This window comes from Schistocerca serialis, chromosome 9, assembly GCF_023864345.2.
Source record: "Schistocerca serialis cubense isolate TAMUIC-IGC-003099 chromosome 9, iqSchSeri2.2, whole genome shotgun sequence".
NCBI classification, from domain to species: Eukaryota; Metazoa; Arthropoda; class Insecta; order Orthoptera; family Acrididae; genus Schistocerca; species Schistocerca serialis.
In genome coordinates, this window is record NC_064646.1 from 192,365,978 (window position 1) to 192,438,066 (window position 72,089).

Below are 72,089 nucleotides of genomic sequence, written 5' to 3' on the forward strand. Positions count from 1 at the left end.
TCACTTCTTTTAGTCAAGTTAAGATGCGAATTTTTTATCTCCCCAATTCTATTCAACACTTCCTCATTAGTTATGAGGTCTACCCACCTAATCTTCAGTTCTTCTGTAGCACCACATTTTATAAACCTGTAGTCTCTTCTTGTCTAAACTGATTGTCGTCCACGTTTCCCTTTCATACAAGGCCACACTCCAAACAAATACTTCCAGAAAAGGCTTCTGCACAATTAAGTCTATATTCGAAGTTACTAAACAGTTCTTCTTCAGGAAAACGTTTCTTTCCATTGCCAATATACATTTTATATTCTGCCTACTTCCATCACAGTTATTTTACTGTCAAAATAGGATAACTTATCTACTACTTTTATTGTCTCATTGCCTCATCTAACTCTCTCAGCGTCATCTGATTTTGTTCCATTCCATTGCATTACCTTTGTTTTGTTTTTGATGATGCTTATCCTATATCCTCCCTTCAAGGCACCGTTCATTCCTTTCAATGCTCTTCCGAGTCCTTTGCTGCCTCTAACAGAATTAAAGTGTAATCGGCAAACCTCGAAGTTTTTACTTCTTTTGCATGAGCTCTAATTTCTTCTCCTAATTTTTCTTTGGTTCCCTCTACTGTTTGTACGAAATACTGAGTATATAACATCGATGTAGTATATGACCATCCATGTAGTATATGACCATTTCTCACTCCCTTCTATTTACTTTTGTTTATTTACACTTCAAGTTCCGAAGGACCAAACTGAGGAGCGAATCTCCAAGGTCATGGAACGTGTCAGTACATGAAATTACAGGATTAAAGTAATGACAGATAAAAATAGAATATTTGTGAACCGAAAAAAAGTCAAGCCATAAGTTTAAGTAAATGCAATCAAAACTATAACATAGGAATCAGATTAATTTTTCAAGGAATTCCTCAACAGAATAAAAGGAGTGACCCATGAGGAAACTCTTCCAATTCTATGTCAAAGCGCGTGGATGACTGCTAAGATTTTTGAATTCTTGTGGTAGATTATTGAAAATGGATGAAGCGGTATACAGCATAACTTCTCGCACAAGCGTTAAGGAAGTCCGATCCAAATGCAGGTTGGATTTCTGCCGAGTATTAACTGAGTGAAAGCTGCTTATTCTAGGCAATAAGTTGACATTTTTAACAAGAAACGACAGTAAAGAATATACATATTGAGAGGCAAATGTCAAAATATCCAAACTAGTGAACAGGGTTCGACAAGAGGTTCGCGAACTTACACCACTTACTGCGCGAACCTCCCGTTTCTGAGCCAAAAATATCCTTTTAGAATGGGAAGAGCTACCCCAAAATATAATACCATACAGCACAATTCAATGAAAATAAGCAAAGTAGAATAATTTTCGCGTCGAGCGATCACTTACTTCAGATACCGTTCGACTAGTAAAAGTGGCAGCATTAAATCTTTGAACAAGATCCTGAACGTGGGCTTTCCACGACCGTTTACTATCTGTCTGAACACATACAAATCTGAACTGTTCAGTTTCACTAATTATATGCCCATTCAGCGAAATTGAAACATCGGATTTTGTTGAATTGTGTGTTAGAAACTGCGAAATCGAAGTCTTACTGTGGTTTAGCGTTAGTTTATTTTCTATAAGACATGAACTAATGTCATGCTCTGAACTAATTCAACCGAGCCAATGTTGCGCACAACATCCTTTACTACCAAGCTAGTGTCATCAGCAAACAGAAATATTTTAGAGTTATCCGTAATTCTAGAGGGCTTATCACCCCCTCCCCCCCTCCCCCCCCCCCCCCACACGTTTGACCTTATCCCACTCAGACCCCACATAATAGCCATTCTCAACAGTCTGAACTTTTACTGTCTGTTGTTAAAGTAATAGGTGAGCCAATTGAGAGCTAACCCCGGATTCCGTAATGGTCCTACTTCTGGAGCAAGGTTGTGTGATCAAGACAATCAAACGCCTTGGCTAAATCAAAAAATATGCCTAGCGTTCGAAACCTTTTGTTTAACCCATACATTACCTCACAGATAAAAGAGAATATAGCATTTTCAGTTGTTAAACGATTTCTAAAGCCGAACTGTGCATTTGACAACAAATTATGTGATGTATAATGATCAAATATCCTTACACTCACTGCGTTTTCAATAACTTTAGCAAACATTTATGGCATAGAAATAGGTCTAAAATCGTCTACATTATCGCCTTCTCCCTTTTTATAAAGCGGCTATACTAATGAATACCTTAATCGTTCGGAAAACGGACCACTCGTTAAGGAAAAATTACAAAACCTGTACAGGGCTAACATGTGCAGCACAGTACTTTAATATTCTTCTAGGCACCCCATCATATCCATGAGAGTCCTTAGTCTTCAATGATTTAATTGTTGATTCAATCTGCCCCCTGTCTGTATCACAAAGGAGTACTTCAGACATCAATCTCTGAAAGGCATTTGCCAAGGGAGGTGTATGATTCGCTGTAGAAACTAAATTTTTATTTAATTCACCAGCAATGCTCAGAAAACGATTGTTAAATACTTACATATATCTGATTTATGAGTAACCTAATATTCTTACTACCAACTGACTTTATATCGTCAACCATGTGCAGCTGACCGGATACCTCCTTCACAACTTATCGTATGGTTTTAATTTTACCCTGTAAATTAGCTATTCTATTTGCATACCACATACTCTTTGCCTTCCTAATACAGGGTTATTACAAATGATTGAGGCGATTTCACAGCTGTACAATAACTTTATTATTTGAAATATTTTCACACATACAAAAACTCAAAAAGTTTTTTTAGGCATTCACAAATGTTCGATATGTGCATCTTTAGTGATTCGGCAGACATCAAGCCGATAATCAAGTTCCTCCCACACTCGGCGCAGCATGTCCCTATCAATGAGTTCGAAAGCATCGTTGATGCGAGCTCGCAGTTCTGGCACGTTTCTTGGTAGAGGAGGTTTAAACACTGAATCTTTCACATAACCCCACAGAAAGAAATCGCATGGGGTTAAGTCGGGAGAGCGTGGAGGCCATGACATGAATTGCTGATCATGATCTCCACCACGACCGATCCATCGGTTTTCCAATCTCCTGTTTAAGAAATGCCGAACATCACGATGGAAGTGCGGTGGAGCACCATCCTGTTGAAAGATGAAGTCGGCGCTGTCGGTCTCCAGTTGTGGCATGAGCCAATTTTCCAGCATGTCCAGATACACGTATCCTGTAACGTTTTTTCCGCAGAAGAAAAAGGGGCCGTAAACTTTAAACCGCGAGATTGCACAAAACACGTTAACTTTTGGTGAATTGCGAATTTGCTGCACGAATGCGGAGGATTCTCTACCGCCCAGATTCGCACATTGTGTCTGTTCACTTCGCCATTAAGAAAAATGTTGCTTCATCACTGAAAACAAGTTTCGCACTGAACGCATCCTCTTCCATGAGCTGTTGCAACCGCGCCGAAAATTCAAAGCGTTTGACTTTGACATCGGGTGTCAGGGCTTGTAGCAATTGTAAACGGTAAGGCTTCTGCTTTAGCCTTTTCCGTAAGATTTTCCAAACCGTCGGCTGTGGTACGTTTAGCTCCCTGCTTGCTTTATTCGTCGACTTCCGCAGGCTACGCGTGAAACTTGCCCGCACGCGTTCAACCGTTTCTTCGCTCACTGCAGACCGACCCGTTGATTTCCCCTTACAGAGGCATGCAGAAGCTTTAAACTGCGCATACCATCGCCGAATGGAGTTAGCAGTTGGTGGATCTTTGTTGAACTTCGTCCTGAAGCGTCGTTTCACTGTTATGACTGACTGATGTGAGTGCATTTCAAGCACGACATACTCTTTCTCGGCTCTTGTCGCCATTTTGTCTCACTGCGCTCTCGAGCGCTCTGGCGGCAGAAACCTGAAGTGCGGCTTCAGCCGAACAAAACTTTATGAGTTTTTCTACGTATCTGTAGTGTGTCGTGAACCATATGTCAATGAATGGAGCTACAGAGAATTTATGAAATCGCTTCAATCATTTGTAATAGCCCTGTAACATTTTTAAGTACCTTACAGCACTGTTTGCAATGGGCTACTGTAGCTTGCTTGTGACTACTACCACTGCTTCCCTTTTATGACCTTCGACTTCTGTGCAAGTTGTAAATAAAATAGCGTCTCACTCGCTGTATTTCACTCTTGCTACCTTCGGAATTTCAGAGTATATACCAGTCAACACTGTCAAAAGCTTTCTCTAAGTCTAGAAATCCCACAGACAAAGGTTTGCATTTCCTTATCCCATCTTTTGAGAGAAGTCGTAGGGCATGTGATGTCTCGCGTGTTCCTACATTTCTCCGGAAACCAAACTCATGTTCCCTAAGGTCGACTTCTACCAGTTTTTCCATTCTTATGCAAATAATTCGTGTTAGTATATTTCAGTCATGGCTCTTTAAATTGATAGTTCGGTAACATTTACACGTGTCACACCTGTTTTCTTTGGATCTGGAATTATTATACTCTTCTTGAAATATGAGTGCAATTCGTCTGTGTCATACATCTTGCACAATAGGTGCAATATCTTAATATGGGTATCTCTCCCAAGGTCATCAGTAGCTCTGTCTGCTTGGGGGGTCCTCATTACGACTTGTATCTTTCAGTGTTCTGTCAAATTCTTCTCGCAGTATAACAACTTCTATAATCCTCATTTACGTCCCCTTCCCTTTCTGTAATACAGCCTCCATGTTTATATCCCTTGAACAGACCGTCTATTAACCCCTTCCCCATTTCCAGCTTTCCCGTCCTTGCGTAGTACTGGTTTTTTATCGGTGCTCTTGATGTTCATACAGCTATTTCTCTTCCCTCCAACAGCCTCTTTAATTTTTCCATAGGTGATATCTATTTTTCACTTGGTGATATATGTGGTGTCACCGCCAGACACCACACTTGCTAGGTGGTAGCCTTTAAATCGGCCGCGGTCCGTTAGTATACGTCGGACCCGCGTGTCGCCACTGTCAGTGACTGCAGACCGAGCGCCACCACACGGCAGGTCTAGAGAGACGTCCTAGCACTCACCCCAGTTGTACAGCAGACTTTGCTAGCGATGCTACACTGACAAATACGCTCTCATTTGCCGAGACGATAGTTAGCATAGCCTTCAGCTACGTCATTTGCTACGACCTAGCTAGGCGCCATTACGAGTTTATATTGAAATGGAAATTATGTACAGTCAAGAGCGATGCTCTACAATTATGGATTAAAGTTAAGTATTACATCAACTACGTACGTTATTTGGTACTATAAACTCCTTTAATTGTTCCAGACCTCACGCCAGTCTGCGTGATCTTAAACGCATGCCTTTCGGCTACCTCCGAGTGGCTTGGCTGTCTTGCCAAGTCATTACAATATAAGCTTCCAAATGCTTACATTTGTCCTCTAGGTTTTGCTGCTTATCAATTTTGTTCTTCCTGTCAATTTCATTTTTGCGCGTTTCTATTCGCTTTCGCTTGCTTGATTTGCTGCATATTTATACTTTCTCATTTCATCAATTAAATTCAGTGTCTCCTGTGACATCTAAAGATCTCCACTAGCCTCTTCATTTTATCTATTTGATAGTCTGCTGCCTTCGTTATTTCTTTCCTTAAAGCTGCTCATATGTCTGCTACTATGTTCCTCTGGTTTATTTCAGGCAGTCATTGCCTTATAGTCCCTCTGCAACTCTCAACAACTTCTGGTTCTTTCAATTTGTCCTTATCTCATCACATTAATTCCGTATCTTTTTGTAATTTTTCCTATTTTACTCTACTTTTCTTAACCAGTAAATTGGAGTCCACGTCTGCCACTGGATATGTTCTACAGAATCTGATTCATAAATCTCTGCCTTACCATTATATAATCAATCTGAAACATTCCAGTGTCTCCAGGTCTCTTCCACGTATTGTATAAGAGCTTCTTTCATGATCCCTAAACCAAGTTCAGCGATGATGAAGCTACCTTCTGTGGCGAATTCTACAAGACCCCTATCTCTTTCATTCCTTTCCCCCAGTCCCTATTGAGTTGCTATATTTCCTTCTCTTCCTTTTTGATTCTGACGAATTCCAATCGTCGATCACAATCACTCTTTCCTCTCTCTAAACTATCTGAATAGTTTCTTTTATCTCAGCGTAATAAGAACATTATATATATATATACATATATATATATATATATATATATATATATATATATATATATATATATATATATATATATATAGGGTGAGTCACCTAACATTACCGCTGGATATCTTTCGTAAACCACATCAAATACTGACGAATCGATTCCACAGACTGAACGTGAGGAGAGGGGCTAGTGTAATTGGTTAATACAAACCATAAAAAAAATGCGCGGAAGCATGTTTTTTAACACAAACCTACGTTTTTTTAAATGGAACTCCGTTAGTTTTGTTAGCACATCTGAACATATAAACAAATACGTAATTAGTGCCGTTTGTTGCATTGTAAAATGTTAATTACATCCGGAGATATTGTAACCTAAAGTTGACGCTTGAGTACCATTCCTCCGTTGTTCGATAGTGTGTATCGGAGAGCACCAAATTACGTAAGGATCCAAAGGGAACGGTAATGGGCCTTAGGTACAGACGAGACTGGAACAGCACACATTACGTCCACATGCTAACACCTTTTTATTGGTCTTTTTCACTGACGCACATGTACATTACAATGAGGGGTGAGATTACCGTCCACACGTGGTTTCCGTTTTCAATTACGGAGTGGAATAGAGTGTGTCCCGACATGTCAGGCCAATAGATGTTCAATGTGGTGACCCTCATTTGCTGCACACAATTGCAATCTCTGGCGTAATGAATGTCGTACACGCCGCACTACATCTGGTGTGATGTCGCCGCAGGCTGCCACAATACGTTGTTTCATATCCTCTGGGGTTGTAGGCACATCACTGTACACATTCTCCTTTAACGTACCCCACAGAAAGAAGTCCAGAGGTGAAAGATCAGGAGAACGGGCTGGCCAATTTATGTGTCCTCCACGTCCTATGAAACGCCCGTCGAACATCCTGTCCAGGGTCAGCCTAGTGTTAATTGCGGAATCTGCAGGTGCACCATCATGCTGATACCACATACGTCGACGCGTTTCCAGTGGGACATTTTCGAGCATCGTTGGCAGATCATTCTGTAGAAACGCGATGTATGTTGCAGCTGTTTGGGCCCCTGCAATGAAGTGAGGACCAATGAGGTGGTCGCCAATGATTCCACACCATACATTTACAGTCCACGGTCGCTGTCGCTCTACCTGTCTGAGCCAGCGAGGATTGTCCACGGACCAGTAGTGCATGTTCCGTAGATTCACTGCCCCGTCGTTTGTGAAACCCGCTTCATCGGTAAACAGGTAGAACTGCAACGCATTCTCTGTTAATGCCCATTGACAGAATTGCTGATGTAGCGATACATGAAACAGGTGAAAGCGGTGACGATGCAGTATGCGCATGACACTACTTTGACTCAGTCCACCGGCTCTCGCAATGTCCCGTGTACTCATGTGTGGGTTCATGGCAACAGCAGCTAACACACCAATTGCACCCGCTTCTCCTGTGACGGGCCTGTTACGGACACGTTTGCGTGCTACGACCATACCTGTTGCATACAGTTGGCGGTAGATGTTTTGCAATGTGCAGCACGTTTGATGCTCTCTGTCCGGGTACCGTTCTGCATACACCCTGCGGGCTTCAGCTGCATTTCGTCGACACTCGCCATAGATGAGTATCATCTCCGCCTTTCAGAGTTCGAATACACCATGGTCACAGTTCCTACAACACTACACTATCACAGACGTCTGGTAACACGGTGTACTACAGTTGGTCTGCGTGCGGAGACGAATGCAGAATAACAATATCAGCAAGCGCTACATGCGGACACTGCGACAGCTAGACCAAACCACAACAGTACACTACAGCCACACTCGTAAACACGGTCGTCATCGTAAACATGTCCCTGCAGATGCTGCTCGCCGACCGTGGCCCGTGTTTGTTACAACACGCAACTGAACGTCGGAGGTTTCAAGCGTCAACTTTAGGTTACAATATCTCCGGATGTAATTAACATTTTACAGTGCAACAAACGGCACTGATTACGTATTTGTTTATATGTTCAGATGTGCTAACAAAACTAACGTGGTTCCATTTAAGAAAACGTAGGTTTGTGTTAAAAAACATACTTCCGTGCATTTTTGTATGGTTTGTATTAACCAATTACACTAGCCCCTCTCCTCACGTTCGGTCTGTGGAATCGGTTCGTCAGTATTTGATGTGGTTTACGAAATATATCCAGCGGTAACGTTAGGTGACTCACCCTATATATATATACACTCCTGGAAATGGAAAAAAGAAAACATTGACACAGGTGTGTCAGACTCACCATACTTGCTCCGGACACTGCGAGAGGGCTGTACAAGCAATGATCACACGCACGGCACAGCGGACACACCAGGAACCGCGGTGTTGGCCGCCGAATGGCGCTAGCTGCGCAGCATTTGTGCAATGCCGCCGTCAGTGTCAGCCAGTTTGCCGTGGCATACGGAGCTCCATCGCAGTCTTTAACACTGGTAGCATGCCGCGACAGCGTGGACGTGAACCGTATGTGCAGTTGACGGACTTTGAGCGAGGGCGTATAGTGGGCATGCGGGAGGCCGGGTGGACGTGGGGCGTGAGGTCTCCACAGTACATCGATGTTGTCGCCAGTGGTCGGCGGAAGGTGCACGTGCCCGTCGACCTGGGACCGGACCGCAGCGACGCACGGATGCACGCCAAGACCGTAGGATCCTACGCAGTGCCGTAGGGGACCGCACCGCCACTTCCCAGCAAATTAGGGACACTGTTGCTCCTGCGGTATCGGCGAGGACCATTCGCAACCGTCTCCATGAAGCTGGGCTACGGTCCCGCACACCGTTAGGCCGTCTGGAAGCTCACGCCCCAACATCGTGCAGCCCGCCTCCAGTGGTGTCGCGACAGGACGAATGGAGACGTGTCGTCCTCAGCGATGAGAGTCGCTTCTGCCTTGGTGCCATTGATGGTCGTATGCGTGTTTGGCGCCGTGCAGGTGAGCGCCACAATCAGGACTGCATACGACCGAGGCACACAGGGCCAACACCCGGCATCATGGTGTGGGGAGCGATCTCCTACACTGGCCGTACACCACTGGTGATCGTCGAGGGGACACTGAATAGTGCACGGTACATCCAAACCGTCATCGAACCCATCGTTCTACCACTCGCATTCGGAAGGACGACGGTTCAATCCCGCGTCCGGCCATCCTGATTTCGGTTTTCCGTGATTTCCCTAAATCACTCCAGGCAAATGCCGGGATGGTTCCTCTGAAAGGGCACGGCCGACTTCCTTCCCTAATCCGATGAGACCGATGACCACGCTGTCTGGTCTCCTTCCCCAAACCAACCAACCAACCAACCATCGTTCTACCATTCCTAGACCGGCAAGGGAACTTGCTGTTCCAACAGGACAATGCACTTCCGCATGTATCACGTGCCACCCAACGTGCTCTAGAAGGTGTAAGTCAACTACCCTGGCCAGCAAGATCTCCGGATCTGTCCCCCATTGAGCATGTTTGGGACTGGATGAAGCGTCGTCTCACGCGGTCTGCACGTCCAGCACGAACGCTGGTCCAACTGAGGCGCCAGGTGGAAATGGCATGGCAAGCCGTTCCACAGGACTACATCCAGCATCTCTACGATCGTCTCCATGGGAGAATAGCAGCCTGCATTGCTGCGAAAGGTGGATATACACTGTACTAGTGCCGACATTGTGCATGCTCTGTTGCCTGTGTCTATGTGCCTGTGGTTCTGTCAGTGTGATCATGTGATGTATCTGACCCCAGGAATGTGTCAATAAAGTTTCCCCTTCCTGGGACAATGAATTCACGGTGTTCTTATTTCAATTTCCAGGAGTATATATATATATATATATATAGCGATTAGTACAGTGGCTACCAGGCTGTGGGTAATCTCCAGAGGGGTAAAATGAAATTTTCTGGGGAGGTAAAAACTGAACGATTCGATTCTGTTTCAGTCACGAAATTAAATTATTTCTGTAAGATCATTACCAATATCACAATTTTTTAAGACCTTAACATTGTTTATACAGGGTGTTACAAAAAAGTACGGCCAAACTTTCAGGAAACATTCCTCACACACAAAGAGAGTAAATATGTTATGTGGACATGTGTCCGGAAACGCTTACTTTCCATGTTAGAGCTCATTTTATTACTTCTCTTCAAATCACATTAATTATTGAATGGAAACGCACAGCAACAGAACGTACCAGCGTGACTTCATACACTTTGTTACAGGAAATGTTTAAAATGTCCTCCGTTAACTTGGATACATGCATCCACCCTCCGTCGCATGGAATCCCTGATGCGCTGATGCAGCCTTGGAGAATGGCGTATTGTATCACAGCCGTCCACAATACGAGCACGAAGATAAATGAAAGTCAAGAGGGTTGAGGTCAGGAGAGCGTGGAGGCCACGGAATTGGTCCGCCTCTATCAATCCATCAGTCACCGAATCTGTTGTTGAGAAGTGTACGAACACTTCGACTGAAATGTGCAGGAGCTCCATCGTGCATGAACCACATGTTGTGTCGTACTTGTAAAGGCATATGTTCTAGCAGCACAGGTAGAGTATCCCGTATGAAATTATGGCGGTGAATCGAGGAAGTACAGTACATACCGACGAAACTAAAATGAGCTGTAACATTGAAATTAAGCGTTTCCGGACATATGTCCACATAACATCTTTTCATTATTTGTGTGTGAGGAATGTTTCCTGAAACACCCTGTATAAGTTATCAATAAATAATTGCTTTTTCTCAATTAGTAGCATTAATCCGGTGGAGTCTACAGGTTCTTCACACAGTCCATCCTCTTCACACATATGATGTTCTTGGTCCTGTACATTTCTGATGACAAAAGTGAGACATATACGTAACAAATGCAATATATCTCAAGAGAATGTCTTCTCCAAGCTGTAGATAGTACCTCAGTCGCCCACAAATTGCTTCATTACTCCCTTCGAAACAGATAAATGAATGAATTGACAGCACGATACAGCAGGAACTACATAATGCTGTACACATTATTACTATTATTGTAATTATTATTATTAGACTGGATAGACACAAAACATTAACGGCCTGTAGTTGTCCAGTTTGTGCCAGTTCAGAAGTAAGGGGGCCAGCAGTCAAGTGATTCACAAATAATAAATATAATGCATTCATCTGAACTAGTTTGATTTTAAATGGGGTTGCAGGGTGAGGCCAAGAAAGTGTAGCAATGGAGAGGTGTAACGCAGGGGAAGTGTATTTTGTAGCAAGTGTGTACTCTCACTGTGGACAGTTAGTTTTCTTATCTAGGGAGTTGTGAGTAGCATTCGCAATGCATTGCATAGTGTTCCATCATTCGTTCTAGCACACACACACACACACGTTACATATCATTCCTCTTTCACATCTGTCATCATTTGAAAAATAACAGTGTTGTAAGAAAAGCCTTTCATTCTACAGTTCAGTTAGCTGCTAAAGTTGTTGATAATGTGGGGGAGAAGGGGGGGGGGCAACAGACGGCATGGGGGGCGGGGGTACTAGCTAATGTCTGATTGCACTCAGGGGTAACGGTCTAAGGAAGGTCGAGATTCACTGCTCTTCATCCTTTCATGCCTTACAGCTTTCAGCCATGCACACCCATGACGCTGCTATATGTTTCCTAATGTCATCCACCCATCCTCCAATAGGTCGTCTTTGTCCTTCCTATAACGCTCAGTAATCAGTAAATAACTTCCTTGGTTTATGTACTGACTACAAGTCCAGCGTCATACATTTAATTTTCACTACATTCACAATTATGTCTCCCTCTCCAATCTTTTACCCACCCTATTTCCTTCTTTTTCTACATCCTCATTATTTAACATGCTGCTCTCCATTACTTGCTGGGCAGTCCTCAGTTTTGGAGCAGTTATGCTGTTAAATGTTCATGCCTCACAGCCATAACTGACAACAGAGAAATGTGTATAAACACCACTAGAAAAACGGCAATTCTTCCTGCGTGGGCCACCACCTATTGCAGTTAAATGTTTCACTCACTCGTGAAGAAAACTTTAATATGACTTTGTTTTACAATAATCTATTTCAAATTATATTTGAGAGGATTAACCAATACTGTACTAGCACTATAGATAAAACTGGGATGAAATTACCTACATTCTCAGAAACACTTATTTTAGTATTCATAGTCTGCTATATGTTAAGTACTCTGGGCATGAATGCAAGCCATGCCGCCTGCGGCTGCTTGTGGATACTGTACTATCGAATGTGTGGGTCAGAGCTTAAACTGATAGAAGCCAACCTCGGGGAAGATCAGTTTGGATTCCGTAGAAACACTGGAACACGTGAGGCAATACAGACCTTACGACTTATCTTAGAAGAAAGATTAAGGAAAGGCAAACCTACGTTTCTAGCATTTGTAGACTTAGAGAAAGCTTTTGACAATGTTGACTGGAATACTCTCTTTCAAATTCTGAAGGTGGCAGGGGTAAAATGCAGGGAGCGAAAGGCTATTTACAATTTGTACAGAAACCAGATGGCAGTTATAAGAGTCGAGGGACATGAAAGGGAAGCGGTGGTTGGGAAGGGAGTAAGACAGGGTTGTAGCCTCTCCCCGATGTTGTTCAATCTGTATATTGAGCAAGCAGTAAAGGAAACAAAAGAAAAATTCGGGGTAGGTATTAAAATTCATGGAGAAGAAATAAAAACTTTGAGGTTCGCCGATGACATTGTAATTCTGTCAGAGACAGCAAAGGACTTGGAAGAGCAGTTGAATGGAATGGACAGTGTCTTGAAAGGAGGATATAAGATGAATATCAACAAAAGCAAAACGAGGATAATGGAATGTAGTCTAATTAAGTCGGGTGATGCTGAGGGAATTAGATTAGGAAATGAGGCACTTTAAGTAGTAAAGGAGTTTTGCTATTTGGGGAGCAAAATAACTGATGATGGTCGAGGTAGAGAGGATATAAAATGTAGGCTGGCAATGGCAAGGAAAGCGTTTCTGAAGAAGAGAAATTTGTTAACATCCAGTATTGATTTAAGTGTCAGGAAGTCATTTCTGAAAGTATTCGTATGGAGTGTAGCCATGTATGGAAGTGAAACATGGACGATAAATAGTTTGGACAAGAAGAGAATAGAAGCTTTCGAAATGTGGTGCTACAGAAGAATGCTGAAGATTAGATGGGTAGATCACATAACTAATGAGGAAGTATTGAATAGGATTGGGGAGAAGAGAAGTTTGTGGCACAACTTGACTAGAAGAAGGGATCGGTTGGTAGGACATGTTCTGAGGCATCAAGGGATCACCAGTTTAGTATTGGAGGGCAGCGTGGAGGGTAAAAATCGTAGAGGGAGACCAAGAGATGAATACACTAAGCAGATTCAGAAGGATGTAGGTTGCAGTACATACTGGGAGATGAAAAAGCTTGCACAGGATAGAGTAGCATGGAGAGCTGCATCAAACCAGTCTCAGGACTGAAGACCACAACAACAACAACAACAGTCTGTTCTAGACAAATGCAGTGTTCGCTTGCATTATTAACAGTGTCCTCCATACAAGTGTTATTTCTATTGGATATAACAGAACACGCGCAGCGTTACGACTGATTTAAGATTCACGTATATGTCCGTATTGGAAGGACTTCAATACAGGAATTTTGTGTTGCTAAGACTTTTAAAGTAGGGTGAAAATATTACGATAAAAATGCGAAGCAGGCCTTTGTGGCCGAGAGGGTCTATGCGCTTCAGTCAGGAACCACGCGGCTGCTACGGTCACTTGTTCGAATACTGCCTCGGGCATGGATGTGTGTGATGTCCTTAGGTTAGTTAGGTTTACGTAGTTCTGTCTAGGGGACTGATGACCTCAGATGTTAAGTCCCATAGTGTTTAGAGCCATTTTAACCAAAAATGTGAAACAGATATATGTTTCGAAATAGTCTTCACGCAGATGAACACGATCGGTTGCTCTTACCTATCGGCGTTTTGCATCACGGCTTCAACACCGTACTGCGAAGCATACGAGATTCGAACACCAGATGACGGGTAGTCTATGCAGTGAGCTGGTTCTGTCGCGCTTCGTGAAGTACTCTGGGCATGAATGCAAGCCATGCCGCTTGCGGCTGCTTGTGGATACTGTACTGTCGAATGTGTGGGTCAGAGCTTAAACTGATGAGTAACGTAGAGGTGTCGGATTATCAGATGATGGCGACGATGGTAGTGTGTGCTACTGCAGTACGGAATGTTCTGCTGCTAGTGCTGATAATTATTCGAACAGTCGATTTTCTGCTTACAGCTGTTCGAAAGCCTGGGCAACAGCTCTTACATGACCTTTTTTGTAGCTCTCTAATCGCAAACAACCTTCTCGGTAGCAGAACTAGCTAGAACGTCGCGCGTTATGAGTCATAGTAGCGCTGGTGGCCATAGGGAATTACTCATTTGAAACTGATCTTGGAGCGTTAGCTTAACATGATATTTCTGTCTGGTTTCTAAAGCAGTTTGTAAGGTTCCAGGTAAGTAATAACAGCGAAATTCCCGTAAACTCAACATCTTAAACAACTAATATTCTTCAGAGTAACGATTGCTTGCATGAGTTCGTTTTCAAATGCCTTTGTAAATGGAGCAAATACTTTGATCGAAGGTGAGCTTAACCGTCGACATTTGAGAGTGAAATGGCTAAGTTTGCTACTGCTAAAACTACTCTGTAACTGTAGCTGATTAAGTCGAACTACCTAGAACCCTACGGATATCTGCTTCAAGTTTAAAATCCTAATAACCTCGTCGCCCCTTGTATAAAGTGCTGCCGGAATGAATTTCCATCGTCGTAGTGGTGTTACGCCACCATGAAAGTCAATAGTTTGGAATAAATGTCTATTGTCTTCCCAGAAGTGCATCCAGGTGCCTTTAGCGTCACATGAGGAGATACTGCCTCAGGTCTTGGCTTCAGGCAAGAACCTTGCGACACAACCAAGAGATGTTATGAATCAGAGACTGGAGAGCGATAGTTAACTTGCTACGACGAAGGATACAAACAGTTCACTCTCTTCCGGTCTGCAGGTCCATAGGAACAATTCGCTACATCAACATGCAGAGCGACTTATCTTGATAGAGTTAAAACCAACGTTAAACATGTTCGACATTACTATCATTGGTGGGCAGTGTGTTCCTGCAATTGAATACAAGGTGAGTATTTGGCTAGGTGACCTGTACTTGAGGCAGGAGACAGAAGTCACTTCAAAAAATCTGAAACAAGACTACTGAAAATCTGCGCCGGGACCTGGTAACAATTTCTATTCTCCACTTTTCGCAAGTAGGACATTCGATTTCAAGACCCGGTGAAAATTTTCAGTTGTGACGTCTGATGAACATCATTGCAGTTACTACGATAATTGACACACGTCTCTGACTTTGTATTTCATACATGTATATAGAATATGCTGGTTGGTCAGCAGCTAGAACCCCACCCCTCCTGGATTCTCGTCCATTGTAGGACTAGTGTTAGGATGTTAGAGAAAATTTTGCAGGTTGTTCTGAATATTTTTCGATGAATTGTAAATGAAGTATTCTGTCAATATTAAATGATATATTCCTAAACTGATACATTTTGCGATCTAAGTTTACACTCTGACCGTCATCTATTTTGTCTTTGGTTCAAATGGCTCTGAGCACTATGGTACTTAACTTCTGAGATCATCAGTCTCTAGAACTTAGAACTACTTAAACCTAACTAACCAAAGGACATCGGTTTCAGACTGTAGCGCCTAGAACTGGTCGGCCACCCCGGCCGGCTATTTTGTCTTACCTTTTGTCTATTCGTTCGCTATCTCGGTCGGTCGGTATGGTTCGTAATCTGCTCTGTCTACTATAATAACTTCTGTTTTCGACTTATTATTTCCTAATTGACTGCATTGCCTAATGAAATTTTACAGCAAGTAAGGCTATCGTAACCGAAGGAAAATAATACCGGTTAGTAGGAGAAAAGTGTACAATAGACCATTCTGAAGGAAGAATCTATTCTAAACCTAATCTAATTACTGATAATAATTTTGAAATGTGTGGAATCTAGTGCAATCGCTCACGAAACACGCAGGGGAGAAAGCTACCCAGTAATATTTAGTACAAATAATACTGCTCAGTAAAAAAGGATATTTAAACGGTCGGCAGTTTACTAGGATAACGATTATCCAAAATCATAAGAAACGTGACGCAAAAGAAAATTAAGCAAACAATCACTGGCGTGGCAACGGAATCTTATCACGCTTTTCTACAATACAACAGTTCACGAGAAAATAAATGAATCACAAAGCAGTGGGTTTGCAATCACTTATACTGAAATACTAAATTTTGAAAGCAAAGTTAAATGAATCTACTACTTAAATAAATGATTGTAACTGAAAAGTTAAGTAAAAATTCAGCGTAACGTAATGCAAAATTTGGTGAAAGGTAAGGAATTTAGTTTTAATTATTGAAAGACTGAAGTGAATTTACTTTAATCAAATGAGCAACTCATTTACTTTTAACATAAGAACAATAAAATACGAACCAAGCTAGAAGAAGTCACTCGCTAAGATAAATACAGATTAAATGAAATTGTGTACTCTTAGTTTGTGTTGTACCTCTAGTTAATAGTTTGGCAGAGAAATTTTACGTTACTTTAAGTGATTTAGCTTAATACTAAAAACTGCAAATTATTTTAACCTCTGTTACGCAATACTAGGAAGAACAATTACAGACACAGCAAAATTTAGACTGAAACTGTCCATCAGCAAACAAACAAATTTGGCAGTAAATAGCTAACATATTTTCTTATTTTTAGAAGTCTCGGCGGTTACAGAAAAAGGGACCCTGCTTGTTAACAATGTCTGACGACAACGACAACACAGGTGCCCTACAAGTTTTAACTATTGCAGGTTATTATTGACGAAAGTTAGTCATAAAAGTTTGTTAAAGATATGCCACTGGATAATGCCTGTACAGTATTACTTATATACTTATACTCTGTCAGTTAACAGTCCTACGATATTGGAGCTGCGTGGACGACGAAGTATGTAGCTGACGACAATACTAAGCTGCCGCTGCTGCTGGTTAAGAACCACGATTCGTGACCAGATCCACGGGTAATTATGGGGCAGGTAATGTTTAGAATTGCGGCTTCCTCCAACTGACCACTCCGCCCGCGCTCTCAATACTCGGTGGATAATAAAGCAGGTGTGCCTACATCGGCGCGATCCTAGCTGCACACGGCGTCTGAGGGAGTGGATAAAAACAAATTTTTTTTGCACTCAAGCTACTGTTTCTCCTCTCTGCTCGCAGCGCAACAGAGACTCTCCATACGCAAAGATAAACAACGTCACAGCTACGATTAAATAAAATTCCCTTGTCGATTAACCACCAGTTTACAATATTTACATTACAATTACAATGAATTATACGGTCACAAGTAAACACTCTATTACATCCATTACGCATTAAATATAGATTATGTAACAAAACTTACAGATTCAGAAATAGCGGTACATAAAAAATTGCCAACAGATGTTAAACGGCGAAAAATTTTGGACGTTGCAGAAGGTATTTTATCTGCCTTTTCGGTGTTACGAGTTAAGCCAGTAGCATCGATGGTGAGAAAAATTTGTATACAGTATTGTGTGAAGAGTTCGTTATAATTAAGTAATGCAAAAGCAAAATCTGCATCACGTACCCACTCACATACACATGTCTCTTTCAAGCTTTCAGCTAACAAATCAGTAGATGAAATTTGGTTTGAAGTATGATTATTATTCCAAAATAATTACAACGGAAGAACAATCACTGGACGACTGTGTATCTTCTTCTATGGGTGTTGGCGTTTAATAACCAAAGACGTAGCATGTTATGAGCTGAATAAGGTCCTTTGCTTTTTTCAAGCTTACAAAGCTTTTTAGTGTAACGATGATCATTTTCATTCTGTATGAAATATTTCCAAATCGTCCGCGGCTCGTGGTCTTGCGGAAGCGTTCTCGCTTCCCGAGCACGGGGTCCCGGGTTCGATTCCCGGCGGGGTCAAGGATTCTCTCTGCCTCGAGTTGACTGGCTGTTGTGTGTCTTTCATCATCATTTCATCCTCATTCACTCGCAACTCGCCATAGTGGCGTTAAAGAACTTGTGGAGCGGCGGCCGAGCCGCCCTCCCCCCCCGCCCCCCCCCGCCCCCCCCCCCCCCCGAGGTGTCTCCCGGCCACCAATGCCATACGCTCATTATTATTATTTCCAAATCCACAAATTTCATTCCAGTATATTCAAAGTGAGATCTGAAATACTGAAATACTGAATGTACCTGTTCCCATACCTTCTGTTTACGATTTGTAAGAGATAGAGAATTCCTAAAGAGGTTAGCTCAGTTACTTCTGAATGGGCTTAGATACCTTGGAACCACCGACAAAGCTATGTATCCAGTGGTAGAGGCTATACAGTCAACTGTTGACAATCACACGATTATCATGTGTTAATGACGTCCACAACTTGTTGTAAACGGTGCGTGCGACGACTCTGCACTATTTGTGAGGTGCGAAGATAATGTCTGTCTGCTTGAGAGGGCACGCCTCATCTTCCTACACTAGCCCAATGTCTTAATCTCTGGGCGTTCTCGCTCGGAGGCCGTTTCGGATCGGACAGGGCAATGTGACTCACATTCCAGTTCTGCACCCAATGTTCGCCCGGTCTTGTGGGTATGGAATGCAGCAGGTTTCATTGCTGTCAGACCGGCCTTGAATGCCACTGACATAGCCTTCAGTTTCACGGCGAACCAGCACCCAGCACTCTGCGCTGGCAGCCAGGAGGGTGGTCAGTCGGCCTGCTGGCCGCAGCCCTTGACCGGAGCTGAGGCCGCCTGGTTTGCTGCAACTGCCGCTGCTAAACACTCCAGGCCGGCACTCATTCATTTCCTCGCAGAGTGGCTAGCCTTGGCGTTGCAGCAGGCTGTCAGAAGCTGTAATTCTATCGGGAAGGGCAGTGTCGGGTCGGCTAACGCAACCTCCAAGTTCATGGCAAACTGATTCACGGGCGGTATCGGTTGACTAGCAGAAACTTCGCACTTTGCGAAGCTTTCTGGCGGACAAATACTATGTTTTATTTGATGCTGATTATGTCTCTTGGTATTTTTATCACTTTGATACCTTCCACATTCCTATGTATCAAGGACTGACGCTACAGGAAAACTGCCACCTTCAAAATGTTAATTTTTTTCTAAGAAACAGTCACAAAAACGTTAAGTTGTCTCATCGTCGTTATCTAATCCTTCAAGAAACAGTAACACTTTACTTCAATATCCATCATAGTTAATGGTGGGAAGGCAGCTGTGTGTAGTAGCATAAGGGGCAGTCAAACGAAAACGAGACAGCTAGAAAAAAATAAGTAAAATGTTTATTGAAGTTCAAATCATCTGGGTTAATAGGCTGCGTCATGTTTCTTCGAAAAAGATCGACATTTCGACCCCATTGTCGGGATCTTCCCCAGGAACTTCTGGTGTCCACTACTGCTAGAACACTGTCAGGCACGAGTGTCGCGTCCTCTTATAAAAGGGGAGTTTTCACGCGTTCGTGCTGGTGAAGTGATAGTATTGGTTAAAATTCATCTGGCTACCATTGCTGGGTCGTAGTCATAGGCTAATATTCCCGCTCTGATGCAGAAGAAGGGGCGTTGTTAGCTAATCTCCTGTGGATACCATTGGCGACCAATCATCATTGGATAGAAGGGGACTGGAGAAGGGTTACTGGTTGAAATTCCTGCTACCTCTAATGGTTGGTCGTCATCATTGGCCCCATTATTGGGTACAACAATGGTTAAGTAGGCAACCGCTAACATTTTTCCATGAAGGGACTGACCGTCCTGTCTCAAGGTGGGACAAATATTATTGCAAAAGTAATCGGCCTAATTGTTAATACAGTCCTACTGTGAGATAAGGTTGTCAGTGGCTTCATGGATAAATGTTTCCATTTGCCTAGGAAAGATTATTGAATCTAGCGATGGACCTCTTCTTCCGAAGCAAACAGTCGGCCACGAATGTCTTTACTTCAGAAGCCCAAAAATATCGAAATAGCGTTGGTAGAGATCGGGACTGTGTGAAGGATGTGTAAGGGCTTCCCAGCGAAACTTCTGCAGCGTCGTGGAACCAAGGTGGTCCACATATGGGCAGGCATTTTCCTGAAAAAGAATGACGCCATCCGTTAACATTTCTGGGCGTTTGGACTTGATAGGGCGCTTCAGTTTTATGCAAAGTGTTTACGTGCCATTGTGGGAGCAAGCCAATGCAGTCAAAGGAAAGGGTCATAGTGGCTCTCCGTCGTTACTATCCAGGCTCAAGACTGCCTGTTGTTTTGACTACACTCCAGGTGGCTTGCTGGGAAGTTCTTACGCATTTCATTTCCATACTTCCCTATCTCTTCCCATGAGATTTTCAAATTATTGGAGCCCTTAAGAAGGGCATTCGTGGTCGTCGATTTGCTTCGGACGAAGAGCTGCACGCGTGGGTTCAATAATGATTTAGTAGGCAACCGCTAACATTTTTCCATGAAGGGACTGACCGTTCTGTCTCAAGGTGGGATAAATGCTTTAATAGCTATGGCGATTACTTTGGAAATAAAAAACAATTTACTTACTTTTCTCCATGTGTTTCGTTTTCCTTTGACTGTCCCTTATGACAACAATAATGAAAAAATCCTCAGGCAACAGCTATAGTTTCAAAAGTTTTATTTCGTTATCTTTTTCGAGACTTCTCATTTCATCTGCAGATGTACATTAGTACACTTTTATGCGATGGTTACGTATTAATTTTCCAGATCACAGCAGGTTGTCAGCCGAAAGACAGTTGTGCTCACCATACGTCCTAATACCATGCAAGGCGACACACAGTCCACTGTCTCTTTCCTATCGGTGTGGTGTCGCCTGTCTTTCGGGTGATAACCGGCTGTGATCTGTGGCCGCGATTAGATGTGTACTAAATGTGTGAGTGAATTCTTAAGGGACCCAACTGCTGAGGTCTTAGGTCCCTAGACTTACACATTACTTTAACTTACGATACCGTATGCTAAGAACAACACACACACCCATGCCCAAGAGGGGACTAGTACCTCAGACGGGAGGGGTCGCTCAATCTGTGACATGGCACCTGTAACTGCGCGGCCATTCGGCGCGGCGAAGTGTACAAAGTTACGTGTGAAGATGAGACTTTAAGTCTCGAAATCGACCACGAAGTAGGCTAAAGTTAAAAAATCATAGCTGCACCCTGAGGCTGTTTTATTATTGTTATTATTAGTAAGATGTAAATATACGATAGCAATCAAGACATGTGTTTTTACAAGGAATCCCATAACATTCACTCAGCGAGGATAAGACAAAAAAAGTTTTTATGTTTGGCTAACATCTTGCTACTGACGCTCAAACACGCGCAAAGAATCCTACAGGATTATGTACATCCTGTTGTTCATAGGTCACACCGTCTCCATTTTAAAAATTTCTAAGATTGACGTGGGAATCTCCTAGAGGGAACACTTGAGACCCCCTGAAGTGTGTTAAGGAAATTTTCCGAACTGATTGGACTAATAAACGATTCTCTCCATGTATAAGTCAGATAGATTACATTATTAGTTACCAGAGCAGGAAACTGCTATTATGAACTGAAAATCATCAAAATGGGTAGGCGTTAGAGTAACGAAAGAAGTAACTGGGATTGGAGGGGGGGAGGGGGGAATAAATTCCCTGGTATTAGTGCAATTTTTGTTTTCGTTCTCCACTCCGAAGGATACAGCTGCGTTCTAGTATTAGCCACGTTTTGGATTGGAAGTAGCATTTGTGAAGATAATCATTATCGTTATTTAACACACAACACATGAATTGTAACACCCCACCCGTCACTTAGCTGGTTTTGGCGTGTGTTCACCCCAACGAATTGACTAACAGATCAACAGAGAGTGCAAAACTGCCGCAATATCGGATAACGCAAAAAAGTAATATGGCCCTGTGACTCCTGATTGAACTGCGGTGGCAGTGTTGACATTAAGTTGTTCAGAATTGATCCCTTGTAATTAAAAAGGGGTGCACATTGATGTTATATTCAGCTACTGAACACCAGAAGCAAATGTTGAACTTAAAATTAATTAGGAAAGTGACTAGGGATTTCCGCTACTTGATTGAAAACAGATGCAGTCGATTAGCACAAATTTATTTTAACTCCCGACCTTCAATCATCACATTACAAGACTCTCCTATCAGGCAGTGTTAATAAATTGCGTTTGGTTCGAGTAAAGCGCGATAACTCAAAAGTAATTCCTATCGACTGACCCAGGCGTAATGCGAAGTGCGAGAAGAATTCTACAATACACGGCCCATGATACCCTCGTGGAAACTTTGCCGACGTGATCCAACAACTTAATCATTGGCCGGAGCGAGCGCAATATCACCGAATATAGCGTGGCGGAGCGGTGTCGTTGTGTGGACGTCGGCCGACCTCGTGGTGCTGCAAGGCTGCGCTCGTCTATTCACTCCTAGCTATTGTAAGTAGGCTGTTTAGGTTTTTATATTGGTAACGCCATGTAGCGCTCTGTATGAAAATCACTGGCTGTGCTGTGCAGTCTGTGGCTAGTTTGCATTGTTGTTTGCCACTGTAGTGTTGGGCAGTTGGCTGTGAACAGCGCGTAGCGTTGAGCAGTTGGAGGTGAGCCGCCAGCAGTGGTGGATGTGGGGAAGAGAGATGGCGGATTTTTGAGAGCGGGTGATCTGGACGTGTGTCCATCAGAAACAGTACATTTGTAAGAATGAATGTCATGAACTGCTATAGACATTACGATTTTTGAACACTATTAAGGTAAATACATTGTTTGTTCTCTATCAAATTCTTTCATTTGCTAACTGTGCCCATCAGTAGTTAGTGCCTTCAGTAGTTTGAATCTCTTATTTAGCTGGCAGTAGTGGCGTTCGCTGTATTGTAGTAGTTCGAGTAACGAAGATTTTGTGAGGTAAGTGATGTGTGAAAGATATAGGTTAATGTTAGTCGGGGCCATTCTTTTGTAGGAATTTTTGAATGTCGATTGCGCAGCGCTAAAAATATTGCGTGTCAGTTTAGTGTTGATCAGAATAGGTAAAGAGCGAAGTGTCTGAGTACGTTCAGTTTTGCTCAGCTGTTTGAAAATCAAATAACGTAAGGGATTTACCAGCACAGTAATTCACTAATTTTTCTAATGGGACGTTTCATATGTCGACCCTTAGCCGAGGATACCTCACTGGAATCTTCTGATTTTTTCTTGTAGTTTGTGTAATTAGTGTAGCTATTGTTTATTGCTAGCGCGTAATTATAGAGAGAATTTCCTTTGCAGTTGTAGTTTTTCATTATTGCACAGTAAAACAGCTGTGGCATGCATGGATATTTGCACCAAGTATTTCGCAGCTGCGCTTGCAATTAACTAGATATTATTTTCAGTGCTATGTTAATGTGTTTTCTTCTTTTGCTCTTCAAATTGTGCTTTTCTGTGTTATCGTGTGAAATATTGTGACAATAATGGCGTGTGAAAAACGTAACACTCGGCTCCAAAGTAAACTGAGAAATAATAGTGACGACGAGCGTAGCTTATCAGCACCACTGTATAATGAATTAACAGACATTCAAAGTGGTAATTTGGTAACTGTGCATAGGGAAATGGAGCGGGAGGCAAATAATGGCGTAGACAGTGAAACAATCAGTGAACAGGGAAGCATTATCGATCGATCGATCGGCAACAACTCGCCTCAGGAATTCGAAATGACAGGACACAATCTCGCAAATACTGTAGATTCAGGTTTTGGGTCCTCACCATGTTCTCAAATAAGTCAAGACACATTTTCTGCTTGTCAAAATGTAAATGTTGCCGGTGCAAATTCACTGCCAAAAAGCACTGAGGAACATGTTTCAGATGCCAGTGTATTGTTATTACAATTAATACAACAAATGGGACAAACATAGCAAAAGCTTCAAAAGTTAGACAGAATGGAACAAAATCTTCAAAAGTTAGACATAATGGAACAAAATCTTCAAAGGTTAGACACCACGCTTGAACAAACACGTGAAGATTTAACTACTGAGTTACATAAAATCGAATCTAAATGTCAAAAAGTCTGTAATGACGTAAAAACACTTATTTGTGAGCATTTCCAATCTATTTTTTCGCGGCATGAAAATACATTACAGAATCACGAAACAGCCATAAAAGAACTGCAAACTATTGTTCATGGAAATCATGAGACCTTGCAAACTAAGATTGACTCAGTTGCATCTACCGATTCGGTTACACAACTTGCAAAAACTCAGGAAAACTTAAAGGACACAGTCGATAAAATTTCAACACAAATGGACACTCTGAAACTTGGTTCAGAAAAACACACTGAGGAAATAAGTTCACTATTGGAGAAAGTAGCCGAACTTTCGGATCTGTTCACTAACATATCTACAAAGGTGGGTGATGATCTGAATGACTCAAGACCTGTAGCCTTCACTGACACAGAAGAGTACGAACAAATTAGGAAATTCAAACAAAATCGGAATCAAATTAATACGCAACACCAAAGAGAAATCCGGGAAGTACAAGATCAGTTGACACAGGTAATACAAGAATTACATATTTCAGAGGACACTCGCGCTCCAATACGGGAAGAGGGACATAGAAATACGGAACAGCCACAAAATAATAACACAAGGCACTTCGGAAATTATGAAATAAATTGGCAAGGTACACCGAATTTTGAGATGGAACCGCCGAAATGACGTAACAATGACCGATATGCGACTCGCCGACATGATGATTTTGACTATAAGCTGTTTATTACTACACGTAAATTCAAAATATTTAAGAATTACGGCAACGACATTCACCCACAAGCGTGGCTTCATCAATTCTCTCATTGTTTTCTTCCCAACTGGTCATTAGAGCACAGATTAGAATTTATGTGTGGCTACTTAGAGAATGAACCAGCTGTAAGAATGCGATTGGTCATTCACGATTGTCACAGTGAAGGAGAATTTTACCATGCCTTCCTCTCAGCATATTGGTCTCAAGCCACACAAGACCGAGTAAAACATAGCATCATAATGACGAAACATTTCGAACACTCTGAATTTTCCAATCTTGTGAAATACACTCCTGGAAATTGAAATAAGAACACCGTGAATTCATTGTCCCAGGAAGGGGAAACTTTATTGACACATTCCTGGGGTCAGATACATCACATGATCACACTGACAGAACCACAGGCACATAGACACAGGCAACAGAGCATGCACAATGTCGGCACTAGTACAGTGTATATCCACCTTTCGCAGCAATGCAGGCTGCCATTCTCCCATGGAGACGATCGTAGAGATGCTGGATGTAGTCCTGTGGAACGGCTTGCCATGCCATTTCCACCTGGCGCCTCAGTTGGACCAGCGTTCGTGCTGGACGTGCAGACCGCGTGAGACGACGCTTCATCCAGTCCCTAACATGCTCAATGGGGGACAGATCCGGAGATCTTGCTGGCCACGGTAGTTGACTTACACCTTCTAGAGCACGTTGGGTGGCACGGGATACATGCGGACGTGCATTGTCCTGTTGGAACAGCAAGTTCCCTTGCCGGTCTAGGAATGGTAGAACGATGGGTTCGATGACGGTTTGGATGTACCGTGCACTATTCAGTGTCCCCTCGACGATCACCAGTGGTGTACGGCCAGTGTAGGAGATCGCTCCCCGCACCATGATGCCGGGTGTTGGCCCTGTGTGCCTCGGTCGTATGCAGTCCTGATTGTGGCGCTCACCTGCACGGCGCCAAACACGCATACGACCATCATTGGCACCAAGGCAGAAGCGACTCTCATCGCTGAAGACGACACGTTTCCATTCGTTCCTCCATTCACGCCTGTCGCGACACCACTGGAGGCGGGCTGCACGATGTTGGGGCGTGAGCGGAAGACGGCCTAACGGTGTGCGGGACCGTAGCCCAGCTTCATGGAGACGGTTGCGAATGGTGTTCGCCGATACCCCAGGAGCAACAGTGTCCATAATTTGCTGGGAAGTGGCGGTGCGGTCCCCTACCGCACTGCGTAGGATCCTACGGTCTTGGCGTGCATCCGTGCGTCGCTGCGGTCCGGTCCCAGGTCGACGGGCACGTGCACCTTCCGCCGACCACTGGCGACAACATCGATGTACTGTGGAGACCTCACGCCCCACGTGTTGACCAATTCGGCGGTACGTCCACCCGGCCTCCCACATGCCCACTATACGCCCTCGCTCAAAGTCCGTCAACTGCACATACGGTTCACGTCCACGCTGTCGCGGCATGCTACCAGTGTTAAAGACTGCGATGGAGCTCCGTATGCCACGGCAAACTGGCTGACATTGACGGCGGCGGTGCACAAATGCTGCGCAGCTAGCGCCATTCGACGGCCAACACCGCGGTTCCTAGTGTGTCCGCTGTGCCGTGCGTGTGATCATTGCTTGTACAGCCCTCTCGCAGTGTCCGGAGCAAGTATGGTGGGTCTGACACACCGGTGTCAATGTGTTCTTTTTTCCATTTCCAGGAGTGTATTTTGAAGACATGTTGCACAAGAATCAGTACCTGTCAAACCCTTGCAGCCCCTCAGAACTTATCCGCATTTGCTTAATCAAATTGCCTGAACATTTACGATATATTATTTTGGCAGGACGTTGCAAAGACGACATTGAAGTTTTTCAGGGACTCTTAGAAGAAATGGAAATTGACACTGACAATCGCAGGACGCGAAAACAGGAACACAACAATTACAGGTCACATCCGTCACAATTCCGCGATGAAGGAAATAATAACTGGACACGACAAGGCTATTCTTACAACGTAAATCGTGACCAAAACAGACACCACCCATATGACAACCGTTGGCAGAGTAGTAATAGTTACAGAGAAAGATCGCATTTCTATAGTAATGAATATGACAGAGACAATCATAGAAACAGACAATATGGGGACCAGAACTATTATTATCACGGGAGACAGAATAACTTCAGACGCAACGGTCCAGCGTGCAGTTACGAATCAGGGAGAAATTCTCCACCAAGTGACCGACAAGAAAGAAACAATGGAATCTACCGACATGACGACAGACGATATGATCGTAACGACAGACCTGAATTGCATCAGAACTGACGGGATTCAAACAGGGCAGGGCCCTCTCGACAAGGTGAATTTGTAGAAGTTAGGTCTCCAAATCCCAATAACGACGCGCGCCAACAGAGAGACAATAGGCAATGACTCATACCGCTGTCAGCCACAAAACGTACTTCTGAAACTGACGACACAGCTGCCGTAGGTAGTAATTGCGTAAAAATGGAAGACTTTACGGACATCTTACTCCAATAACACGACGTAAAACATAACAACATTTCATATCCTGTGATTCACATTACAGTAAATGACGTAAAATTTACGGCAGTACTTGACTCTGGCAGTCCCATTTCAGCAATTAGTGAACAGCCTTTTTCGTAGCACAACAATACATTACAGTATAGTGCTTTCTTTATCACGGTACTGTACGTAATAACTACGATATCTATACGCATAGCATTTCACTTTTGTTTCTTATGAGGTAAGTACATTGACTTCTCAGAACTTTGCTTGTGGACGACGATAATTACGACACTTGGCACATTTTTACCATTACGTAATGACAGAGATTATCTTACAACAAGACGCACAGTTTAGCGCTGCAGTACACGTATTTGAGTGATTAATTTTGTACTTAAAACATTTATTTTTAAATATTTATGAATTACAATGATACAAAGGTTTTCTGTGATACATTTCATTCCATTGCTGTAATCTGTAACACCTGAGGGTATAATTACATTAACCCTCAGGGGGGTACACGCTTGCTTTGTGTACCATGTGTTTGGCATGCACAAGGACCCCTAGCTAATATGGTATTTGCTTATACAACTTTACACATCGGTACCATATTTCTCTAAAACAGAATTACACAGTTATCTGATTATTTAACAGAGAAACAAACATTTTTTTACTACATCAGTGCTACATGTTTACACAATTACACAGTTGGATAACTTCACACTTATGAAATTGTATTTTGTCTGTAGTTCGTGAACTGTTCATATTTTTTTCGGAACCATTGTGATACTATGAGAGCTTTGAATGATATACTTGGTATGAGATCTTGATTTTTAAAGTAAGTTTGAGGTAGATGACACTATTGAAGTGGCATAGATTTTTTTTTATGTTTTGAAATTATTGGAGGAAGCTACAACGATTTTTAGGTTTGACTGAGGTGTTATGATGTTATTATTACGATGACGATGTGTATTATGCTGCTGAGGTATGTTTATGATCAATAAGCTGATGCCATATGAGGAATTTGATTATGCTATGTATTTATTATGATGAAATATTGAAGAAGTGTCGACGAATATGTATATGTGTAATAAGGTAAAGAATAATGAGTAGTGGTTAGGAACTCTGACTTGTGAAAAAGGATGTTGGAAACCAAGAATCGTACTTTAAGAGCTATGAAATGTGTGTAAATGCGTGAATGTATCACAATGCCGGCGAAAATTTTTTGGGCACTGTTATATTTATAGGATTTGTTTCTACACAATTTGTAACGCAAATTCTCGACCTGTGAAATTTTTATATAAGACTGTCACTGTAGTAGAAACTGCTGTCGTAAATATTTCGGTAAGAAAGGTAAGTGACCATGATGTAATGCGTTGTGAGCGGCCAGGTGTGCCAGCTGCCTTGAGAAAAAGCCATTAGGTGGAGAAGAAAGAGGCCATTAACGTCGCTATTGACATTCCTTTGTAGAAAGCATCGCAAATATGACACGCTATTACTTGGAAACATATGATTATACTTTGGAGCACGTACTTTGTGCTACTAACTGAAATGCTTATGAACTGATGGGAAATATTCTTACATCTGCACACCTGATTATGACAAGTGTCTTTCTACGAGAGTTGAGAGAATTTCTACTAACTTATGAAATGCCACATGACTATTGAATGATATTTTTATGCTTCGCTTTAGATAGTTGCTTATTTCATTTGATATCTGGTTTCCAGCTGTGTTACAGCATTGGTTTTATACACTCCTGGAAATTGAAATAAGAACACCTTGAATTCATTGTCCCAGGAAGGGGAAACTTTATTGACACATTCCTGGGGTCAGATACATCACATGATCACACTGACAGAACCACAGGCACATAGACACAGGCAACAGAGCATGCACAATGTCGGCACTAATACAGTGTATATCCACCTTTCGCAGCAATGCAGGCTGCTATTGTCCCATGGAGACGATCGTAGAGATGCTGGATGTAGTCCTGTGGAATGGCTTGCCATGCCATTTCCACGTGGCGCCTCAGTTGGACCAGCGTTCGTGCTGGACGTGCAGACCGCGTGAGACGACGCTTCATCCAGTCCCAAACATGCTCAATGGGGGACAGATCCGGAGATCTTGCTAGCCAGGGTAGTTGACTTACACCTTCTAGAGCACGTTGGGTTGCACGGGATACATGCGGACGTGCATTGTCCTGTTGGAACAGCAAGTTCCCTTGCCGGTCTAGGAATGGTAGAACGATGGGTTCGATGACGGTTTGGATGTACCGTGCACTATTCAGTGTCCCCTCGACGATCACCAGTGGTGTACGGCCAGTGTAGGAGATTGCTCCCCACACCATGATGCCGGGTGTTTGCCCTGTGTGCCTCGGTCGTATGCAGTCCTGATTGTGGCGCTCACCTGCACGGCGCCAAACACGCATACGACCATCATTGGCACCAAGGCAGAAGCGACTCTCATCGCTGAAGACGACACGTCTCCATTCGTCCCTCCATTCACGCCTGTCGCGACACCACTGGAGGCGGGCTGCACGATGTTGGGGCGTGAGCGGAAGACGGCCTAACGGTGTGCGGGACCGTAGCCCAGCTTCATGGAGACGGTTGCGAATGGTGCTCGCCGATACCCCAGGAGCAACAGTGTCCCTAATTTGCTGGGAAGTGGCGGTGCGGTCCCCTACGGCACTGCGTAGGATCCTACGGTCTTGGCGTGCATCCGTGCGTCGCTGCGGTCCGGTCCCAGGTCGACGGGCACGTGCACCTTCCGCCGACCACTGGTGACAACATCGATGTACTGTGGAGACCTCACGCCCCACGTGTTGAGCAATTCGGCGGTACGTCCACCCGGCCTCCCGCATGCCCACTATACGCCCTCGCTCAAAGTCCGTCAACTGCACATACGGTTCACGTCCACGCTGTCGCGGCATGCTACCAGTGTTAAAGACTGCGATGGAGCTCCGTATGCCACGGCAAACTGGCTGACACTGACGGCGGCGGTGCACAAATGCTGCGCAGCTAGCGCCATTCGACGGCCAACACCGCGGTTCCTGGTGTGTCCGCTGTGCCGTGCGTGTGATCATTGCTTGTACAGCCCTCTCGCAGTGTCCGGAGCAAGTATGGTGGGTCTGACACACCGGTGTCAATGTGTTCTTTTTTCCATTTCCAGGAGTGTAAAATAAAATTAAATGCATTTGCTAATGTGAAAACTTTCTGTCAACAGATCTATTAAATAATAATTTTATGATCCACATTCTTCGAAAAAGGAGCACTTGGAAAGGAAAGAACAATAAGAAGGGATTAATAACAGTAATTGCATACATAATTTTCTTTTCACCTACTTGGTAACTTTTTTTGGTAGAATAACTTGTTGTGGTGCACCACTTTAATTACATAGACATTAAGATGTGAATATACATTTCCCTTATCTGCATTGTTGTCTTTAGTGTACTATTTTTTCTGCTTGAGCTTTGCCATGTTTAGGTATAAGTTATTGCATTTGCTGCTGCTGTTTGCTAGGCATAGTGCTACTGAATTTGACCTTGTATTACTCTGTTAAGCCAGTTTTACTACGGATTTATTTTTCTTGTTTGCTGCACATTGCCTTATATTAGTAGTAATGTTGCATTTGCTCTGCTAATTTAGATATACTGCTGCTTGCTTTGCCAATTTGCATTTTTTTGTCATTGCTGTTTGATTTAATTGTTTTGTGCTGCTGCATTGCCTCGTCCCTTAGTTTAGCATCTGAGCTCAGTAGATTTAAGTTAGCTTAAGATGGGGTAGTCTATATAAGAGAACGAGTTGTGATGTACTGGAAGAAATGCATGGAGAAGCTATAAGAAAATGGTTTGGCAAAAAAAAGGTATTTTGAAAGAGGATATGAATAAAAAGTAGGGTTTAGGGACAACAGGTTTAGGTAGGATTTTCTTGGAAATAAATGATGAGGTAAGATAATGGAAAATAAACAATGAGGTAAGAAAAATATGAACATATAAATACAGAAAGCATGCTTGGATAGGATTTTTTTGGTGGAAACAAATGTTGAAATAAGAGGAAGGATATATGGAATGAAGTTTTGGGGTGGACCGCAGTACCAAATGTCACACTGAAAACAAACCCTGTCCTGTCCTTTTGTATCATTCCGCTATGTGATTGTGTACCCTTGTGTATTTGTGTTCTTCCTGTCTTTAAGTGTTTATCTAATAGGATTTATGTTGTAGATTTTTTCTAATACTAAGCTACATTCACTATGATGAGGAATACTGTTATCCTCAAATATAATCTGCATTTATGATATATTATTTACTTTGTAAAGATGTTTAAGACATTATTTATTCTGTTTTGTTTTAATGCTCATGTGTGAAGGTGATGTTTCTAGAATTATTCTGACCTTTTATGTATTTACTTATGTCATAATTCCTGTAACACTGATGTATATGTTAGTTCGATTCTTTTGTAAAGCCCGTATTACTGCAAATGTTATCTGTATTGTTATGTTCTTTAATGATGTATTTTGTACCTTTGTTATTGTATTCTCATGTTATAAAATTGTAATTGACACCAGTTCATCAAATTAAGTAACTTGTAAGCATTCATTTCACTGCACACATTTCTGTTGGTCATAATATATGCACAATATGTGAAAAAAAGAGGACTGTTAGTGCTCGAACATGTGTTGATAATTCAGCAAGGGACTGATTAACAGCATTGCTGGATCTAAGGACAATTCCAAAAACTTTGTGAGTGCACAAGTGGTGGTTTATGGACTTGCTATACTCTGTGCAAGACTCTTTGATAGTGATTGGGCATCTGCACAGTCGCACTAACTTGCTCAGTACATAGCTGAACTTAAACTTCCTATCCTCAAGCTCAATCGTTCCCTTTGCTAAGTCCTAAACTGCAGAGATGCTCACTCTTTCTCAGGCAATCTGAGTCAAGAACGCCACGTCCGCACTCTAGGCAAGCTGGGAATGGAAGCCCACTACGGAGACTTCTCACAGTCCAATCTTCACCTCAGTTTCCCCTCCAGCAAAATCACTTACGCCAATTGCAGTGCCAGTCACGTTAATTATGCATCGCTTCTCAGCGCCGACCAATGCCTGCTCTGGGAAGTGAACAAATTTCCACAAAATTTCCCTTCTTCTCAACTTCTATTTTGCCCCTCCCAGGCCACCCATCAACGTTAGCATCTGCACAAACACCAAGTTTTCCGGAATTATGACTCCCAGGAGAGTACTTCAAATTCCTTGGTCCTATGTTACCATTGGAGGCCGGCGTATTTCATTCTCTCGCTCTTCACCTGATTTGCTTCAGACTCTGTGGACCGTGAATTCAGTGTGAAGTTGCTATAGTCACAAACACTCATATTTTGACCTGTGTTGACCGCTCCACCATAGGTTTGCGCGGCTTTCTCACATGTTTCACAGAAAATGGGACAACGGACATTTATCAACAGACGTACAAGTTCTCCGTGACTTAAAGGCATTTCTGTACTAATTCGGGAACGATACATGCGAAACAAAAGTAAGATGGAATAAAGTGTGTGTGTGTGTGTGTGTGTGTGTGTGTGTGTGTGTGTGTGACAGTGTGTGTGTCTGTGTGTGTGTGTGTATGTGTGTGTGTGTGTGTGTGTGTGTGTGTGTGTGTGTGTGTGTGTGTATGCATGTATATGTGCAGCAAAGACTTACTAGAAGTTAGTATCTGTTTTATTGCGACAACTGTAAGAGAGTGAAGCAAGTGACATGGGTAGATCTCCAGGAATTATGGAACAGAGAGCAGCAGCCCACATTAGTAGGGTAAGGGCATTTGTGGTGCAATTATGATATCAAATTGACATGCAAATTAATTAAATTGACCTATTAAACTTCCCCACCCCTGTCCACCCCTGCCCAACCCAGCCCCTCACCCCTCCCACCCCCACCCGCAGATGACATTGACATAATGTGTTTTCTCAGTTGAAGGTGTGCCCCAACCCACTCCTTCCAATCCTCCCCCCCCTTCCCACGGGCCCCACCCCCCAATCTACCCTATTGGCGGGAAATTCGAACTTTGGCAGGAATTTGGAATATTGGTGGGAATTTCGAATTTTGGCGGGAATTTCTTTGCCCCAGTGCTGTGCTGACAACCCACCCTACCCCCCTCCTGGGAATAGGCGAAAAATTAAAATGGGTAGCACCCTCTCTGGGACTCGAAACCTGTTCCTCCTGGGCGGAAAGCCCACGTGTACCCCCCCCTAATACAATTAAACCACCAGAGGCGCCTGGAACTGACGGGACATGAACCCTGATTCTACTGGATGAAAAGCCCAAGTGCATCACCTAACACATGGAAACTGTCCGGATGTGGGAGAGGAAGGTGAGGTTAGTGTACTTTATTTATTTATTTTGGTAGGGAAACTGACGCAAAGATCGATCCTAATTACATAATTAATGACTAAGGTTGGGCCTAATTACACAATCATATGCTTAGTGCTGCACAAGGACGGCATAAAAGTGCAATACACCACAAAAACGTACAATATCATTCAACTGTGAAAAAACTTTGCAATACCACTCGAAACTAGCGACAGACACACTCAAACTCTACACTACACCTACAGGCTGGAGTGAAAACGACTGGGGTGTAAGATACTATCTTTTTCTTTTTGGTGGGAAATATGTTCAACTGACAAGATGCTGGTGTTGGGAAGAGAAGAGTGTAAAAAGTGTATTACCTATAAGCGTACTGTATTTATTGTTGTTTGATGTCAGAGCATGCTACAGATGTGTGCTCAAAAACAATATTGCAAGGCAAGTATTCGAAGCTAGTACACGCTACCACAGATGATGGAAAAAATACGTTACAGTTATAATTACACATCCGAACTGTCGTGAAGAAACCATCACTGGGGAAAATCGTCGTCTTAAAAGACTGCAGAGGAGGTGGTAGTTGAATGTGCATTCTCCTCGATAGATGTCCACAAACTGCCGAAAATCGAGGCCCCCTTCCTCCCGTCTCCACCCCTCCCTCCCTCCATCCACCAACAGGTGGGGACACATGCTCATTCACAAGGACAGCTTCTCCACCGACTGCCTTGCGGTGTGGGCTGTCTGCTGTCTGCCCTTTGCTGCCACTCTCTGTGGTCACTGACTGTACTCAGCTTTCCACTATCTGGCTGTTACCTTAAGGCGGCGGTCATAGACAACCAAAAACAAAAATTAAGTAGCATAGCCCTGCCCCACTGGAGGACATTTTAGATGGCTATATCAAAAGTCGCACCCTTTGCTGTTTTTCTGCCAACTCGTGTACGTCTTCAGACACCAATAGGCCCTTGGGACATGGGGCATGCCTTTGATGTGCCGCCCCTTAGCACAAAACGGAAATTTACAGTCATAACCCCGCCCATCTGGTGAACGCTCAAGATCAGCACTCGGCTTTTCACAATCTGGCTGCCAACACTGTAGCATGTATAGTCAACTAAACAATAGGAGGGAGGAGATAAAAGGACAGCCACCTCAAGTGCAACCTGTTTGTCTAAAATACAGAGACAGAGTCCCCACATGCCCCCCCCCCTCCCCCCGAACAGAGAGCAGCTGTGTCCGGCGACCACCACAGCAGACACACCATCCCTCCCCTTTGCCCGCAGCAGCCCACAATTCAGCAATGGAGAACAATTGCATTTGACTTCAACGCATCTATAATCAAGCATCTATTCAAAAAGCAAAACACTATTGCGACCATAATAAAAGTCCTCTTTCCACGAAAATAGGTTAAGTCCATTTTCTTTTAGTTTTATGAGCAAAATCGGTATACTTTTACGTTCGACTGCAATCGCATCTCACTATGTTGTGACCAGCCATACACGACACAAGCACATGCACAGACATACAGAAAACAGAGCAAACGCACTGCAAATGTAGGATGTGAGTGGAAGCGATTGGATGCAATCCAGTACAGTGGCCTACTACGCCTCCCAATCAGAAAAATAGTGCATTTGCGCTAGGTGTTGACAGCTGTACTTCATTTGCAAGCAATTTTAGAACACGGAACTATAAGTGACGTCATGATCACATGGGTAGAAGTGACATAAAAAACCGATAAAATGACGGAAAACACGTAAAAATTGAGGGAGAATACGCCAAAATGTGGGGAAATTGACGGAGTACTACCATGTCTTCTGACTGGGGCAGAACAATTCTTGTACACGGAATGAGTATACGACACAAAGAGGAAAGCAGGAAAATGGCGAGAAGGAAGCACTGTGAACTGGGGATACAATGTTTTATTTTTCATTGAGACAACATTCTACGGTATGCCTATTGAGGTAATAGTGACTCACATGGGTTGACTACTGTTTTTGATGCTTTCCTGGAAAAAAGAGAACCATCTGCCTTTAAACGTACTTGCATAGGCGTTAAAGGATGACAGAGAGTGGATGGAGTGACAGGGTGAGATGGAGCTGTAATGAGGTAGGATTTAATGATAGACTGCTGATGCATTCTAGAGAGAGATGGATATGGTGCTGCAGGTCATTTGACTATTTTTTTCCGTTGCTCTGTCGGGATGCGTCACTTGTGTGACATGACATGCGTTCGACTCGTATACAACTGCGTGTTCTGTCTACTTGCGATCGTTAACAGCAAACCTCTCGGTTGTAATGTACGTAAGAAAAGGGGTTAGCTACACTTTCAACTACCTAGTTTCAACTACTTTTCAAGGTCATTCGTACTTCGGATGGAGAAAGTGGATGATTGGATGACCTTGAAAAGTAGTTGAAACTGGGTAGTTGAAAGTGTAACGACCCCTTTTTCTTACCTATAGGAACATACTGCACAGTCATCCACTTACATTCGCGATTGTACTTGCAAAGTAGTGGAGGGGCTGTATAGCGATGATTCAGAAACCGGTAAGCATGCTGCTACATCACTGTTCGGTGCTGAAATTACGATAAAATTACTAAAATTGATCGCACTATCAACTATGATGCTTATTATTACAGTGCATCGACGGTGTCTTTTCCATCTCAACAGTCCAGGTACACTGTTGATTGCCGCATAACGTGATTTACACCATGCGATGTCCAGTTACCTGGGGCAGTCAGTGGACCAAACGTGTTAATGTCAGTTTAGAATCTGACACAGACATCGAAGTCGTGACAGAAAAAAAAAATGTATAGCAGTGTACATAGCATGTTACGTCATGAAAAACCTGTATCAAACTACAAAACAGCGTCTCTCTCCTGTGACTGATAGCATGTCAGGAGAAGGTTCGCATACAGTAAAGGCGATGAAACTTTTCACCGGTCTGTGCAAGTGACGTCGATCACTGACCACCTGCTCCAATGGATAAATACTTGTATATTTAATAGGATTGCCACATATGTTCAATGCCGGCATGTAGACGGTATTAGTTTTTGATGTATCGGAAGAGAGAGATGCAGTAAAAATATACCGGATGAAATTAACTGAGTTTTCGTAGTTTGTAATTTTTCTCTGCTGGCTTATAGAATGTTTGGGTTATAGACGTGAATGGATCCTGAGGGATGCGAATCTGCTTCGATGTTGAGTCTTCCTAATTTTCCCAGCAAGAAACACCACCATAACTTTCCGTACTGTCGTCGTGTTGCAGGAGCAGACTTCATTTGAGTCTGTCCTTACACATCGTACCTGGGTGGCGGAGCTACAACATGTTCCCACTTTCATCCAGTCTTCAAAACAAGCTCCTATAGCATTAAATCAGATCACTATGTTTCTAAATAGGTTGCAGCATGTGGCGGACGTTGCTCTCTCCGGCTTCTTGGTAAAATGGCTAAAATTCATTTCCAATCTCCTCCGAAATTTTTTTCTGTTTTCTTTTTTCATGGTCAAGATATTAAGAAATAAGAAAAAAATTATTAAATGTTGACAGTTAGCACAGTCATAACTAATCTGTTGTTAGACTTGTGTAGAAATGAAAACCGGAATGCGGGATGAGGGATTCGATCCGAAGACCTCGCGCTTTCGAAATTTAGTGCTTACTCGCTCGGCTGCGAACTCCTTGAATAGCAGCGACCATACAAAAAATATAAAGATGGGAAAGTTCTTCAAATTCGGTTTTCTCAAAACTGGTTGAGAGTTGCATATTCCTGTTTACGTACGTTCAAGTCATAGTCGTGCTCTACACACCCGGTCAATCGGCGGGGGAACGTTCGTGCGGCACCCTTGTGAGCGTCGTTGCCTGTGGCGCAATATATCTCATGAACGAACGCAGCGAGTTGAACTTCGCAAGATCTCTGGTTGCGGAATCCATTCTGTGACCATCCTCAAAAATTGTAAGAAATATTCTATATGGTCGAGACAATATACGTGTTGACTTCCCACGGCTCTTCAAGATGTTTATCGACTTCCCTGATCCGCACGATCATCAGATCCTTCCCACTTTAAAAAGTGTGATACACGAAGTAATGATCCTTGGTCCGGCCTACGTTACAGTCTACTTTCCTTCACAAATTGCTACAACAGTAGCATCCCATTCAGTAACTCTGTGAGTCCTCACGTGCGTAAATATAGGCCTCCGTCTTTTTATTTAATCTACAAGAGGTTATACAACATACTGAAATTATATTATAGCAGTCAGATGTAAAGAAGTACAGCTGTCAGTCGCATAAATCTGTAATTTATTGCGGATCTAGTGGTTGACTATAGCATAGTCATCACTGGTGCCTTACCAGAAAAGTACGGCAGAGCATAAACACGTGGCAGTTAACGCTAGCATTTACGTTGCACAAACATGTTCCATATCATAATGATCTCTCCACTGCCCAAATATTCCGGAGAAGTCCCCCATTCGTATCTACGGGAGGGGACGGCCAAGGGGGAGGTGACGATGAGAAAATTGAATAACCAACGAGACGATAACGTTCTGTGTGTCGGGGCGTGGAATGTCAGGAGCTTGAACGTGGTAGGGAAGCTACAAAAAACTGAAAATGCAGATTCAGAGGTTCAGTCTAGATGCAGTGGGGTCAGTGAAGTCAAATGGAAAGAAGACAAGTTTTTCTGGCCAGATGACTGTACGGTATTATTAGATTAGATTAGATTTACTTTCATTCCAATTGATCCGTAGTGAGGAGGTCCTCCTGGATGTGGAACATGTCAGAAAAACAACAATACATGACAAATATTTACAACTAAAACAAATAAACTAATGTACCATTCCACAGGTCCCAAGTGGAATGATCGTCATTTTTAATGAACACTAAGAGTCATTTTACAAATACTAATGCACTGAATTTAAAATAAAAAACGTTTTTTATTTATTTATAAGGTAATAAACATGTAATACAACTACTGTAATACTTATTTACAATGAACACATTACTGCACTGAAATGGTGCAGAAGTTAGATTATACTTACACACACACACACACACACACACACACACACACAAATTTTCAGTGAACACATTACTGCACTGAAATTGTGCAGAAGTTATTTGGTACTTATATACAAATCAGTTGGTTTTACTAAGAAATTCATCAATGGAGTAGAAGGAGTTGGCCACCAATAAATCCTTTAGGCTTCTCTTAAACTGAATTTCATTGGTTGTTAAGCTTTTTATGGCTGCTGGCAAGTTATTGAAAATGTGTGTTCCTGAATAATGCACACCTTTTTGTACAAGACTAAGTGACTTTAAATTCTTGTGAAGATTATTCTTATTTCTAGTATTGATTCCATGAATTGAGCTGTTGGTTTGAAAAAGTGATATATTTTTAATGACAAATTTCATTAAGGAATAAATATACTGGGAAGCTGTAGTTAGTATCCCTAGTTCCCTAAACAGGCTTCTGCAGGATGTTCTTGAGTTCACACCACATATAATTCTTACTGCACGTTTTTGTGCCCGGAAAACTTTAGCTTGGCTTGATGAATTACCCCAAAAAATAATCCCATATCAACAGCAGCAGAAAGTGGTGTAACGGCAGTAGGTTTCTTTACGAATAGGAAGATAGCAAAGAGAGTGTTTTAATGTGATCAGTTCAGTGATATGGTTGTTCTCATCAGAATTGACGGCAAACCAGCACAGACAACAATAGTCCAGGTATACGTGCCAACTTCGCAAGCTGAGGAGACAGAAAAAGTATATGACGATAATTAATTAATAATTCAGTGTGTAAAGGAAGACCAAATTTATTAGTCATGGGGGACTGGAAAGCGATTGCAGTGGGAAGGAGTAGAAGATAGAGTTACGGGAGAATTTGGGCTTGGTACTAGATGTGAGAGAGGAGAAAGACAAATTGAATTCTTTAACAAATTTCAGCTATTTATAGAGAATAACCCGTTCAAGAATCACAAGAGGAGGAGATACACTTCGAAAAGGCCAGGAGATACGGGAAGTTTTCAGTTAGATTACATGATAGTCTGACAGATTCCAAAATCAGATATTGGATTGTAAAGCGTACCCAGGAGCAGAGGTAGACTCGAATCACAATTTTGTAGTGATGAAGAGTAGGTTGAAATTTAAGATATTAGTAAGAATCAATTCGCAAACAAGTAGATACAGAAATACTGAGGAATGAAGAGATACGCTTGAAGGCTCTAAGGCTGCAGATACTGCAACAAGCAAAAGCTTAGTAGGTAGTACAGTCGAAGCGGAATGTGCATGTTTGAAAAGGCGATCATAGAAGTTGTAAAGGAAAACATAGCTACAAAGAAGGTAGCTGCAAAGAAACTATGGTTAAGAGAATAAATACGTCAGTTTATCGATGGAAGAAGGAAGTACAAAAACATGTAGGGAATTTCAGAAATATAATTATAAAAGTCGCTGACATTTGAAACAAATAGGAAGGGCAGGGAAGCTAAGACGAAATCGAAAAATAAATGACTGTCGGAAGGGCTTATTCAGAGTTCAGAAAAGTCAAAACAGCCTTCAGTGATATTAAAAGCAAGGGTGGTAACATCAAGAGTACAGCGGCCGTTCCAGAGAAATGCAGAGGAGAGAGCGCATATGTGGAAAGAGTACATTGAAGGCCTCTATGAAGGGGAAGATTTGTTTAATGTCATAGAACAGACATGAGTTGATTTCCAAAAGATATGGGTTGCAGTATTAGAATCAGAATGTAGACAGAGGCTTAAGATCAAATAGGCTTAAGATCAAAGACTTACGATCAAATAAGGCAGAAGATACAGTCAACATTCCATGAGAATTTCTAAAACTTTTCGGGTAGTGGCAAAAAAATTACTATTGACATCGGTGGGTAGAACGTATGACTGGCGACATACGATCTCACATCCGAAGACTGCAAGAATTGACAAGTGCGACAATTATCGCACAATCGACGTAGCAGCTCATGCGTCCAAGTACAGAAGAATAATATAAGGAAGAATGAAAAAGAAAATCGAGGATCTGTTAGATGATGATCATTATGCCTGTATGAAAGGTAAAGACAACAGGGAGGCAGTTCTGACGTTGTGGTTAATTTTGGAAGAAAGGCTAAAGAAAAATCAAGACACGATCATAGGAGTTGTCGGACTGGAAAAAGCGTTCGACAATGTCAGAATGGTGAAAGATGTTCCAAATTCTGAATAAAATTTCGGTAGACTACAGGGGGAGACAGGTAATATAAACATGTACAAGAAACAAGGTAGAATAATAAGAGTGGAAGTCCAAAAAGAAAATATTCGGATTAAAAAGGATATGTTCAGTCATGGAGTAAGCGATGATGGAAATAAAGGAAAGCTTCAGGAGATGAACTAAAATTCAATGTGAAAGGATATCAATGATACGATTCACTGATGACATTGATATCCTGAGTGAAAGTGAAGAAGTTTTACAGGGCATGCTGAATGAAATAAACAGTCTAATGAGTACACAGTACGGACTGAGAGTATATCGAAGAAAGACGTTAGTAATGAAAAGTAGCAGGAATGAGAAGTGAGAGAAAATATTAACGGAGCGAGGTGGCGCAGTGGTTAGTACACTGGACTCGCAATCGGGAGGACGACCGTTTGAGCCCGCGTTTGGCCATTCTGATTTATGTTCTCCGTTCTTTCTCTCAGTCGCTTCAGTCAAATGCTAGGATGGTTCATTTTAAAGGGCACGGCCGATTTCCTTCCTCTTCCTTCCCTAATCCGACGAAACTGGTGACGTCGCTGTTCGGTCCCCTTCCCGAATCAATCAGCCAACTTAATATCAGGATTGATGATCACAAAGTAGATAAAATTAAGGAATTCTACTACCTAGGCAGCAAAATAATCACCCGGATGGAACAAGGAGGACCTCAAAAGCAGACCAGCACTGGCAAAATGGGAATTCCCGGCCAAGAGGAGTTAACTACTGCATTTCTGAGAATGTACGTTTGGAGCACAGTATTGTATGGTAGTGAAACATGGACTATGGAAAAACCGCTACAGAAGAGAATAGAAACATTTGAGATGTGGTGCTACGGACGAATTTTGAAAATCGGGTGGATTGATAGGGTAAGGAATGAATATATTCTACATAGAATCGGAGGGGAAAGTAATGTGTGGAAAACACTGATAAGGAGAAAGGGCAGAATGATAGGACATCTGTTGAGACATCTGGGAATAACTTGCATGGTACTGGAGAGAGCTGTAGAGAGTAAAAACTGTAGAGGAAGGCAGAGACTGGAATACATCTAGCAAATAACTGAAGACGTAGGTTGCAAGTGCTACTCTGGAGAGGTTGGCACACGAGAAGAATTCGTGGCGGGGCGCACAAAACCAGTCAGAAGTCCGATGACTCAAAGAAAAGTTACAAGAAGATACAGTTTTTATATCTATCCCACGGCTATTAGCTGCTTATTCAGTCTCATACGCAGGCTTAAATGCAAGTGGAAATAATAAATTAAGGTATAATGTTATACTGATGTGCATATTATTGTCATATGTAAGTTGCAAACATCGCTATACAACTTCACATACAAATACATACGAGATGATTCATAAGATTTCAAATTTTATCACTCTTGTCTCAATAGGTATTAGTTCTTTAGTCCTTTGTAAAATCAAAACGAAGTTTAGTTCAGTGCTCACGTACCACAAACATAAGGTTTCTTCGAGAGCTGGCCGTGTGGCCGAGCGGTTCTAGGCGCTTCAGTCCGGAGCCGCGCTGCTGCTACGGTCGCAGGTTCGAATCCTGCCTCGGGCATGGATGTGTGTGTTGTCCTTAGGCTAGTTAGGTTTAAGTAGGTCTAAGTCTAGGGGACTAATGACCTCAGATGTTAAGTCCCATAGTGCTCAGAGTCATTCTTGTAGAAGGCTATGAACACTTGGAAACATGGTGGAGTTTATTTGAGACAATTATCTTTATAATACTCTTATTGCAACATTGGAATTATTTCCAAAATTGTACTCAATGGTTGTTCAACATCATCTGGATTACCATCCAGAAGAAACGTTGTCGGACATACGTTGATATAAAGTGATTGTTCGTAATATTTGTTTATTTGGCGGGAGCCGCACCACATTGTTAGCGACAAGATGCGAAGAGCATTTATAGTTCCATATTTTCATGGGCGTAGCAGGTTGTGATTACTATTCTCAACAGAAATTTTAGAGAGTGTAGTTTACAGGGAATTTTAATCACTCCGGCTCTGTGTCGTTGTACATGTTATTGCACGCAATAAAAAATAATTTTGCCATGTAATCTTTTGCAGCGTGCAGTGGCCGCGCGTATAGAGGCACCTTGTCACGGATTGCACGGCTGCCCCCGTCGGAGGTTCGAGTCCTCCATTGGTCATGGGTGAGTGTGTTGTCCTTAGCGTAAGTTAGTTTAAATTAGATTAAGTAGTGTTTAGGCCTAGGGACCGATGACCTCAGCAGTTTGGTCCCACAGAACATACCACAAATTTCCAATTTCCAATCACTCTGATGAGGTTTTATGGGCTATCACCTCTACCATTTACGGTGCATGAAGGTTCAAGAAATTGGTAAATATTAAAGGATAGTTACAAATCCTTACTGTGTAAGAAGTTGGCATGAGTGTTCTATACCGTGTGCCACCCATCTGAAAGGCAGAATACTTAAAAGAATAATTTGAATATTTTTTAACGAGACGGAAAATTATGCCGTAACACTTATGTAGCTATACAATACATCACTGTGTATCTTTCTCCTATGCCCTATGGACAGGTTAAGAATCGCGCTGACATTACTGTGGATGATTTGTAATTGCTGCCGATGGTCACTAGAAAAAAAACCTTCAGACCACAATTATGTTGTGTTTCATTTGCTTTTCCCCATTTTGATGGACGAGCACCAGTTGCTTCTCCATTTTCGTAGTAAAAACGTAACACCTATAGCGAATGAATGAGTCAACGTCAGCAGTAGCTGATACGGGTGGAGCATACGGGTGGAGCTGAGTGTCTGTATTCGGCGACCGTCAGTTAACGGAAGAGATGGACATTCATCATTTATCTCTCTCGGACAGGTGGAAATGCACTGACTCTCAGCTGCAGGATAATATTTCATATCTTTTGGACAGGCGTGTGTCTGACTAACGACCAGACTAATTATGTGGTAGCTAACAGATCATTAAAAATGTCATATTGCGAATACCAACAACAGCACTGAAGATGTTATCTGTATACTTGTTTCACCCTGCCTCATTTTCGACACTACATACGTAACATACTGCACGCATACTACCATAGCTCTGCAGATGTTGTACAATGAAAGCTCCAAAACATTCGGATGTAGGACTCTAAACCATCCGGTTCCGTAAGTGTCAGATAGTTTGGAGTCCAATCTTCAGTCGATGCGAATCTTTTTGAGCATCGTGTCTCTACTAGCAAGAGTGAATTAACTTAAGTTCGCAGTTTCTTTTGAACCGAAATATATCAGAGACCGAAAAAAGTATTGGTATCATAATCGCCAGGTAGACACAAGTAATTACTCTACCTGTTTAAAAATGTATATCTTGACACAATCTTACTTATGCTTTTACAATACTGATTGTAAGCATATGAGACCGTCATCTTCCGACCACAATTCTGCGCACTGAACTCAATATGATTGTTTGATACAGTTTAAACTGGTCGTATATAAAAAGTATTGAAATTGTGGCAGGAAAAAAATATTACAGTGCAGTAGCAGCTGTCTACAGCACGGTAAGAAAATGGAAATGAGTGTATGGCATCGTTGGCTGGTAGCCCCATCAGGTGAAGTTCGGCCGCCAATCTTATTTTGTTCGATATTGTTCATTGCATTGCGACTTTGCATTGATATATTCAATCAGTTTTTTGTTATGGAGGACAGCCAACTCTCTGACCGAACACGCTGAGCTACAGTGCCGGCAAGCTAAGCAGGCAGACTAGACACGGTAATACGAAAATTTATGTCGGCCTATTGAAACACATACAAAAAGTAGTTTTCGGCTGCAAAATTCTCTAATCTTGATGAAAGTTTAGTTTCTTAGATCAGCACATTGGATGAGGAGTGGGGTGGAGGGGGAAAGTGGGGAGGGTTTTGAGTGAAAACTTCGGAGGCTGTTCACAGTAGCTTCCAGGAATATGTAATTACGTCTCACGAACCATTTGCAACTACGCTGAACGTATAATTGAATCCATACATAGAGAGAACAGTGTAGACTCAGGGCTACAACAGGGACTTGGCATCGAAATTTCACACGATCATGTAATACCTTACTAGGGACGGGATCCAAAAAAAATGTATTTCTGTTTTGCTACGACTATCAGACGAAAGAAAACTGCCGTTCTACGGATCGGAGCGTGGAATGTCAGATCCCTTATTCGGGCAGGTAGGTTAGAAAATTTAAAAAGGGAAATGGATAGGTTAAAGTTAGATATAGTGAAAATTAGTGAAGTTCGGTGGCAGGAGGAACAGGACTTCTGGTCAGGTGACTACAGGGTTATAAACACACAATCAAATAGGGGTAACGCAGGAGTAGGTTTAATAATGAATAGCAAAATAGGAATGCGGGTAACTTACTTCAAACAGCATAGCGAGCGCATTATTGTGGCCAAGATACATACGAAGTCCATCCCTACATCAGTAGTACAAGTTTATATGCCAACTAGCTCTGCAGATGACGAAGAAATTGAAGAAATGTATGACGAAATAAAAGAAATTATTCAGATAGTGAAGGAAGACGTAAAATTTAATAGTCATGGGTGACTGGAAATCGTCAGTAGGAAAAGGGAGAGAAGGAAACGTAGTAGGTGAATTTGGATTGGGACTAGAAATGAAAGCGGAAGCCACCTGGTAGAATTTTGCCCAGAGCACAACTTAATCATAGCTAACACTTGATTCAAGAATCATAAAAGATGCTTGTATACATGGAAGAACACTGGAGATACTAAAAGGTTTCAGATCGATTATATAATGGTAAGACAGAGATTTAGGAACCTGGTTTTAAATTATAAGACATTTCCAGGGGAAGATGTGGACTCTGACCACAATCTATTGGTTCTGAACTGTAGATTAAAACTGAAGAAACTACAAAAAGGTGGTAATTTAAGAAGATGGGACCTTGATAAACTGATTAAACCAGAGGTCGTACAGAGTTTCAGAGAGAGCATAAGGGAACAATTGACAAGAATGGGGGAAAGAAATACAGTAGAAGAAGAATGGGTAGCTTTGAGGGATGAAGTAGTGAAGGCAGCAGAGGATCATGTGGGTATAAAGACGAAGTCTAGTAGAAATCCTTGGGTAACAGAATAAATATTGAATTTAACTGATGAAGGGAGAAAATATAAAAATGCAGTGAATGAAGCAGGCAAAAAGGAATACAAACGTCTCAAAAATGATATCGACAGGAAGTGCAAAATGGCTAAGCAGGAATGGCTAGATGACAAATGTAACTGTGTAGAGGCGTATATCACTAGGGGTAAGATAGATACTACCTACAGGAAAATTAAAGAAACCTCTGGAGAAAAGAGAGCCACTTGTATGAATGTCAAGAGCTCAGATAGAAACCCAGTTCTAAGCAAAGAAGGGAAAGCAGAAAGGTGGAAGGAGTATATAGAGGGTCTATACAAGGGCGATGTACTTGAGGACAGTATTATGGAAATGGAAGAGGATGTAGATGAAGATGAAATGGGAGATCCGATGCTGCGTGAAGAGTTTGACAGAGCACTGAAAGACCTGAGTCGGAACAAGGCCCCGGGAGTAGACAACATTCCATTAGAACTACTGACAGCCTTGGGAGAGCCAGTTCTGACAAAACTCTACCATCTAGTGAGCAAGATGTATGATACAGGCGAAATACCCTCAGACTTCAAGAAGAATATAATATTTCCAATCCCAAAGAAAGCAGGTGTTGACAGATGTGAAAATTACCGAACTATAGTTTAATAAGTCACAGCTGCAAAATACTAACGCGAATTCTTTACAGACGAATGGAAAAACTAGTAGAAGCCAACCTCGGGGAAGATCAGTTTGGATTCAGTAGAAATATCGGAACACGTGAGGCAATACTGACCCTACGGCTTATCTTAGAAGCTAGGTTAAGGAAAGGCAAACCTACGTTTCTAACATTTGTAGACCTAGAGAAAGCTTTTGACAACGTTGACTGGAATACTTTCTTTCAAATTCTGAAGGTGGCAGGGGTAAAATACAAGGAGCGAAAGGCTATTTACAATTTGTACAGAAAGCAGATGGCAGTTATAAGAGTCGAGGGACATCAGAGGGAAGCAGTGGTTGGGAAGGGAGTGAGACAGGGTTGTGGCCTCTCCCCGATGTTATTCAATCTCTATATTGAGCAAGCAATGAAGGAAACAAAACAAAAATTCGGAGAAGGTATTAAATTCCATGGAGAAGAAATAAAAACTTTGTGGTTTGCCGATGACTTTGTAATTCTGTCAGAGACAGCAAAGGACTTGGAAGAGCAGTTCAACGGAATGGATAGTGTCTTGAAAGGAGGATATAAGATGAAGAACATCAGCAAAAGCAAAACGAGGATAATGGAATGTAATCGAATTAATTCGGGTGATGCTGAGGGAATTAGATTAGGAAATGAGACACTTAAAGTATTAAAGCAGTTTTGCTATTTGGGGGGCAAAATAACTGCTGATGGTCGAAGTAGAGAGGATATAAAATGTAGACTGGCAATGGCAAGGAAAGCATTTCTGAAGAAGAGAGATTTGTTAACGCCGAGTATAGATTTAAATGTCAGGAAGTCGGTTCTGAAAGTATTTGTATGGAGTGTAGCCATGTATGGAAGTGAAACATGGACGATAAATAGTTTGGACAAGAGGAGAATAGAAGCTTTCGAAACGTGGTGCTACAGAAGAATGCTGAAGATTAGATGGTTAGATCACATAACTAATGAGGAAGTATTAAATAGGATTGGGGAGAAGAGAAGTTTGTGGCACAACTTGACTAGAAAAAGGACTCGGTTGGTAGGACATGTTCTGAGGCATCAAGGGATCATCAATTTAGTATTGGAGGGCAGCGTGGAGGGTAAAAATCGTAGAGGGAAACCAAGAGATGAATACACCAAGCTGATTCAGAAGGATGTAGGTTGCAGTAGGTACTGGGAGATGAAGAAGCTTGCGCCGGATAGAGTAGCATGGAGAGCTGCATCAAACCAGTCTCAGGACTGAAGACCACAACAACAACAACGATTATCTTTGAAACAAAATATACATAGTTAAGATTAATGTGCAATAGCACAGTGCAGTTTTTCTCGAGAAATACGAAAGGTGGCATGCGTTACGAACGTATTGTTAACAGAAGCCAGCACCTCGACAATTGCTGGAAGGACTTCCAATGGAGAACAAAGGGCTATATTGTATATTCGAAGTGAGAAATTATTAAAAACACACAGTGGCAGAACAATCTCTCGAATTCAGAGTAAAACGGCAGCCGACGTTGCTGTCAACGATGCACATTAGGAAATCTCCGGACGACCACGAGAGAGGCGTTACAGCTGCCGGTGCTGCTGTATCGCAACAGACTGCACAGTCGCTGGCAAAATTCTATGAATCATTATGCACACAAAGGTGCGGTTCGGCGGATTAAGTGTACCGCGAATTCGGTAGGCTGCAAAAGAGAAAGTGTTCTTCTAAAGAACACTGCACGCAGTCAACGAGGTTGTGACGTATCGGATTCGGTACACTGACCGGTTTCAAGGTACTGTTAGCGAGAATAAGGATTTTCCACGTTAATTTATCTGATGTGACGAGGCGTAATTTAAGCTGCCTGATACGATAAACCGCGAAAATTCTCTGAAATTTCATGTGTTAGCTTTCACAGGGAAGTGTATCGACCAGAATAAGAAGGTATGGGACTGGTTTTTATCGCGTAGGTGGCACAGTGTGCTCGCATTTAAGTGCTATTTGAGAAGGTGAAAGATTTTTACACACTTCCGTTGCGGTGTCAGGTCATAAACTCTCTCTGCATGGACGATCGTTAGATCGAGAATTGCTAAGTACTTAACATCCTCGTCGGACCTAACACATACGGACTTCTTCCGAAAGTGAATTCTGAACGAAAACGTTTATCCACACCTACCAGAAAGACTGCACAATTGTTGACAACAGTGAGTGACAAGAATATTATAAATTTAATTTCTATTTTTATATGTCTTTCCGAATAAATTTCATTTATGACGAATAAATTTATTTGCTTAAATAATGAAACTATGATTAATCTTAGCAGTTATCACGTAGGACGGAGTAACACCTGTTTATGTTTCACAAACCGACACAGCAAACCGTTGCTGAAGGTGATTAAAAACTGGAATTACTCATCAATAAACATACATTTCGTAGTGTTCCCTAGCGGCTACTGAGGAGTAAGTATCTTTTTTGGCTTGATCTATAATTGAAGTGCAACAAAAATGGTGGACGGTATGACAAAATGAATATGAAGTACAGAAAAGGGAATGCGCTATATAAAGGTAACATGCCGATGTATACAGAATGTTAGAAACAAGTGGGCCGAATAGAAAATGCATATCAACAATGAGAAATTTGTATCAATGTAGGCCTCCATGGGTGCATAGTTGTGTACAAAAATGAGGTTATTGAGGGAACTGTGTCAACTTTGCAGCTATACCGACCTATCATTGTTAATGAAGGAAACAAATTGTGGGGATTATGGAATGAAAATGGAATGCGATAATTCTTTCTCCTTTTGATGTGAGGAGGATAACATTGTTGTAGAGTGATTGATGAAGCCACTGTAAACATATGAAAGGTGGGACTCAAAGTAAATTTCAGTATATAAGACATATATGATAACAAGGCAGCAATATCCGGTAAATGGACGAATTATCTGTTCTCGAGAGGCGTATAGTTATTACTTGTGTTGATTTCTAAGGAACTGTGGAGTAAAAGAAAAGTTTCAGCATTGGCACCTCACCCTACTAGCTAAAAATAAAATCAGTTTCCAATTATGGTTGTAAGGAACTACAAAAGCAGCAAAGAAAAGATTCAAATGTTCAAACGTGTGTGAATTCCTAAGGGAGCGAACTGATGAGGTCATCGACCCCTAGACATACACACTACTTAAACTAACTTATGCTAAGAACAACAAACACACCAATGCCCGAGGGAGGACTCGAACCTCCTGCGGGAGGGGCCGCGCAATCCGTGACAAGGCGCCTCTAACCGAGCGGCCACTGCGCACGGCAAAAGATTATACGTCAAAATTATTCAATAATCCGTGCAATAACATGTACAACGACACAGAGAGATCATCGAAGATTTACATTTATGGGACTCTATTGCATGATGGGAAGTTGTCCCACATCAGACTACAAGAGAAGTCTAGTAAAGAAATGAAATGTATGATGTGCTCGTAGAAGTTAAGCAAGAGAGTTGCTGGAAGGGAGAACTTTCCTATTTATTCATTTATTTTTCTAAGTCATCCGCCTTCAGAATGGTTTTGTGTAGCTTCCCGCGAATTCACTCTAACCTCTTCATCCCAGAGTAGCGCCTGCACCCTACGTCTTCAATTATTCGCTGGATATAAAAATGGTTCTAATGCCTCTAAGCACTATGGGATTTAACATATGAGGTCATCAGTCCCCTAGTCTTAGAACTACTTTAACCTAATTAACCTAAGGACAGCACACACATCCATGCCCTAGGTAGCATTCGAACCTGCGACAGCAGCAGCAGCGCAGTTCCGGACTGAAGCGCCTAGAACTCCCGGCTCGCTGGATGTACTCCAGTCTCTGTTTTACTCTACAGGTTTTACCGTATGCCGGTCCAACTACTACCAAGGAAATTGTTCCCTAATGTTCTATCATCCTGTCCTTTCTTCTAGTCAGTGTTTCCCACATTAAGCGTGAATCACCTAAAATTTACGTTGCAAATATTGCAGAAAAGGGAATTCAACTGATGTGCATTTCTCACGGAATGGATTGTTCGTCAGAGACTCGTATTGTTAGCAAATCGACAGAGTATAATAATTCTTAGAGAAAGTATTTTTTGTAGAAACATACACTTTTTCTAGGAACAATGCCTATTGACACTAACAAACTAAAAGTGCAGTAAATTAGAACGTCAGTGGTGTTTATACAGAATTCTAGTGAGAGTCGTTTACGAGATACCGTATTTTGAAAACTTCCCACACCGACACTTTTACAATACCTGCCGTAGCACACACTACAGAACAACACAAGTGCATACAGTGGCTACAATGATTCTGATCAGTAATGAGACAACTGACCATCACAGGTTGTATTCAAAATGACCACCGGCAGCAGCAGTACACTCTTCCAGTCAGAATGACTGCTACACATGTGCTACAATTTCTGCGGAGATGTCCGAGCAGGCTGCAGTAATAAGCCATTGCATATCAACGGGTGTAATTGAAGTGTCCTTGTAGATAGCGGCCGGCCGAAGTGGCCGTGCGGTTCTAGGCGCTGCAGTCTGGAACCGCGAGACCGCTACGGTCGCAGGTTCGAATCCTGCCTCGGGCATGGATGTGTGTGATGTCCTTAGGCTAGTTAGGTTTAACTAGTTCTAAGTTCTAGAGGACTAATGACCTTAGAAGTTGAGTCCCATAGTGCTCAGAGCCATTTTGTAGACAGCGTCTTTCAACCTTCCCCACCACAGAAAACAATAAACAGGGGTCAAATCCGGGGAACGGGCCGGCCAAGGTACAGGCGTCCTCTGCGTCCAATCCAATGATTTGAAAACAATATGTGAAGACATGCTGTAGTACTTCGTGCACTAAAGGAGGGGCAGCCATCATGTTGATACCACAGATTCCTACAAGTCTGCAGAGGTACGTCCTCTTGCATCCGCAAGTTTTTTAGGAGGCTGCGATACTTGCAAGCGTTCGGGGTTCCGTTTATGAAAAATGGACCTGTGAGCTGATGGTTCCCTAGCTCACACCACAAATTTACACTGCGCGGACGCTGACATTCCACCTGACAAAGCCAACAGACTTGTCAACAGAGCAATAGCGCATGTTTCGGCGGTTTTACCTCGTTATGATTGGTAAATGTACCTTCATCACTAAACATGATACATGATACATCTGGAGTATGCTGCCTTAATGCCTATGTATAGAAGTTAACACGCTTCTCGTAATCGTTTCCACGCAGCTCTTGATGGAGAGAGATGTCATAGGGGTGTGACCTATGTCGGTGGAGAATATCTAGGATTCTTGCCTCACTCATGGCATTTCCTCTTGCGATTGTGCGGGAGCTAACGTGCGGATTAACTGCAACAACAGCAAGAACATTAATTACCCGCTCTTCTGCCGTCACTTCTTTAATTCTGTTTCGCTGTCTATGTGTTACACTACCAATTTTACGTAACTGGTTGAAGGGGTTGCTAAATAATTACCGAGATGGTTGATGTGTGTTGGGGTATCTTGCTGCTTACAATGTACAAACAGTACACCATGAGCATGTCGGACTTTTCTGTGTTGGTAAACCTCTTCGTCCATTAATGACCTACTACTTGGACTGTCACATACTAACTAACTAGCAAGTCGCAACGCACTCAAGGAACACTCAAGCAAACTGTAAGCAAATATAACAACACGGTACCTGGAAAATATGAGGGTTTAATGCCCCAGCCATGTGTCGGTGAGGAAACTTTTCAAAATACGGTATCTCGTAAATGAGTGGCACCTGAGTTCTCTACAAACACCACTAACATTCTATTTTGCCCTACTTTTAGTTTGTCAATGTCAATAGCCATTCTTCCATTTCAAAAAGGGTATGTTTCCGCAAAAAGTGAAATTTCTAAGTATTGTTGCCATATGTTTATCGGCTACTAATACGAGCCTCTGCCTATCAATTCATTCTGTGAAAACGCCGCATCAGTAGCACTTTCCATTTCCGCAATATCTGCTTCGCTGATCGTAGGTGATTCATTTGTGTTCCTTTCCTCGCCAATTCTGTGGACAACGTCCTCACTCCTTACCTTACCAGTCCACGTAATTTTCAACATTATTCTGTAGGACCACATCTCAAATGCTTCGATTCTCTGGCGTTCCGGTTTCCCCACAATCCATGTCTAAGTATCACACAAGGCTGTGCTCCAAACGTACATTCTCAGATATTTCTCTCTAAAATTAAGCCTATGTGCGATAGTAGTAGACTTTTCTTGCCCAGAAACGCCCTTTTTGCCAGTGTTAGTCTGCTTCTAATGTGCTCCTTGCTACGTCCATCATGGGTCACTTAGGGTGGGCTAGGTGGCAGAAATCCTAAATTTCAACTACTTCGTGATCTCCAACTGTGATGTTAAGTTTCTCGCTGTTTACTTTTCCCGTTCAACACATCCTGTAATTTTTCTACATTTTCATTGAAGGTAGCGTATTCATATGAGCAGAAAACCTTGACTTCTTTCCAATTCCCTTTGCATTTCCCTTTTCAGATTTACTAGCTTCCCTACAACGTTCAAGCTTCTGACATTCCACGCCCCGACTCGTAGGACGTTGTCTTTCCGTTGGTTATTCCTTATTTTTCACATGAGCATCTCCCCCTTGGCACTATTCGGGAATCTTTTTGCAATGGAGAGATCATCCGGACACTTTTTCAATTACAGGCTACATGTCCTGTGGATATACGTTATGTGTCTTTTCTGCAATGGTTTCCATTGCATTCTGCATCCTCATGCCGTTAATCAGTGGTGATTCTTCCACCTTTAGGGGCAGTTTCCCACCCCACGGGCAAGAGAATGCCCTGAATTTCTGTCCGCTCCTCCGACCTCTTTGACAAGGCCGTGAATTCTTAAGCCGGATGTCTTCGGCTGCCAATGCTGATTATTAATCAAAATTAGTATTTGGCGGGTTTCGAAAAGAAGACGCTACACCTACACCACGGTGTCTTTAGCTATCATAAAGCCAAACAGATCGTTATATAAAAGATCCCCAAGTTTCTATATAACTCTTCTGTACATTATTCTTATCAGTAACTTGGATGCATGATCTGTTAAGCTGATTGTGCGATAATTCTCGCACTTGTCGGCCCTTAATATTTTCGGGAATGTGTGGATATTTTTCCGAAAGTCTGATAGTATGTCGCCAGTCTCACACATTCTATACACCAACGTGAGTAGGCGTTTTGTTGCCACTTCCCACAATGATTTCAGAAATTCCGATGGAATGTTACCTACCTCTACTGTCGTGTTTGACCTTAACTCTGAAAAAGTTCTAAATTCTGATTCTAATACTGGGCCCCGTATCTCTTCTATATTGACTCCTATTTCTTTTTCTTTCTCTTCATCAAGAAAGTCCTCCACCTCGTAGAGGCTTCCAATGTACTCTTTCCACCTGTCCCTTGTCTCCTCTGCATTTAATAGCGAAATTCCCATTCCACCCTTAACTACCTCCCTTGCTTTTAATTTCACCGAAGGACGCTCTGGCTTTTCTGTATGCTGAGTCAGCCCTTCCGACTATCATTTCATTTTCGATTTCTTCACGATTCTCAGGCAGCTATTTCACCATAGTTTCCTTGCCTTTTTATTGTATATATCGTAGATGTAGAGGAGCTTGAGGAAGTGTGGGAGGAAGCTGGCGTGACAGATACCAGAGCATATCAGTGAACGGAAATACGAGTATAATCTATGGCGATATATACTCTGATCTTCCGTTCTCTAGTATTGTGTGAGAAGTTTATTCCCAGGTTCAGGTCCCACACACAACGCGCCGTTTCGAATGTCAGCACAGTCGGCACATCAGAGCATGTAATGGACAGGTAACTTGTGGTAAATATGCCCGGATGCACACAGCGATGGGAACCCTTATAAAGAGCCTCCGTTATATGTGAACTGCAAATGCTACCATGTTGATAAGTTTCTTTTTTATTTTTTTATGAACAAGAAGTTCAAGAGATCAAAGCAGCAATCACCAAAATCAACCCATACACGAAGACAAACAACAGAACAACAAAACTCCACACAAAGAACACACACAGTGACAGAAAATCAGTGACGGAAAGCATGCATTAATTCCAAGAATAAAAATCATGAAAGTAGAACTGTACAATAAGGCAGTAAGCATCATTTGAAAGTCACAGAAATATATGTTGCTGGAAAATTTCAAACTTTTGTGATGTTATTTACTTCAATGTTCATAATACCATTCCAAAAAAAGGTTTCCCAAAGGCAGATTTTACCAGCAGTAATTGCCACATATGACTTCACGTGCAAGTGAACTCAAAATGATGGAGTTACTGCGGAAACATTTCTTTCCACCACTCAGTCAGTGAATGTCCTAGGTAAACTTGGCCCACAAGCCGTAAATACATCACTACGGGCAGATACGCCGAAGGTCAGTAGCGTGTACTTAATGGTTAACTTACTATCCTCTCCGGGGATAAAAGATGGCGTAGTGAAAATTTCGTGAACGAAACGAAGCAGCTTGAAGTCATCAGAAAACGTTCCACTATTGAGAGGAATCAGAGCGACGTGTAGGCAATATGGGCATAGAAATCTGTCAGAGGGAACCAACAGTCCCCATTGGACGCAACATCCCCGCCCTAACATATAAATGGCGGTGAAGAAAACATAAAACTTTACCGATTAAATTGCTGCCATTTTGCAGTGGGATGTAAATGAATTCGGACAACATATGAAGGAGTTCAGACTTTTAACACGTGCAAGACCTTTGTGTTTGTGTTTACTGCAAACGCATTTTATATTACGTGGGTACCAATCAGCTTCAGCCTCTACAGAAAGGTCGACCTAAGTGATGACAGAACTACAGGATGAGTAATCCTCTCGGCAGATGCTGAATGTCACACCCCGACTGTCGCCTTTTAGACCAGATTGCAGGCAGCTGCACCTACAGCGCATGTGCTATCCAAGATGGTTATGCACTTTGTACATCTGCCGTTCAACGAATCTCTCGAGGACGAGGCTATCAGTCACATGACATAGCCCCCTCGAAACTATTTTCTTCGTGGGGACTTCAATGCATAGTCCATGCATACAATACTGGGTCAGACACATCGATAAACACTTTATTTAATTCCTAAACTACCAACAAGGTTTGACCAGTAACATGCACACATGAACACAATATAATAATAGATAAGATTAAAAATGGAAATAGAACATGACAACCAAGCGAATGTCTTAGATGCAACAAATAATAAACAAAACAACCAGAATAACTTTGTAATTGATCATAAGCCTACAACAATGGACACATTCATCATACTCCAAAACACACTCATTAACGGAAACAAGGAGCACATAGATATAGGTTCTGTAGACTCAACACAGTACCAATGAGCACAAATAACTAACGGGAAAAATTAGTCATCATTATACGGATAGCCAAATCAGTAAAATAGTGATCCAATTACAATATTTTTAAAAATGCAGTCAACAAAACCAACCCACGCATGTAGACAAACAACAGTACAACAGAACTCCACACACAGAACACATACTACCACAGAAATCCTATAACACAAAACATAGAATGCCAAGGATAAAAATCATGAAATCAGAACTATACAAGGCAGTAAGCACCAACAACTATATATTCCTCCCGCCAACGTACGACTTCCAGCTGCTAACCAGGAAGGACAAAGACTATATATACATCAAAGAAGGTATCTTAATCACAAATGAGTTACTTATCGACAATATATGTCTTCCTTGCCTAAAAGCCACTACTTAATGAATTATGGGTTTGATCCCTGTGTAAGACTGTTTAGGTATGTGCACATTTACTTGTATCTTTTTCTTCAACTACCCTGTTATCATATATAATTACTTCACTTCGGCGATTATCGGTAATTCCTCACTCCTACTGCTGCTGTTATCACATTATTTTGTCTCTGTTTTTATTGGAAGCCCTATCGTGAACTATGTGGTTGAGGGCTTGATTTTAAGCGTAAACTTCAGATGAGGCTGCATCATGGGTTGGTAGAACCTCTAGTGCCATTTCCGGAAGTGACCCACTAAATTTTAGAAAACATGTCTACACAATACGGAGAACAGCATTACTTTAATACAGACTGTGGCATGGAGGATGGTCATACAAAGTCTTCTGTTAGACATTAGGCGCAAATTTAAGGGTGCATTTTGCTTGCAAGGCGTACAAAATAGAATTTTCGTAGCGATTTTGCTTATATTACGAGAAACATGCATTTCATGTGTTATACAGTCAATTTCGATGCAGTAATATTTAATTTGTGCTAGAAAAGTATGAGCTGTCTCCCAATGTATAGTAAGTCTCTTTTCGGAAATCTTAGTTCTGACATTTTCTTTGGAAATGTCATATCTCTATATTTTACCATCTTTGGTCATAGGTTTACAGTGCAAGCAGTCGCTGTCCATGTTTAAATGGTTTTGGTGACAAAAACCCCTTATCCCTTCCTTCCATAGTAAGACAATTGTGTTGTGCGTGTGTTTTTTGTTGAGTATTTGGTTACAGGATTCTATTTTCGTTAGCCATAGTTTCCAGAAATACAAGTTCGCAGACTGGATACACACCTTACATATTTAGGTACCGCTGAAACCTAAATATTGCACATTTCAAATTGCTGACATAATTTTAGAATATTGTAAGCAATTATACAGGACAGATACGACCTATAAAACTTTTCGGGAGCCTTTTCACCGCAAACTACTGTTATTTACATAGCCTTCAGTTGGCCTGTGTATTTGTTATAATAGCAATAACCGACAATGGATAGCATCGTTTATATTTTTTGAAGTGAATAAGATAATGAATTATCTCTGTCCTTCGTAAAATTATGCTTGAGAACAATTCAAATGCTAAAATATAAACTTTGAGGGTGTGTTGTGACTTACATGAAGATTAGGCCTAATTAGTTTTCCTGCTTGGCGAAGTATTTTTCTGCAGTTATGAACCTGGTCAGATTAGTTTTATAAAATCGAATTATCAAGCCTAACTCCAAAAAGTCAACTATTAGCCATCAGAAGCGAGCGTTGGTATACATACTTTAAGATTCTGTTCACCAGCTTGACGAACACACATCATGTGATCAAAAGCATCCGGACACCTGGCTGAAAATGACTTACAAGTTCTTGGCGGGGTGCACTCAGCCCTTGTGAGGCAAACTGAGAAGCTACTTGATTGAGAAGTAGTGGCTCCGGTCTCGGAAACTAACAGCCGGGAGAGCGGTGATCTGACTATTTGCCCCTCCGGATCTGCACCCGGTGACGTCTTTGGGCTGAGGGTGACACGGCGGCAGGTCGGTACCGCTGGGTCCTCCAGGGCTTGTGGACAGAGTTTGCGTTTATACTTAACGTAAAACTTACGTTCAACAAATACGAATCGATAATTCATAATTCATACTTTGTAAGCAAATGTGGGTGTTTTAATTATTTATAGAGGAGAATCGGTTTTTCAAGGCGGCCATCTGCTGGTGACAGGAGGAACTGGGATTTGAAACAGAACTTGAATTTATTTCAGACTTTCATTACTTTTTCAATTCCGACGCTTAACCGTATTGGGCCTCAGAGTGGGGGCACTTGGAGCCGATGGTGCTTTGCAAGAGGGGGTTTCAGCAAAGCATGACATGTGCAATGCGTGATATTTTCCAGAATGACCTCTTGGCTGAGGTGAAGGTTATCTTGTTCTGTCCTTTCCACCCTGCTGATAAAATCCGGGAAGTTCCACGACCACCTGTCGTCGACCATGCGATCCATATGTTTAGCTCATTGTTGTTTGCTTTTTACGATTCCTGATATATTGGCATCTCGGTACAGTTCGTTTCGATCATCGTTTTTTTTTTTGTGGTTTTAGGGCGCAAAACTGCTATGGTCATTAGCGCCCGGTCTGTGACTTAGGAAAAGGTAAAAAACGAGAATGGAAACCAGCAGCAATGGGAACGAAACTCAAAAAATTGGAGAAACTAAAAGCAGAAGGAAAGCTTAAAAAACCACTACAGAAAGGGGTTGGTTGTTCCCAAAAAGAGCTTCAAATGACTGACGTCATCTCACTGGCACTAATAATCTCGAGAACGCGATCGGCTGAGCGCGTGTCATCTGCTAAAATGGACGATATTTCAGGCGACAGCTGTAGACGGGCGCGTAACGGAGTAAAATAGGGGCACTCAAGTAAAAGGTGTCTTACCGTCCACAGCTGAGAGCAGTGGGGACAGAGAGAGGGAGGATCGCCGCTTAAAAGATGTCGATGGCTAAAAAGACAGTGCCCTATCCGGAGTCTAGTTAAAATTACCTCCTCCCGACGACGCGTTCGGGAGGAAGAGGACCAAGCACAGGGAAGAGCTTTCACGTCCCGTAATTTATTATGGGGAAGTGTCGACCAATGTGCATGCCATAAAACAACACGACGACATAAAACACTCCGTAGATCGGCGAAGGGCTGGCCGAAGAAGAGAGACTGCAGTCTTGGCCGCTATATCGGCCGCCTCATTTCCACAGATACCAACGTGTCCTGGGATCCAGAGGAACGTCATCGAGACCCCCCCCCCCCCCCCAAGTGGAGCAAGGGTAGGCAGTCCTAAATCCGGTGGACCAGAGGGTGGATTGGGTAGAGAGCTTGGAGACTGAGGAGAGAGCTGAGAGGATCTGAACAGATAACACACTGTATCCGCTGATGGCGACGGATGTATTGGACAGCCTGGAGAACAGTGTAAAGCTCTGCAGTATAAACCGAACACTGGTCGGGAAGCCGAAATCGATTTGGGGTGTCGCCAACAATATAGGCACTCCCTACACCAAACCATGTTTTGGAGCCATTAGTGTAAATAAATGTGGCTTCCTTCATTTGTGCACATAGAGCAGAAAATGCCCGACGATAAACAAGTGAAGGGGTACCATCTTTGGGAAACTGACGAAGGTCACGGAGCAGGCAGGTCTGGGGACTGAGCCAAGGTGGTGCTGCACCCCAAGTTGTCAAGAAAGCTTTAGGAAAGTGGAAGGAAAGAGAATGGAGCAGTTGACGGAAGCGGACTCCCGGTGGTGGTAGTAGGGAGGAAGGGCGGCCTGCATACCCTAAATCCAAGGAGGCGTCGAAAGAAATGTCATGGGCCGGATTAGCAGGCATGGAAGACAAATGGCTAGCATAACGACTTAGAAGGACAGCTCGCCGATTGGACAGCGGAGGTTCAGCAGTCTTAGCATAAAGGCTTTGTACAGGGCTGGTGTAAAAAGCTCCAGACACTAAACGTAATCCACGGTGGTGGATAGAGTCGAGACGCCAAAGAATAGACGGCCGAGCAGAGGAGTAAACTATGCTTCCATAGTCCAGTTTCGAGGGCGCTAACGCGCGATAGAGGCGGAGAAGGACCACTCGGTCCCCTAGGTGGTACCATTCAGGACACGGAGGGTGTTGAGGGATTGCAGACAGCGAGCCGAAAGACAGGAAACGTGGGAGGACCAGCACAGTTTTCTGTCAAACATAAGACCCAAAAATTTAGCGACGTCCGAAAACGGAAGGTTGACAGGTCCTAGATGTAAGGAAGGTGGAAGAAACTCCGTACTTCGCCAAAAATTAACACAAACGGTCTTACTGGGAGAAAAGCGGAAGCCTGTTTCGATGCTTCAAGAGTGGAGGCGATCGAGACAGCCTTGAAGACGTCGTTCAAGGAGGCTGGTCCGTTGAGAGCTGTAGTAGATCGCAAAATCGTCCACAAAGAGGGAGCCCGAGACATCAGGAAGGAGACAATCCATAATTGGATTTATGGCAAATAGTACAACACTTAGCATGGAGCCCTTGGGTACCCCGTTTTCTTGGCAGAAAGTGCGGGAGAGAGTAGTGTTCACCCGCACTCTAAATGTGCGCTCTGCCATAAATTCGCGAAGAAAAAGGGGCAACAGACCACGAAAGCCCCAAGAGAACAGTGTGCGGAGGATGCCTGTCCTCCAACAGGTATCGTATGCTCTCTCCAGATCAAAAAATATTGCTACTGTTTGGCGTTTCCGGAGAAAATTGTTCATGATATAAGTGGAGAGAGCAACAAGATGGTCAACTGGAGAACAATGCTTTCGGAAACCGCATTGGGCAGGTGTTAAAAGACTGCGGGACTACAGCCACCAAGCTAAACGGCAATTCACCATACGCTCCAAAACCTTACATACACTACTCGTGAGAGAAATGGGACGATAGCTAGAGGGGAGATGTTTGTCCTTTCCAGGTTTCGGAACAGGAACGACGATAGCTTCCCGCCATCGTCTGGGAAAAGTACTGTCGGTCCAAATTCGATTATAAAGGCGAAGGAGGTAACGCAGACTATGGTATGATAAATGCAGCAACGTTTGGATGTGGATACCATCCGGTCCTGGGGCGGAGGAGCGAGAGGAAGAGAGTGCATGTTGGAGTTCCCGCATGGAGAAAACAGTATTGTGGCTTTCGCGATTTTGAGAGGAGAAAGCAACAGGTCGCACTACCGCTGCACGTTTCTTCGGGAGAAACGCTGGCGGGTAATTTGAAGAGCTCGAAATCTCAGCAAAGTGCTGACCCAATGAGTTTGAAATTGCGACGGGGTCCACTAATGTATCATGCGCGACAGTGAGCCCAGAGACCGGGGAGAAACTAGGCGCGCCTGATAACCGTCGAATCCGACTCCAAACTTCCGAGGAAGGGGTGAAGGTGTTAAATGAGCTAGTAAAGAAGTCCCAGCTTGTCTTCTTGCTATCGCGGATGACGCGACGGCACCGCGCACGGAACTGCTTATAGCGGATACAGTTGGCCAATGTAGGGTGGTGTCTGAAAACGCGAAGAGCACGACGCCGCTCACGTATTGCGTCACGGCATGCCTCGTTCCACCAAGGAACTGGGGGGCGCCGGGGCAATTCGGAGGTGTGTGGTATTGAACGTTCCGCAGCTGTAAGAATAACGTCTGTAATATGAGTGACCTCATCGTCGACGCTAGGAAAGTGACGGTCATCGAATGTCGCTAGAGACGAAAAAAGTGTCCAATCGGCTTCGGCAAACTTCTAGCGTCTTGGGCGCATATATGGCAGTTGTGGCTGCAATCTAAGGACACATGGAAAGTGGTCACTCGAGTGTGTATCAGCAAGGGCGAACCATTCGAAGCGCCGAGCTAGCGAAACAGTACCAACCGAAAGGTCCGAATGAGAGACATTTGTCGTGGAGGCAGACAAAGATGTAGGGTCCCCAGTGTTGAGGCAAACAAGATCCGCTTGGTGGAACACGTCTAGCAATAGTGAGCCACGCGGACAAGGATGTAGAGATCCCTAAAGCGGGTGGTGGGCATTGAAGTCATCAACCAGCAAATAGGGGGGGTGGAAGCTGACCAAGGAGATGAAGGAGATCAGCTCGTGCCATTGATGTGGACGATGGAATGTATACAGTACAAAGAGAGAAGGTGTATCCAGAAAGGAAAAGACAGACAGCGACTGCTTGGAAGGAAGTGTTTAAGGGGATTGGGTGATAATGGAGAGTATTATGGAGAAGAATCATGAGTCCTCCATGTGCTGGAGTGCCTTCAACAGAGGGGAGATCAAATCAGACTGACTGAAAATGGGGGAAAACAAAGCAGTCGTGGGGACGCAGCTTTGTTTTCTGAAGACAGAAGATGACCGGCTAGTAGGATCGTAAGAGGCTCGTCAATTCATCCCGACTGACTCGAATGCCGCGGATATTCCAATGGATAATGGACATAGGGTGGACAGAAAATGGAAGAATGTGACCAAGGTTGCCCTCAACTCAACGACTGCTCAGAGCTTGCGACCGACAGCGTGGAACGGCACTCAGCCGAAGGCAGAAGATCCTGATCGATAGGTTGTTCAGGAGCAGCTCCTGCCACCAGCGATCAGCTGGTTGATCGGCCGCCAGCAGTGCGCCTCGGCGACACAGAAGACGGCCGAGGGCGGTTACTACCAGGTGTTGCTGTAGATGATACACGCCGTGGCGGAGAAGGAGAGGAACTGGGTTTCTTATTAGCCTTCTTGGAAACATGATTTTTAGATGAAGGAGGAACTGATGGTTGTGAAGTTGGGGTACATAAAAAATCTTCACGAGTATGCTCTTTTTGGAAGTCCGGGTGTCTGACTTTTCTGATCGAGATTTAGCAGAACCTGATGAAGGGTGAGCCATAGAGTGAGCAGGCGAAAGTGGGGAGGTTGAACGGGCGATCTTTGAGCTGGCCGAACTGACGACCATGTCGCTAAAGGTGAGATCACAAGTCTGCGTGGCCGCCTCCTTTGTTGGCCGAGGAGAGGCAAGGACAGTGCTGTACTTTCCTGTCTGAGGCACAGTGGGCTTTCGACTGGCCAATAATTTTCGAGCACCAAAGGTCGACATCTTTTGATTTCCTGAATGAGCTTTTCATCTTTAAAAATGGGGCAATCCCTAGAGCAAGCAGCGTGGTCACCCATACAGTTGAGGCCACGATGGGATGGAGGTGGACAAGCACCCTCATGGGCATCCTTGCCAGACGTAACACATTTGTCCGGATTGGAACAGGACTGGCTGGTATGATTGAACCGCTGACAGTGATAGCAACGTGTAGGGTTTGGGATGTAAGGGTGAACGGAAATTATCTCGTAGCCCGCTTTGATCTTCAATGGGAGTTGAACTCTGTCAAATGTCAAGATGACAGTATGGTTGGAGCGATGTTCGTGTCAACCCTTTTCATGACTCTATGAACAACCGTTACGCCCTGGTCAGACAAGTAGTGTTGAATTTCCTCGTCGGACAATCCGTCGAGGGAGCGTGTATAAACGACTCCACATGAGGAATTTAAAGTGCGGTGCACTTCCACCCGGATGGGGAATGTGTGGAGCAGTGAAGTACGCAGCAATTTTTGTGCCTGAAGGGCACTGACTGTTTCTAACAACAAGGTGCCATTCTGTAATCTGGAACAAGACTTTACAGGACCTCCGATTGCGTCGACACCTTTCTGAATAATGAAAGGGTTAACCGTGGAGAAGTCGTGACCTTCGTCAGACCGAGAAACAACAAGGAACTTTGGCAACGATGGAAGAACTGTCTGTGGCTGAGACTCAGTGAACTTACGCTTGTGAGCAGACATAGTGCAAGATGAGGAAACCATTGCTGAAGAATCCCCCATGATTACCAGCGTCTCCGATGGCGCGCTCCTCCCTTGTGGAAGCCCTCTCTAAGGGCACTCCCGCCTTAGGTGATTGTTCACACCTCAGGTCACACCTCCTGAGAAACGGATGGAGGGACCAATCGGCACTTTCGGAAGGTATCAGCTCGGGTAATAACCCCTCCCTGGGCCTGGCCGTTACCAGGGGCTACGTATGTGTCCTACCTGTCTTCCCGGGGCGGGGAATTACGCGTTACCCCATCACCGGCTACGCATGAAAATACATGGGTCGGCCTTCAGACACGCACAGGGAGGGAAAAAGAGAAAGAGAAAAACAAAGAAAGGGAAACGAAAGACGAGAGGTCTCAAACGCCGCAGTGGAGAAAAGGGTAAAGAGAAGAGGTAAGGGAAAGAGAAGGACAAAGGAAGGATGAAGACTTGCAAGCAGAGAAAACGAAGAATGTGTTACATTTTCGAGCGTCCGTCTCCGGACAAAGGCACAAAACATACTCCCAGAGGGGGAGAAAGGGAAGGAAAGAGCCGGTGGTGAGGGGAGGGCGGGAGCGAAGGTGGGGGATGGGGAAGGAAGCGGAAAAGGAAGGTACGCAGCCTGGAAAGGAAGGAGGGCCACATTAGCTTGGGGTCCCGTGCTCGCTACGCAGAGTTGTGGACCCTGTGGGGGGGGGGGGGGATCATCATTGTGTCTGATACTCCATTCACCGGTATTTACATCCAACACCAGACAAAGATCTTCCGCAGCACTTTCCTCTCAAATACAGTAATTTATGAAAGTCCTTTTTGGATACTACATGTCTCACAGTCATATAGTACCACAGGCTGAATCAGAGTTTTATATAGCCGAATCTTGAACTCACAGGGACTGAAGCAGTTAGGCTGCAGAGATATCAGTTTCATGCGTGTATTCTGGTTTTGATCTCTATTTCCTATGGCGAGTTCTCCAGGAAAAGTGCTTCCAGGTAGTAGCCCAGAATTGCTACCATCCATCTCCAATGTCCTTGTCATTAGTTTCAATTCTTCTTCTAAATGAAAAAATAAAAATAAAAATGAAACATACGCACACGCGCAAGCGCGCTCAACCAAGGAAACCGGAAAGTCTGCAACGTTTACACGAAGAAATGACACCTCACACGCTGAAAATGACTGCTGAAATATTACGTTAAGAACTAACAATGACAAAATAAAAAAGCGGTGTCCTTAAGCCGGTTTTCCAGAAGAGGGAAAGCTGAATGGTCATCAAATAATCAATTAGATCCGTTAGTGTCTGAGCCGTGGTAAAAATTGCTGTTTTGAAGAGCGAGCCCCAGCGCGTAGTGTGAAGCAGACGCCCTCCGTTTCTGGCGGTGGCGCCGCTGTGGCAGTCGCAGCTTTGGTGTCTCCCTCTGGTGGGAAAGGGGAAAGGTTGCCTGTTCACGTGCATTTAAGGGGCTCTATGAGCTCGACAGGGTTCAGTCTGGGAGTCGGTGCAGTGAGCCGACAGAGTCAGTCGGAAGGCAGACAATCGCAGGTTAGTCAGTCGGCTCTAAGTCTCAGTCACTGTTGGGTTGTGGACTGAGTCGGGTTCGCCGTTACTCCGCTTTTGGACGAGTTCGCAGTCAGCAGCAGGCAGGTCCGCACGGTGCAAGTACGAGCCGGGACCGTGGTCGACGCAGACGGGAGGCCGTTGGTCGATCGGTCGGCTGGTCGTCGGATGGCGACATGTGGTCTGCTGAGCACTGACACCAGTACCAGTCTTGAAGAGTTGGCAGCCAGCAACAGTCAGGTCCGTATGGTGGGGACCGCTGTCGGCGAAAGTGGGCTGCCGTTGGTCGTTTGCTCGGCCGGTCGTCTTAGTCGACGACGTCTTGGATCCTCAGGATGAACACCATTTTCCGAGTTGGGATGTGGTTGGACCTTGTTGGTTCGTTGGAACTGAGCAGCGACGTAGTCTCGACAGCGCGAAGCCAGGCTGGGGCTTTTGGCGGTGGGCACGCGCTGTTGCATTTGGAGGCGCTAGGTGAGAGAGCGACTTTTCGCTTTCCTCCGAAGCAGGATCCTCAAGTTGAGTAATTACTTGCTTCTTTTTAAATCTCGACTGTTACGATGTCTTCATTATTTGTGGTTTGTTGTTTCCTCAGCCGTTCACGCGTGTGATAACAAGTGGTGTGTGTTGTTGTCTAGAACCCGCAGCCTTCTTCCATAGTGATTTGACTGTTGTGACTTGTGTTTTCTGTATTCTTTTAAATTTGTCTTGAGTGGTGTTTGATGCCTTGGTGAGGCCGAGTTAGAAGGTGTAGGTATCTTGGTTTAATCGACATCGGCCGATATTCTCTGTTGTTTGTGCAGTTGGATGTGACGGTTGGTAATCGGTCAGATTGTCGGTCGGAGTGCTAGTATGTCTGTCTTTCGGAGCTGCCTCTGTCATGTTTGTCGGATTCGGTGTGTTAACGAATTTATTGCTTGGAGTGTAACGGCCTAAAACCTGAAATATGTTTTGACCTGGCCTAAGATCTTGAGAGGTGGTATCTGTGTACTGTAGAGCATGTTAACTCGTTTTGCCAACCTTGTACAATTTTATATACGATTGCATTTCATGGGCTTATATTTAAATTGTTATTTTAGTATATAAAGTTGCCACCCTTCCACGGTAAGACTTTTCTTAGAAGTTAAAATCAAGTTGCACCTTCGGTGGCAAGTTAATCTTTTAATTTTAGTGTTTTGTACAATTTCCATCCCTCCTACGGGCTGCATAGTTTGTGTGCTTGTGTGACTTGTTAAAACTTTTACTTTAAGGTAATCTTGTGTGTTGCAGATTTGCACCAGTGTAGTTCAAATGGCTCTGAGCACTATGGGACTTAACCTCTGAGGTCATCAGTCCCCTAGAACTTAGAACTACTTAAACCTAACTGACCTAAGCCCATCACACACATCCATGCCCGAGGCAGGATTCGAACCTGCGACCGTAGCGGTCGCGCGGTTCCAGACTGTAGCGCCTAGAACCGCTCGGCCACTCCAGCCGGCCCAGTGTAGTCTTTCAGAGGTTGTTGTGAGCGGTCGTGACTACGGCCGTGTCAAAAGGGAGCGGTAAGGTTCTCAGCCCGAAAGCTTTGATATTTAGAGGGTGATTTCTGCTTTTAATTTTAAATCTGTTTCCTTAGAAAAGAAAAAAGCTTGTAGGAATAATATTCCCATTTGTTAAAAACAATTTGATTTTGATTTCATCAGTTACTCCCTGGCAACTACTACCACGCTCACATAATGTCATTAAATGTGTTAATGTTCTTGATGAATCGCTAGCAAATAATTTTTTAAGAAAATTCTTTGAAAATTAAATCAACGTTTCAGTGTCCTTCTATTTTATCATAAAGAAACGTGAACTGCTTTTACATCCATAACCAATAGGCCACAACAAAGGTCATGAAATAATTCAAAACTTTCACTGAAGGTGCCTTGCTAAAAAGGCGAAATGCTTCTGGGTGCATAAGTAAATGAAAAACTAATGTGCACATGCAAAAGGAATTTTTCTTGTAAATTACAACAACTGATATAATCTGCCATTCCCTCTTGCCGTCTACGATTCCCTTCAGTGTTATACGTGTTGTCCATATGTGCTACCATCCTGTCTCTTCTCTTACTCAGTGTTACGAACATATTCCTTTCCTTGATACAGTGGAAAGCCTCATCGTTTTGTGTCTTAATCCACTTAATTCTTAGCATCTTTTTGTAACACTTCAGAGTCTAAATATTCATTTATTCCGGTTTTCTCGCAGTCCACGAGTTACTTCCATACATTTCCGTGTTCCAGATGTTCGTTCTCAGGTATGCCTGCGCTGGTCCTTGATATCTTCTTCCTGTTTCTTCCATCACTGGTGGTCATACCTTTAAACAATAAGCCATCCAGTGTTAGTGTATCACCCTCATGTCTAGATGTAATTACCATTTATAATTATGCACATGTGTATGTATGATCATCATGTATATTGCGCCATCATTTCATCTATCAAGGATCATAACATGATCATGAGCAGTCCTACTAGTGTCAGAATAGCAAGCACCTATCACGTTCTAAGCGAGATGCTTTTAATAGTTCCCGCAACGAAACTCAGGCTCGAAATCTGCCAGGAAACCCAAAGAAATGATGCTCGTATGTAAAATACACCAGTGGCAACACACAATCAAACTCTTCACTGTCTGATAGCAGTGATAATGTTACTGGTGACGGCGCCACTCTAGCGGGGTTACTAAAAAATGTTTCCGAATTTCTTCCACTAAGGAATATGTAGCAAAAGCTCTAGAATTCAAATCAAGAAAAGCAGCTAACATGACTAAATTAGAAGTGGATTCCCTCTATGTGAAGCAACGAAAGTCAGTTCATAAAACCAAATTTTACAGTCACTATTGTACACCAGTTGCGTTCATTACGGGTATCCTGATGCTGTAGCCCCATGTTTAACAAAAATATACAACCGCTCGTTCTGCGTAAGATCCTCATCTAAGCACTTCCAAGTTGCACGCGTCACACCAATACAAAAGAAAAGGACTACAAGTAATCTACTGAAATGAAAATACATGTCACTTATTTCAGTTTGTAGTACATTTTTATAACATATACTGTGTCTGGCATCCCCATGAACCATGGACCTTGCCGTTGGTGGGGAGGCTTGCGTGCCTCAGCGATACAGATGGCCGTACTGTAGGTGCAACCACAACGGAGGGGTATCTGTTGAGAGGCCAGACAAACGTGTGGCTCCTGAAGAGGGGCAGCAGCCTTTTCAGTAGTTGCAGGGGCAACAGTCTGGATGATTGACTGACCTGGCCTTGCAACATTAACCAAAACGGTCCTGCTGTGCTGGTACTGCGAACGGCTGAAAGCAAGGGGAAACTATGGCCGTAATTTTTCCCGAGGGCATGCAGCTTTACTGTATGGATAAATGATGATGGCGTCCTCTTGGGTAAAATATTCCGGAGGTAAAATAGTCCCCCATTTCGATCTCCGGGCTGCGACTACTCAAGGGACGTCGTTATCAGGAAAAAGAAAACTGGTGTTCTACGGATCGGAGCGTGGAATGTCAGATCCCTTAACCAGGCAGGTAGATTAGAAAATTTAAAAAGGGAAATGCATAGGTTGAAGTTAGATATAGTGGGAATTAATGAAGTTCGGTGGCAGGAGGAACAAGACTTTTGGTCAGGTGAAAACAGGGTTATAAACACACAATCAAATAAGGGTAATGGAGGAGTAGGTTTAATAATGAATAAAAAAAATAGGAGTACGGGTGAGCTCCTACAAACAGCATAGTGAACGCATTATTGTGGCCAAGATAGACACAAAGCCCACGCCTACTACAGTAGTACAAGTTTATATGCCAACTACCTCTGCAGATGAAGAAATTGAAGAAATGTATGATGAGATAAAAGAAATTATTCAGGTAGTGAAGGGAGACGAAAATTTAATAGTCATGGGTGACTGGAATTCGAGAGTAGGAAAAGGGAGAAAAGGAAACATAGTAGGTGAATATGGATTGGGGCTAAGAAATGAAAGAGGAAGCCGCCTGGTAGAGTTTTGCACAGAGCATAACTTAATCACAGCTAACACTTGGTTCAAGAATCATGAAAGAAGGTTGTATACATGGAAGAATCCTGGAGATACTAGAAGGTATCAGATAGATTATATAATGGTAAGACAGAGATTTAGGAACCAGGTTATAAATTGTAAGATATTTCCAGGGGCAGATGTGGACCACAATCTATTGGTTATGAACTGTAGATTAAATCTGAAGAAACTGCACAAAGGTGGGAACTTAAGGAGATGGGACCTGGATAATCTGAAAGAACCAGAGGTTGTACAGAGTTTCATGGAGAGCTTAAGGGAACAATTGATAGGAATGGTGGAAAGAAGTGCAGTAGAAGAAGAATGGGTAGCTCTGAGGGATGAAGTAGTGAAGGCAGCAGAGGATCCAGTAGGTAAAAAGACGAGGGCTAGTAGAAATCCTTGGGTAACAGAAGAAATATTGAACTTAATTGACGAAAGGAGAAAATACAAAAATGCAGTAAATGAAGCCGGCAAAAAGGAATACAGACGTCTCAAAAATGAGATCGACAGGAAGTGCAAAATGGCTAAGCACGGATGGTTAGAGGACGAATGTAAGGATGTAGAGGCTTATCTCACTAGGGGTAAGATAGATACTGCCAACAGGAAAATTAAAGAGACCTTTGGAGAAAAGAGAACAACCTGTATGAATATCAATAGCTCAGATGGAAACCCAGTTCTAAGCAAAGAAGGGAAAGCAGAAAGGTGGAAGGAGTATATAGAGGGTCTATACAAGGGTGATGTACTTCAGGACAATATTATGGAAATGGAAGAGGATGTAGATGAAGATGAAATGGGAGATACGATACTGCGTGAAGAGTTTGACAGAGCACTGAAAGACCTGAGTTGAAACAAGGCCCCGGGAGTAGACAACATTCTATTAGAACTACTGATGGCCTTGGGAGAGCTAGTCCTGACAAAACTCTACCATCTGGTGAGTAAGATGTATGAGACAGGCGAAATACCCTCAGACTTCAGGAAGAATATAATAATTCCAATCCCAAAGAAAGCAGGTGTTGACAGATGTGAAAATTACCGAACTATCAGTTTAATAAGTCACAGCTGCAAAATACTAACGCGAATTCTTTACAGACGAATGGAAAAACCGGTAGAAGCGGACCTCGGGGAAGATCAGTTTGGATTCCGTAGAAATGTTGGAACACGTGAGGCCATACTGACCTTACGACTTATCTTAGAAGAAAGATTAAGGAAAGGCAAACCTACGTTTCTAGCATTTGTAGACTTAGAGAAAGCTTTTGACAATGTTGACTGGAATACTCTCTTTCAAATTCTAAAGGTGGCAGGGGTAATATACAGGGAGCAAAAGGCTATTTACAATTTGTACAGAAACCAGATGGCAGTTATAAGAGTCGAGGGGCATGAAAGGGAAGCAGTGGTTGGGAAGGGAGTGAAACAGGATTGTAGCCTCTGCCGATGTTATTCAATCTGTATATTGAGCAAGCAATAAAGGAAACAAAAGAAAAATTCGGAGTTGGTATATAAATCCATGGAGAAGAAATAAAAACTTTCAGGTTCGCCGATGACATTGTAATTCTATCAGAGACAGCAAAGGACTTGGAAGAGCAGTTGAACGGTATGGACAGTGTCTTGAAAGGAGGATATAAGATAAACATCAACAAAAGCAAAACGAGGATAATGGAATGTAGTCGAATTAAGTCGGGTGATGCTGAGGGAATTAGATTAGGAAATGAGACACTTAAAGTATTAAAGGAGTTTTACTATTTGGGGAGCAAAATAACTGATGATGGTCGTAGTAGAGAGGATATAAAATGTAGACTGGCAATGGAAAGGGAAGCGTTTCTGAAGAAGAGAAATTTGTTAACATCGAGTATAGATTTAAGTGTCAGGAAGTCGTTTCTGAAAGTATTTGTATGGAGTGTAGCCATGTATGGAAGTGAAACGTGGACGATAAATAGTTTGGACAGGAATAGAATAGAAGCTTTCGAAATGTGGTGCTACAGAAGAATGCTGAAGATTAGATGGGTAGATCTCGTAACTAATGATGAAGTATTGAATAGAATTGGGGAGAAGAGGAGTATGTGGCACAGTTTGACAAGAAGAAGGGACCGGTTGGTAGGACATGTTCTGAAGCATCAAGGGATCACAAATTTAGCATTGGAGGGCAGCTTGGAGGGTAAAAATCGTAGAGGGAGACCAAGAGATGAATACACTAAGCAGATTCAGAATGATGTAGGTTGCAGTAAGTACTGAGAGATGAAGAAGCTTGCACAGGATAGGGTAGCATGGAGAGCTGCATCAAACCAGTCTCACGACTGAAGACCACAACAACAACAACAACACTGTATCTGGACATTATGTGTTACTTCATAGAGAAGTATATAATGACATGCTCAGCAAGGATTCAGAAATCATCTTTCTTGTGAAACACAGCTATCATTTTATTCATGGGAAGTAATGTAGTGCAATCGACGCGCGATGTCACACTGATTCTATAGTTCTAATTTTTCAGAGGGTTTTTGACACCATTCCTCACAACCAGCCTCTGATCAAATTGAGCGCATATGTAGTGTAGTGTCATTCTTGCAAATGGATTAAAGATTTAATGTCAGAAAAGACATAGTTCTTGGTAACTGATGGGATTTCATCGAATGAATCGGACATGAAATCTGACGTTCCCCAAGGAAATGCAATTTCTAATTTACAGCA